This window comes from Amblyomma mixtum, chromosome 5 (genome assembly GCF_055824585.1).
Source record: "Amblyomma mixtum isolate Tamu chromosome 5, ASM5582458v1, whole genome shotgun sequence".
Classification (NCBI taxonomy): domain Eukaryota; kingdom Metazoa; phylum Arthropoda; class Arachnida; order Ixodida; family Ixodidae; genus Amblyomma; species Amblyomma mixtum.
In genome coordinates this window covers 141,140,252-141,212,340 of record NC_143016.1, presented here as the reverse complement: position 1 = coordinate 141,212,340, position 72,089 = coordinate 141,140,252, and the positions used below count along the sequence as shown (strand labels likewise).

Genomic DNA, 72,089 nt, shown 5'->3' with positions numbered 1-72,089 from the left:
CTGCTCCGGTGAAGCGGTGGTCCCGGGTTCGAATCCCGGACCACGACGAATTTTTCATTAACTGCTAAATTTCTGAGAAAGCTGTATAGCTTTGCTTTGTAGCCGTATGGCTGTGCTTGGGTGGATGTCAAAGAGTAATTACACTCTTATTCCAAAACTACTCCATCTTGGGTGATTCCCTCTTTCTCTCTTTCTTCTTTCAATCCCACCTCCCTCCCTTCCCTTACGGCGCGGTTCAGGTGTCCACCGAGATATGAGAGACAGATACTCCGCCATTTCCTTTCCACAAAAAGCAATTTACCATTTCTGTCTGCTCATGATGCCAGTTTGTTAATTGTTAACAGCGTTTGTCTTTCGCATGTTGATATGTTGGAGGATGTGCAAGCTATCTGGAGGTCTTCTACACAAATTGAATACATAAAGGGCCATGGTAATATTTTGTTAAAAGAATTCATTTTTACAAGAATTAGAGTTGTGCTTAAAATACACCCTTGAGGCACTCAATATCCAGAAAGGGTTGAGCCTAGGCGGACATTAAATAAACGGTTAGACAAAATTGTTTAATCGAGTTCAGCATTCGAGCATGGGTGCCGAGCTCAGCTAAGTCCTGAAGAATCCCGAACCTCCAGGTAGTATCATAAGCTTTTTCTAAATCGAAAAAGACTGCAAGACAGCGTGCGTTCTTTGTGTATAAAAGCTTCTCTGACAGTATATTGGAGACGGACTAGGTGGTCTGTAGTGGAGCACCCCTTTTTAAAACCACACTGAAGGATGTCAAGAAGTTCACACGTTTGAAGAATAAAAGTTAATATTATATTCAGGACACTTTCAAAGGATTTGGCGAGGCAAATGTTACGTTCTATGGGTCTATACCTGCTAGAGATTGGGGATTAAATAGATTGAAGAAACGGTACAATAAAAGCTTTTTTCTAGGCTTCACGTATTTTTCCTGATATGGAAACTGTGTTAAAAATCTTAAAAGTGCTTCTATGGCAGGCTCGGAAGATGGGCAAGAATTTCACAGTTCATTTGATTGAGTCCTGGAGCAGTTTTTTTCCGGTAGACAGTACTCTATATATTTGTTGGAGAGTAATGAAATTGTTGTATTGTTCTTTTCACCTCCACTTAAAGGAAGTCTCAGTTTTTCGTTTATATTTCTGTGTTTTATAAATGACTGCGTATAGTGTGAGGAACTGGAAACTGCTTCGAAGTGTTCACTCAAAATGTCTGCCTGTTTTCTTATGCTTGTTTGTGTGCCAGGTGTTATCAGATGAGGAATTGTGAATGGTAAGAAGTTACCATTTAATTTTCCGACCTCCTACCCCATTTTTTGGATGTTATTTTACTGTTTATAGATAAAACTTAACTCTGTCATTATGCTTTCTAGACAATCTACACTATCTAAACACACTAAGTAAAATTCATCTCCGACGAAGAAAATCCCAGCACTCACCAAACTCTGCAACCACGATTCCAGGGGAGTCTAACCCGACGCTGCCAACCAGTTGTTGCGTTGTGTCTGCTCCGATGGCGGACTCAACGGGTAGCGAAGAACCAAGTCAGAAGTCGGGCTGCAGGCACTCGGGCATCGGGGTTGATGCCGATGCAGAGTAGGGTCGAGGAATAGAAAAACTTTGCAGAGATTTATTTACATGGTGATCAAGGAGATTTCGGTCGACAAAAAAAGAGCATTGTGGATCTCTTTAAAGGGGCTTCCTGTCCGTAGGTGCCTGGTTGGGGAATTTATGTTTGTGGGCGGGCAGTCCACTGTGTTGTCACATGTTCATTTTTTGTTTTGTCGAGCGCTCTATTTTGTGCGCTTTGTTCCACAAAGGATGAGAGCGTGGTGTTCGAAAAAACAATTACTATTGTATAATTTATTCTTTTACAACTGAAGAAAAGTATTTTCAAAAAAAGAAATGGATGATGTTGTATCGTGGTTTCGGTTTGGAGACCACTGTTTACTCACCTCTGGGAGCGCTGTATTGGCGGCGCTCAGTCTAAGGCCCGCGATCTGAGTAAAGAGCGGCTCTCTCAACCTCGGCTAGCGTATGCGTTCGTGTGCCTCTTTCTTCAAGCCGCCGTCCCGGCGTGCCCTAACGTGCTCCGGCATGGCTTTCCACGCCGATACAGCAGCAGACATTCCTCTTATTAATATTCTTCAAGTGGCGGTAATTGACGGAGAAGCGATGTGTGCATCTTTTCTCCACACCAGAACAGCGCACGTCACCCACGTGCTTTTGTAAGAGGTGGTTGTGGCTACGCAGAACCTAGATCGCCTTTCAACGTTCAGCGATGGTTCAGGCTATGCGTTCGGGCTGCGAGCGAGCTTCACACCTCTGAATTGTAGCCGTACTTTTCATCCAAACAGTTCGCCACAATGAGTGAACGCGGCTGCTACTCTACATACTCCATATGCGATATTGTAACGGTAGGTGACTTCAACAGCCTGAAGACGCGAAAGTTAGGCTTCAGATGTTACACTATTTCATAATTCAGTCTTGATGTGACGCATGCTAGTTTCCATACTACAAATTTAGAGCGGTCGCCGATATTGCTGCACTCTGGTGTTGGGACCGTTGGCTTTGCGCATTTGGAATGAGAGCAGCTGCACTTCTGCTTGACCCATCTTGCAACAAGCAACATATGATCGATAGGCAGCCTACAGATTCGCATCTTCCAGTAGCAACCTGTTCGTTCTTGGCAGCAGCTTTTTTCGGTTCGTGGTCAAGGGAAGCAATTCGCCATGTGTATACTTAATACACAGTGCTGCTATTGCATGTAGCTAGCAATCCAGTAAATAAATCCTCAAGTTGTTTTAAATTCGCTCTTTGTTGTTCTGGCCGCAGTCGTTGTTAGCAAGTTGCATGTTTCTTTCAACGAACTCCATGGTACTGGTGGCACAAACATGTTGCCGGCTCAAACCTGGTGCCACAGCGATCATTGGCCGCCATAATGCCTCGAAAGTTTCCACTCGGGACTACCTCAAATTGATTAATAAATGATGGTGATGTTATCCACAATTATTTATCTTCTTTTTATGTATGGGTGCCACCGACAATAAAGCGTTCACAAGGAAGGCACAAGATACTTAACATACTGAATAAATGTGCTAAATTCACTCATTTAAATCGTGATCTACACCAAGCTTGATCGGCAAGGTGGTCGTGTGGACGCTGCCAAGCAATCCGCGGTGGCAGTGCACGGCCGGCTGCCTTTCCTTGAACCGGCGCAGCCGGAAACCTGAAAAGCTTCAGTTTATATCCATACTGAGGGCCGAGGATAACAACGGCCTGCAATGACCCGAAACTGTATGCACACATACACTGTGCACACAAAAACCGCCCGCAAGCAGTTGGAGTAAATGGTAAAAATTTCCATCTACCTATGACGCCGAAGTACCGCCTGCAGATTCGCACTTCATTGCACTCATTAATTCGTGTTTTCCAGTGATGGAGCAAAAACACACTTCGTGCTCTCAACCGATCCTGCTGCTCTGCAAAACTTTGCACGTCGTTTATTTCTACCGCTTAAAGGGCAAATTTGACGCAGTGAAACGAAGCCTCACCACTGATGCATAGATTTGGTACTTTCAACTCGAGGTTTGCAGGCTCCTCGGCGATGAAGTATGGCTCTTCGTATGTACATATGCTGTCGTTCTTGTCCCTTGAGATGTATCAGCAAATGGGTTCCACGCGCAGACTTTTGGAACCGACTAAATCGTCGGCAACCTAAAAGCGCTTCTGCGGCGAGTATCCGGCTGTCCTGCGGCTATATTTTCAGACATAGCTCGCCCTCTCACACTTCCAGGGAGAGTAGCAAGAGTAGCATGCGGGGTTCTCCAACGAACACACGCTAAAGTGACAAGTCCCGCGTGTGTGCGCAGCGAATAAGGGACCAGCAAGACTCGGGATGCAGTGCCGAGTACGCAATCGGCGGGCGGAATCTGGTGTCTTACGCCTGTTGAAGCATATAGTACTTCAACCCTCTAATATCTTTTGCTTGGAGTTTTTAGGTTCCCTTGAGCTGACTGCCTCAGCCAGGCTTCACATCGTTCTCTAAGCCTACATGCCCGAGTGGAGTGACGGTGATCAAAACTGGTTGGATTTATATTACGCGAACCACGCAGATTAATTTGTAAATTAACAGCCTTAAATAGGGGACCAATGCACTCAGTTTCTTAACAAAATAGACTGCTCCTGGGTAACATTTTCTACACAAAAGAATTCTTGCCAACCCGCATAGAAGACTGTGCGAAAGGATGAGGCACTGCAGTATAGTTAATGATAGGAAGTAAATGATCATCTGCATGTCTTCATTCAGCCTAAAATGTACACTTTAGTTCCCATATCAGTTTGTCAAAGGCGTTTATAAGTGACAGCTTCGTGCGATTGGCTTCTCTCGCATTCCATAATGCTGACAAGACAAAAATACGGCAAGTGGTGGCCACATGAGAGGCCTGAGTAACAAAGTTTCCACAGAAAACAATGCCTTTATTGAGCGTTACTATATTAAAATACGTGCACTCAACCACTTTTCACATCCTTTTCACGTTTTTATTTCTTCGTTGGTTAGGTGTACACTATCAGGTTGTCGTTTCTCAAAAAAAAATTAATTTCAATGTTCCAGACGGAATCTTCCTTGAATTTCTAGCGCCACCGTTTTGCGAGGCCCCCGCCACGCAATACCTCAGATTAGCAGAACAATCCATTTTGGAAATTCCCCGGTTAAAATTTTGGTCCGGCATAATCACTGAAGCCGTTTACAAAGTTCATGTTTTGATGTGGCACAGCGCAAAGATCAAAACACGTAGAGGATGCGTTAGATTAAATGCCGTAGAAGAGTGTAAATTGGTTAATTTCACCTAAAGGCATTAACCTTTGAGGCGTTTACCTTGAAGGCATCGACTCAGGTGCATCCTTCACCCAGCCATCCACCAGATGAAGGCCTTCCGGGAGTACACACCTTCAGCCAGGTGTACACACTTGGCAAGCTATCCACAACCCGGTGGGCAGGTAGGCCGCGCACCAAGGAGCAGGATTCAGGGACCTTCGACGTACGTATGCCCGAATCAGCAGAAAACGTCCTGCAGTGCACCTGCATTAAATTTTGGCAGGACGACCACGCTTTCCAATCGCTAGACGCGCGCAGCGTTACTGTGTGGAGTGCCTGCCTATGGCGCGGATAAATAGACTCGAGAGAATTTCAAGGAGAACTACAGAAGCCACCCTGTGCGTACCCGAAATGGCAAGAAAATTGGCTGTTCAGGCACTCTGTTCAGCATGGTGTAGTAGAGCAATTAATTTCAGTCCACAAAGCTAACCAGTTCCAACGCCTACAAATACCTAAGAAAGGAACCATTGTAACACCGTACCAGGAACCTTTCGTAGAATACATGAGCCATAACAAAGCAATTTCACGCCATTGTGACGAAAAAAAACAATAAAAAAGGCTTAGAGAAGTCCATAAAACTAGGAATTCTTTATGACGGAACTCTTTTTTGTTTTGTTGAAATCAAATTCGTGCACTTTCCTCCATTACTGCTATTATGTTGCGTTTTCTTTTGACCCGCCTAAATTTGGCGCGCCCTACATCATTTCTCTAGGCACTTGCACCTTTCCTGGCATCGACCTGGAGGCAGCCCTGGGTGGCCTGCTCAAGCGGCTGCCCGAATTCTACAACTTAGCGGACGCGGAGCCCAGAGATGTATTCCCAGGTCTGAGCGTAGGCAACACCACCTTAGACTTCCTGTCCAAGCAGCTCCAAGGAGCTCCGCGAGGAGCTCCGCGACTTTAAGGAGCTCCGCGACTTTACTGCCGGCGCGACAAGGCGATGCTTGAGATCAGCACGCATGTATTAACGCGCTTCAGAGCGCTATGGAGGTGAGCGCACGTGAGAGACGCCCCTTCCATCTGTCGAAGTGACAGGAGATACGCAATTTTCTCTGATTTCTTAGAGGCTGTAATCAAATCTTACCTGTGGCTACCCATTCAGCTTTTCGCGTTGCAGTTCGCTGAGTACAGGGTTAGTAAACAAAAATCAATGGCGGTTACACATTTGCGGTAATGAGAATGATAAGTTTAGGTACCACGAGCCTCCGAATCCTGGCGTCTCAGACGGGCGTCTTTGAGACATGCGCTGCTTTGCCTGCTGAATTGAGTGTTCGGTTATAGGATGCTTTCTCTAGTAACGGTTCATTGCGCTTGGGGCCATCTTGTTGCAAACTGTGCCGCACCTGATTACAACGAATATAGGGCGTCGCATGGGCTTTAAGGTCAGGGTTGTTCCGTGAGAGTGGTTGCTGTTTCACACTTACATCGACACGTACACGTCGGCGCTAACATGTTCCATTTCTGCTCACCCACTGTAAAGTTCTCAGGCCTCCACGTCGACTACCGGTGCGATTGCTCTCCGATGTCTCAGGGCTGCGATCAGAGGGACGTGGAAGCACGCGTCAGCTGCGGGCATAAACATTGCAAGGGCGCACTTTCCTCTCCATTCCTCGCATTCGCTCCTACGCGAATGATACTAAAGGTAATCCTGACGAAGCCGTTCTAGTGCTATGCGGCGTTGGCGTTGACTGCTCACGCCTCTAATTCTGCATTATGGAGAACCAAGACATGCAAAGCAGAACGCTGGGCCTAAAATAAGTAAGAAGACATCTAATGTCCAACATTCTACAAGCGGCGCACCAGTTTGTAACAGGACGTGATGCAACAGAAGTTCTTACAAAATACACACGTTTAGAGCAGGCTCCAATGCTGGCCTCGATTAAGATTGAAAAGCCAGGCAAATAAAAATTCGTTGAAGCGCATATTGCAGGCGCTCTCATGCCATGAAAAGCTTAGTACAAGTATCTCTCAACAAGAAAGTATAAAGCCGTTTTATCTTTTTAGTATTGGCCTATGGGGCAGGGATTTGAAGTTGGCGAGAGCGCGAAGTTGGCGAGAGCGCAGTGCTGCATGCAATGAAAATTATTTTTGTAACGTGAAGAGAAAGGAGATTCGAGGGAACAAACGCAAGCTTCAGTCAAGGGTTCGACGGCATGCCGTCTGGTCAGGAATCATGGCTTGATGACATTCACTGGTCACTGACCATGGTCAAACAAAATTGACGTTTCGGGAGCGCTACGGCTCCCTTGTTCATAATGAGGCTCATTGTGAACAAGAGAGCCGTAGTGCTCCCGAAACGTCATTTTTGTTCGACCATGGTCAGTGACCAGTGAATCTCATCAAACGCGAGCTTGTAATATCCGAGTATAAGTAAAGAAGAACTTAGCAGGGCAAGGCATGTAATGCTGAGGTGAGACGACCGATGGGCCTTTAGGGTAACGAAATGAATTCCAAAAAATGTCAAGAGTTTCAGGGAAAGTTAGGTGTGTGGATGAAATTCAGTAGTTTGCGGATATAAGGTAGCCGCAGCTATTACATGACAGGGTTAATATGAGGGAAATGGGAGAGGTGCCTGTTCCGCAAGAGATCTAGTTCAATCAATCAATCAATCAATCAATCAATCAATCAATCAATCAATCAATCAATCAATCAATCAATCAATCAATCAATCAAACGTTTTTATTTTCATCACAAATTGATGAGGGTTGGTTCAGGCAAAAAAGTGAAAACAACTTCCACTTGAAACAGCCTGAACCCCCCGTATACATGACTTGCAGCGCGGGGGGACACGTGTACAAAACAAAACAAAAAAGAACACGAATAAGATTTGCGTCTGAAATAAAGCGCAAAATATTTGGTACTTAAGCTGTACATTCTAGTAATTCAAAAAACATGTCATGCAAAGCGGTCACTAGATCTCAAATATACAAAAAAAAGTACGTCAAGTGATCAAAATGCGGTCTCAGGCACAAACAACATAAATAACATTACAATCGTAAACATATGTCCCGGATGTCTCTCTGATTGCAGGTGTCAATACAGACGTTGTGTTTGATGACCATATGTAGTGCGTGAAAAGGGGATCCACCAAAATTCAGGATTTCGAAGAGTATATGCCGGGTCATTTATTTTAGTTAAGCTTATGATGACTTTGATGGTGACAACATGTGGTCAGCGGCTGTGATTCAATCAATAAAAATCTCAGTAATACCATGCCGAATAAAAATTTTTCTCGGAAAGAATGGAGCAGGCGATAATACTTTCGTTTGATTATTTCTTTTTATAGCTAGTGAAAGTCAAGCATAAGCCAGTTTGGGTCTCTGCTTTCTTTTCCTTCAAGGTACTGCGGCGGGAAATCAGGAACATTGACCACCGTCAGCCCTACGTCACTATGAAGATGCTGTTTGAAGTTAACAGCGCAACGGGCGACCTTGGTGCTGTCGACGTGTCGCTCACCTGCCTGGAGGGCACATTTTTTTCTGCTGGAAAGAGTGAATAACGCGGTCGATATTGCAGTGTCCGTAGTGATAACGAGGTTCCTACCAGAAGTCATCAGGGATTTCTGGGTGAATTCGCTGGCCTTCAACACGCGGAGCATTCTCCAGGAAATCACTTCCTCTTAGATGGCATGCCGGGGTAAAAGGGCAAGGCTGTTCTGATGAGCGCCTCCTATCAGGCTTTGCAGTGCGAGAAAATACACTATTATTACAAAAGTGGCCAAATACAGCTATGTGCAACTTTTTGTGCGGCTTCTTTTTACCCTCATTGCTGTTGTGGAGTCACGGGAGCGGTTTGTGCACATAGTACTGGAACTTATACCGGGAAGCTTGTTAGATCTATGTCTGTAAAGATGAGCGTTGGTTTGGTTTGGTTTGGTTTGGTTTATGGGGTTTAACGTCCCAAAGCGACTAAGGCTATGAGAGACGCCGTAGTGGAGGGCTCCGGAAATTTCGACCACCTGGGGTTCTTTAACGTGCACTGACATCGCACAGTACACGGGCCTCTAGAATTTCTCCTCCAAAGAAATTCCAGCCGCCGCGGCCGGGATCGAACCCGCGTCTTTCGGGTCAGCAGCCGAGCACCATAACCGCTGAGCCACCGCGGCGGCAGATGAGCGTTGGGGCCGTCATATAATATTATAACTTGAAATATAATTCCAACTTTCCATTTCCACCTCCGCTTTTCCCCTGACATTTTGTAGGTAGGTCTCAGAGTGGTATGTGAATAGAATGTGTCGAGTGTGGTTATACGCTGTAGTAAACTTCCGCCCACGCACACCTTTAACAATGGGCCTTAATTTGGTGGCAGGGGTAATTAGGAGCAACATAGTGTAGTGGGTAAGTTGGTATCTCAATCTGCAATGTCTAAGAATGATCGGACACCTGTGAGACGAAGCAGACAGCTCTGACAAAGTAAGCACGAGATGTGTCTTCTGGGCAGACATACAAGCCTGAGCTTTTTCCCGGCGCTGGAATTAAAATATGTGCATTTATTTCTTGCTACGATGGCATTAAAGTGTCAGCGCAGTGGTGAGGTATTTAAGTTTGCATCTCCAAATGAAAAAGTCAGTCGTAGTTTGATCGCATGTTTGTCTCTTTCGTTGCACTGCACTTCGAATCTGCGCTATTCCCCTGTTTGAGTATGAGGCCATGCAACTACCACTATGCTTTTGCATCAACAGCTGTCTATGATACATTCACCCTAATCACTTCGTCGTCAGTGTAGTGCGTGGTTTGCCCCTTTTTTGTTTTTTTGCTTCGCAATGCGCCAGTTTCGTCGGTGATGGATTGTTCGTAGCTCAATCACGCGGGCGTCTGCCGTGTAAGGCGCTCCGAGGAAGACGGGAAAAAGGGGGCGGAAACAATTTTCGTCACGCTGCACGTAAGCGAGAGCCAATTATTTACGACCCTGTGGTCGAGGGCTAGAGAAGGAATTTGCTGGGAATGCTGGCTGCAAACGCGCTGCAGGCTAGTATCCCGTAGGTATCAGGGTCAGAATGTACTGTCAGGAATGAATGAAACGCGAGCAAGAGAACTGAAGTGTAGCACAAAAACACGAACATAGCTCATAGAGAGGAATTATTAGCGAAGTCTATTAGTAATCTAAAATAATTTAAAATTAACAATTTGTTCACGCATTTTAAGTACCCACTGCTAGAATTTAACTTCCTAGTTCATGCGCTTCCTTCTTTGCTGTTCGTGATTAAATTGGCTTGTTCACGCGTCATGTGTTGGTGTTTGTACCTGCCAGCTACATGGATAAAGCCAAAATAGAAGGGTTAGTCGGCGCTTATTGGTTTTGTAGGAAAATGTGCACATTGAGTGATTCAACGAACAAAGCTGTGACATGGCGGTTGTAAAGCACATGTTTTCTGCTTGTGCCAACATGAAGAGAACATCAAGGGACTTTGATTATTTGTGCTCGCCAATGAAACGGTCTACATGATATATCAATACAGTATGACCTGTTTATTTAGTAATATGACGCTCCTTGACAGAAATCTGAGAGAAATGGTCAGAAGTGCGTGAAGTGAAACACTGTATTGTCATTGAGTGCTTAAGCTTCAAAAGACCCCATAAGTTGGTGTTTGCCGCGAAAGACTCGGGAACAGTTGTTGCGATGTTCCCGAGCGGGTTGCACCTTTTGCCCTAGAAGCATGCCATGGAACAAAACTTTGAGGGGTAATAAGAGGGGTAATAACCTCTTGCTGCTATAGAGTTCCCCGCACTCGAAGGTTGTTAAAAGAGGAATTTTCATGCCAAGTTTCAGGAGTGCACTTACTAAATTCTCTCAACGTCAAACTGAACGCAGTTTTAGTAACCCGATGGACAGGCTAACTGCTTTTGGCTACCCACTTCGTGTGCTTTGATCTGTGGCTGGTGTTATGTTAAAAAAATTGAAATGCTCCCGGAGTCCTGAATTTCAAACGAAAACGCCAGTAGCAGCCATTCCCTATATCCACAAGATCTCACATAATTTGAAAAGTGTTGGAAAAAGAGTCGGAGTGGATGTTGTCTTTTCGGCCCCGTTAAGATGTCAAGCTTGTCCATGCGTGTCGACAATCGAGAGGAAACTATCCTGATTGCCAAAAAATGTTGAATGCAAATTTGTGAAGTGTCAAAAAATGTTCTGTATTGTATTCCTGTCAATTTTAACGGGTTTCATACTGGCCTGACCGGACAATACTTAAATGATAGGCTCAGGCAGCATCGTAACACTATCGATAACAAACAGTCTCATAACCTCTGAATGCATTGCCGTGAGTGCGATTGCTCCCCAGAGTTCAGATATTGCCGAGTTGTTGCTAGGAGCAAAGATCAGCTGTGTCGTGAAATTATCGAGGCCTGTAATATCAATAATTACGGCGATTCCTGTATAAGTGCTCCATCGATATCTTCATCACAAAACTAATTTCGCTTCCTGAGTTGCACATCCTAGCTTGTGTTGTTTCGCAGGAATCCGGGCGGATGAATGTGCTCTTTTCGGTGTTTTCTACATTGGCGCCTAAATGTATTGATACGGACAGCGTGCCAAATAAATTTCAGTTGTTAGTTCAGCGCTGTGTTGTCCGTTTCATCCTTTCCTCTGCTCTCTTCTTAGGCCTTGGACCTTGCGCTGTTTGAATTATATCATGCATAACCACTCGCCCATAAGTTCGTGCTTTCAATTATATAATAAAACTCCCGCACACTCTTTTAAAATACTGGTATCAATGTTATCGAATAACAACTCTGACTTCATCTTCATGGTGTCTGCAATGACAGCAGGGCTAAATGTAAGACTGCCTGAAGTGCGCATGCAAGCGTTCGATCTCTGGAAAGTGGTCAACTTGGGAAATTGTGAGAGAGCAGCCAATAAATGCTGTCATCTAAAGCGGAAAGCTAAATACATGTTTGGCTTACCGAAAATGTTCGCGCTGCGAAGATCACACAAAACACATCAAATCATTGTCTGTGAAAAATTCCATTTCTCACTGCAAAGTTTGCGGGCACACCTCTTCTTTCATGAGCGTTCGCTATAGCTTCCACGTAGACACTACGCGGCCGTTTTGAAAGATTGAAAAGGGAATAAATCTATAATACTAGCTAATAAAATTTACGTTTTTACCAGCAGTTTTTACCGGTGAATAAGTTTTAGAATAAGGTGCATGAGCTTGCTAGCAACGCCTATAACTCGGGCAGAATTTTTTGATATACTAAAAAAATCCGGTATAATCGCTGTTTCCATAACTGTCAAGCTCGTCATGTAAGAGTGATGGTATATATTTGCCAAAAGCTTCATCTTAAAACTATCCTGCACATATAACTAAGCAATGCACACATGAACCGAAGTGTACTATATATCAGAGCGTATATTGCTCATATCAACACGAATATTTCCACACCATGTTCAATTGTCAAAACGATATCTAAAACCTAGTTAACGGCCGTTCCCGAGCTTAGTCGTTACTTACAATTTTACTATCGCGTAGTGGTGACGGCAGTCCCGCAGTCAACAAGACAGCAAAAAGAGCTTATAAAAGAAACTTATCACTCTGCGGACCTGGACTCGCAAATAATGCATAACTCGCCGGTGGCGATAGCAACAAGGTTGCTCAGCAGTCGTCGAACGGAGTGGATGCAGTTCTTGGACGCGCTCAGTTTAAAGATAGCTGGGATCCTTCGAGATACGGAATTAAATAAACAATCGCAAACAATGCGGAACCAGTCACGCGTGGCCACCATCAATCAGAGAAGTCTCCTCGAATCTCGCATCACAAATAAAATGATTAAGCCGCTGGCACTCCACTTTATCAGTTTATGTTTTATTTTTATAATTTCTTTATTGTGCCTTTGTCATTTAAAAGCATCGACAGCATGCCATAAAAAAGGTGGACAAAAAAACGAAATAAACACCAATATTGCAAACGCAGCCTTCATTAGCACGCGACCCTCTGCGGCGCCTGAGTGGCTACGCTGGCCGCTCGACTGCTGGCCCGAAAGACGCGTGTTCAATCCCGGCCGTGGCGGCTGAATTTCGATGGGGGCAAAATTCTAGAGGCCCATGTACTGTGCAATGTCAGTGCACGTTAAAGAACCCCCGGTGGTCGAAATTTCAGGAGCCCTTCACTACGCCGTCTCTCATAGCCTGAGTCGCTTTGGGACGTTAAACCGCAAGAAATCAAATCATTAGCGCGCATAATCCGAATTTCGATGGGCGACATGGACAAAGTAAAGGAATACAATGACGCAAGAAAACAAGGACGAGAACACGCAAAGTATTCATGGGACATGGACAACTTCTGGTCGTGCGGCGTCGCAGGTATATATTTTTTTTCCTTCAGAGACAAATTAATAGGCCAGTTCCTCTATCCGACGAGAACTCTGTACGGGCGGAAGTAGCCGCCTCGAATTTTTTCACTCATCCGCGGCAGCAAATGGTTGTGCAAAACCAAGGCCCGGTCACCTGGCTTGTATTTCGCTTTGCGTTTGTGACTGAAACATCGTCTAGAGTCAGTATGTTGCTGATCTCGGATCCGTACTCGGCAAAGTAAACGGTATTTTTCTTCGCGCTGAAGGGAGGCGAAGACATCGACGTTCTCTTCATTGGTAACGCTTCAGAGCACGGAGCCGAGCATGGTAGTAGCCTCCCTTCCATGAACGACCTTAAACGGTGTCACCTGGATGGTCCCCTGCGCAGCAGTCTTGTACTCAAAGAGGACGCTGGGTAGGATAGTATCCTAGATCTTGAGTCCGGCGTCCACATACATGACGAACACGTCAGCAATAGTTTTCTTCTGACGCTCATTAAGACTGCTAATCTCCTGATGGCACGCAGTAGTTGGCCGACGACTTGTGTGGCTTTTGTTCAGATTTTCCTGGGTGTGCACAGCCTCCAGTGCAGTTCCACTATCAGTGATCAGAACTTCTGGGACGCCGTGGCGCCGAAGGATCTGCTCAACGAAAAATGTTGCGACTTCCGCCGCAGTACCTCTTGGCAGAGCTTTTGCTTCCTCTTAGCGGGTCAAGGAGTCGATCGCCACAATGATCAAGTTATTTACCAATGCTGCCGTTTGGAAGGGGTCGAGGAGATCCATTCCAGTCTATTGGAAGGGATTGCTCGGTGGTGCTAGGTGTGAAGAAGCATTGCCTTCCAGATAGTAGACGAAACGCTGTAGTTCAGGGTCCGAGTGGTGGCGTTGCGCGTAGTCGGTGGTGGTGATGATGATGATGTCCTCAGGCGTCGTCCTCGTCCTTTTCAGGCAATGTCTAAAGGTACTGAGATAGACGTGCAGTAGGTTTTGGCTGCCTAAAAAGAAATAAAAATAATAAGCCTCTGCTGGCACCACATACATACAACAGGCAGTCACCATCGGGGCGCTTGCGTCCAGGTTTGTAAACGACGCCGATGCTGAACTGCAGTAGGTGCAGGCTCCATCGAGGGAGGCGGGCGATGGTGTTCATTCAAATCGGCAAGCCCGCTTTGTGCGTAGAGATCTCTGACCACCTTGTACGGTGGTTCGTAAAAGGTGAAGGTGGAATTTTTACGGGGACCAGATGATGGCGAGGCACTCCTCAGTCTTCGAATAGTTATCCTCGTCCTTGGACATGAAATGGCTAGTGTACGCGATTATTTTCTCCAGTCTGTCTTTTAAAGCGTAAGCGTCAAGCAGCTAGTGTCGCATGAAAACTGGCGCCGTTGTTGTTGACCGTGAGCATAAATCCAGAAAATATGTCTAGGGAAGCAACCTAGGAGGCAGGTGGGCCACCTAGGTCGCGTCACCTTGCGGCGTCATCAGAACCTACTCACTGCATTGTGAGGAAACTGCCCACCTTAGTAGGTGTCAGGAAAATTAATGATTGGTTACTCGGGGAGAGCCTCCTGGGTCGCAGAACGTTGAAGAGGTGGCAGCACCTGGCATGGTAGGCCTCAGCGGTCTTATCGATCGGCGGCAGTAACTATACAATACCAGCTGCTTTCTCCAGGTCAGGGTGTCGTCCATCCTTTTTTAGGACGTGGTCCGGAAAGAGCAGCTCTCCATAGGTGAAGAGGTTTTTCTTGAGTTTCAAGTTTACTGCGGACGACGTAACTCCTTCAAGCACTGCTCGCAGCATTTTCAGGTGGTCATCAAAGTTGGACGTGAAGACAAAGACGTCATCAATGTTTACTAGACAAATGCGCCATTTCAGACCTTTTTATTTATGTTATTCAAGTGGTGATAATCGACCAAAAAGCGATGCATGCTGTCGTTTTTCCGCACCAGAACAGCGGGGGCCGCCAAGGTGCTATTCTTTCACTTGGTACCGGAGAGCTTTGCGACACACGGTAGGTGTCTTGGCTGAGAGGTCGGGAGTTTCTGTCCGTTACAATGCGGATGTAGGGCAGGGGGCGTTGGTCGTATATTGCATGACAATGAGAAGCCATCGTTGTAACTTTGAAGAAGACTGTGTATTTGGTATTTTTAGTTGCTGGCGGGGCTGGGCTGATTGTGAAGGTAGTCGAGTTTTCTGGATAATTACGAAAATTTCGGAAGAGCCCTAGTCAACGAGCGCGAGAATGGGGCCGCCTTCAACAGTTCAGTCACGCTAGCAAGAGGAAACGGACGACTTAATGAGCTCGCAAAAAGCGCAGTTCATGCCCCCGGTACACGGTCATGGCACAAATGGAACGTCGGCGAGGTGAAAGCGAGCTGTGAGCAGGGTTCTATAGGCAAAGCGCGGACAAGCCAGAAGGGACCCTATGGAAGGGGACCTCTGCATCGTGTCTGTATGGGCGCGCGTCATCCCGAAAAAGGTGTGATCGCACACGGCAAAATTTTCGACTTGTCCTGGATTGATTGCTAATAATTCATTTCTTCAGAAAATTCAAAATTGAGACAATCCGTGCTAGGCGGCTATCAGCCCACGGCTGACAGCGACCTGAGTCGCCCATTCGATGTCCTGGGTTTTAACTCCCAGGACTGAGCTGGCCAACCTTAAAACCTCCCATTGCTCTAGCCTAGGAACTTGTATTAGAGATTCCGGTGGCAGCTCCTTTATATAGTTTCACAATGTGTGGCCCGGAAACCAGCGAGCATGCCAGATTGGCCGATTTTCGTCAGTACTGCAAGGGCTGTTAGGGTGCCGTCGGGGTAGAAGACTAGCAGTGGTGGAGCGGTCGGGGTTGGAGCATAAAAGGCATGACTGGTATATTACGCGGCAGGGGCCGACGAGCGCCATGTAATGGGGACTGCTTCAGCATAGGTGTGCGGTGCTACTATAGGAGGGAGCGGCAGGCTAGATGGCATTACTCCAGCCACCTGCTCCGGAAGAGCATAGCATATAGTCGGTGCGATAGACGGCGCTAGGTCCGGAGTAGGACAAACGTGGTCTTGAACGTAATGCAGCAAAGTAAGCTGGCGAGCGACTTCTTCGGGGATAAATTCCTTTGACGCGCTGCATGAACAGGGACTGCTCAGAAGACGATGCACAGAGGGCCAAGCCAGGAAGACCCTCGGCAGGAAAACCGGACTGGCGCCTAGAGGCGCGTTGCTTTCGTAACTCGTTGTAGCTGTAGCATTGCTGGATGACACTAGCGACGGAGCTGGGGTTTTTCGCTAAGGCCCATCTGGAAAGCATCATTAGTGATCCCTATTAAGGCTATGGTTAACTCTCTCAGTCTCGGTCATTGATGGCTGACACGCTTGCATAAGTGAACGATATCTTCGGTATAGCTACTGAATGCTTCGGCCGGTAGCTGTGCTCGAGCATGAAGAGGTTGCTCGGCGCAGAGTTTTCAGACACCGAGGCGGCCGAAATTCTCGGCGAAGTTCTTCTTAAAGGAGGACCAAGTGGAAGAGTCGGCTTCATGGTTGGGACACCATAGGTTGGCAACCTCCGTGAGGTAGAAGAGTACGTTGCTCAGTTTAACGGAATGGTCCCACTTATTGTAACTGCTGACGCGCTCGAAGGATGGCAGCCAATCGTCAACGTCCTGGTCGTCGGTGCCACCGAACAGAGAAGCGCCATGCTCGCGTAGCATCCCGGAGCAGAGGACGTTGGTAGGAATGGGCGCCGATAGTTGGCGCGTAATGTCTGGCAAGGTCGCCGGGGCGAGTAACGTTCGGCTGTGAGGTTCCACAATGAGGAGCGGGATGGCAACCGAGACAGTTCCATCAAGTGCAGACGTATTTATTCCAAGCCCAGATCGTTGAACGTTGGTCAAAGAGCGTCGGAGAGACTCCTGTGAGGGTGTCCCTCGTGACACTCTTTGAAGCTCTGTATCACATCGGATAGCCTTTTCGAGTTCAAGGTTTGGCCATCTGGAGTCTGTTCTACGCCAGCAACATTCGAACGGGTAATGGATGCAGTACTGGCAGGTCTGAAGTGGCGCATTTGTCTAGTAAACTTTGATGACGTCGTTGTCTTCACGTCCAACTTTGATGACCACCTGAATTTGCTTCGAGCAATGCCTGAAGCAGTTAAGTCGTCCGCAGTAAACTTGAAAGTGGAGTAGAACCTCTTCGCAAGCAGATCATATTGCGTAGTTACTGCCGCCGACTGATAAGAAAGCTATGCACGGATTGTTCCGATTCTGCGCGCATTACTAACGATTTGTCAGGATTATTTGCCGCATCACAAGAACCTCTCAGCCAGGTCATAAAGATACGCATACCATTCAAGTGAGAAGCGGCGCAAGCGCTAGCGTTCCAGGAACTGCAGCATCGTTTACTGTCCCCTCTGGCCCTCGGGCACTTTGATTAGAACGCTGAGACTCAAATTCCTCAGCGTGGGCGTAGGCGCCATCCTCGTTAAATAGAAATGCAGGAGTGAGTAAAGTTCCAACTTGAGGGTACGATGCGATAGCGCAATGGGTTAATCCTAAAATATGCAGAATTGGCAATCGTCTGCTTTACATTTATAAATTGCTGGTAGCCCTAATTCCACTCTTGGCACGAAGACACAGCGGTTAAGCTGTGCGCCACTGCCCTGCCATGCCAGGTGCTGCCACCTCTTCGACTTTCTGCGACCAAGGTGGCTCTCCCCGAGCGACCAATCATTAATTTGCCTGGCACCTGCTAAGGTGGGCAGTTTCCTCACAATACAGTGAGTAGGTTGTGATGACACCGCAGGGTCACGCGACCTAGGTGGCCCACCTGCCTCCTAGGTTGCTCCTCTGAACATTTTTTCTGGATTTTTGCTCATGGGCAACAACAACGACGCCGGATTTTATGCGACGGTAGCTGCTTGACGATATCGTTTTAAAAGCCAGCCTGGAGAAAGTAATCACGTACACTAGCCATTTCATGTCCAAGGATGAAGATAACTATTCGAAGACTGCGGAGTGTTTCGCCATGATCTGGTCCCCGTAAACATTCCACCCGTACCTTTACGAGCGACCATTCCAGGTGGTCAGAGATCTCCGCGCACATGCTGGCTTGCCAATTTGAATGAACACCACCGGCCACCTCCCTCAATGGACGCCACCTCATTTGCAAATCTGGACGCGAGCGCTCCGATGTTGACTGTTTATCTCAGTACCATAAGATTTTGCCTGAAGAGGACGAGGACGACGCTTTTCAGTACCGATAAGCACCACCGACTACGCGCAACACCACCACTCGGACCCTCAACTACAGCGTTTCGTCAACTATCTGGAAGGCAATGCTTCTTCATACCCAGGTGCGCCCAAGCGTGATCTCTTCTCTTTCTGACTACAAAATGGTGTCCTTGTGTAGATTTTCCGCCTAACAAGACCGCGTACCTGGTCTTCGTCCCGAACAGCTTACGGTAAGAAATTCTGTGGGCTCCGCACGACGAACCAAACTGCTGAAAGCCTCTGGTTTATCCTCAACCTATGCCGCTTTTAAGTTAAATATTAGTTGCCACGAATCTGTGCCGATGTTGCACGGTATGCATAACATGCCGTCAGTTTCAACGACGAAACACGGCGCCGAGCAGGCCAGCTGTACTATTGAAGCCCATACCACCACCGAGCAAACCCTCCCAAAAGACTGAATTGAATCTCCTCGACCCCTTCGCAACGTCAACATCGGTAAACAACTTGATCATTCTGGCGACCGACTACTTCATCAGACAAAAGCTCTGCCAAGAGGTACTGCGGCGGAAGTCGCAACATTTTTCGCTGAGCAGATCCTGTTGCGCCACGGCGACCCAGAACGGCGCGAGGGGAAAGCCTTGCCACCAACGAGACGACGGCTGTAGGCACACACGAGGCTGCTATGGGGTGACTTGGATTGGCTAATCATGACACATGACCAACTAGTTATGATTGGATAAAGACTAACTAGTCATAATGAATTAATTAATGGTTAGTTAATTAATGGCGAGTCGTGAATAGTTAGTTGACGAACTACTCATAATTGATTACTGACTAACTAGTCTTGACTGGTTAGTCAGTCATGACTAACTAGTCGCGGAAGGTTAATGAGTAGTTGGTCATGATTAATTAGGTAACGTTGACTAAGTAGCCATGACTATTCAGCCATGACTAGTTAGACATGAGTGCTTAACGACTAGTTAATCATGACTAGTTAGTAATGACTAAGTAGTTTATGACAAATTAGTAATGACTAATCAGTAATGAATAACTAGTCATGACTGGTTAACAAGTAACTAGTAATGACATCAGTCATGGCTCATGCACATCTAGTCGTGACTAACTATTCATGACTGATTGATGATTGATGACGAAAAAAAAGAGTTGCAAAACTTTGTTTCAAATATGTGTAACCGGGTGTAACTTTTGAATTGTAATTTCTGTAATTTTGTATATTTTTTTTGTGGTTGTGATTTTGTAACTTCTGAATTGTAATTCCTGTAATTGTGTTTAAATTTATGTGATTACAATTTTGCAATTTGTAATTTTTATATAATTTCGTCTTTATGTTTAATTTTTACGCGTTACAAAGTGTTACAGTTGTGTGAAAAAAATAGGTTCTGTTCATGCTTCCTTTATTTCTTCAGTATTACTGCTGGGTTTTTCTTTTTTCTTTTTAAGCTTTGCTGGTATGCTGTTATGCTGTCTGCATATTTTTCCTGTACAACTTCTATCTATTTTTGGGGAGGCGAGAGCTCGTCAAGCTACATCCGTAGCTTTTTCTCCCTGCTTCCCTCATCCTTGTGATTGAAAATAAAGGCATTATTATTATTATTATTATTATTATTATTATTATTATTATTATTATTATTATTATTATTATTATTACTTAGTCATGACTTGTGACTAGTAATGACCAGTTAAGGCTTTCACTTCATATGTAATGGACGGACGAACATAGTCATGGCCGGGAGTATCAGCGGTTGAAGGCTTTCGCCTTAAAATTTACCGTAGCTGCGCCAGCAAGCGCAATTCGAGACAACGGAGGCGCACAAAAATTAGCTCAGCTTCCAGCTGTAAGAGAGCACTCGGGCATCGCCGCAACCTGTGGCGACGCGTCTGTAACCGCCAGCCTCTCGCGCTGTACTATAGCTGCCGTACACGTCATTTTTCATCTGTTCGTATGCACTTCTTAAGCTTCCGACCGCCACTTAGCGAAAATAAGCCTTACTTGAGAAACAGAAAGACGCTGTAACTGTCTCGCTCCTCAGTGCACACCTGATACATGCTGCTCGCCTGAGCTACGACGCGGAACCCGGGCGCCGACGGCAGCTGGAGCAACAGCGGCTCGAATTACAACGCTAATGGTCCCCTGGAAAATCCGATTCAAGAGCGGAAATGAAAAAGCTGTTGGCAAAATAGAACCTGCTAAAGCAAATAATGTCGCATCACAATGCATGATCCCTTCTCAATATTTGCTTCGTTTCTGCATTCTATCCTGCACAATAATTACTTAGTTTTATCAGTGTGTTTGTAGTATGAATATTTTTATAGAAATTATGCACAACTATATTCCGCTCAAGCTTTGATATGCTTACTCAATGCTCCTTTTTGGAGTCTGTTGGATCTGTAAAATAAAAATGAGCAGAAAAAAGACACCACAAAGAGAAGAAAAATAACACCGCATGCGGAATTTGCAAGTGTTTACTCTTAACAGAAACGAGTGATTATATCCTCACTAGGGCGAAGTTTACAAGGCAAAACGTATGTCTAGAACACGTTATGGGTGTGGTTCGGGCTCAACACGCGATAACTAGCGATAATATTTGGATAAAAATTTTCTGGATGTAAACATCTGCAGTTAAACTCACAGAATTTCATCGTCATTTTTGCCTGCTCGGTCGCTTCGGCTTTGGGGGCTGCCGAACACATAGTGAGTTTTTTCTAGGCATGTATTTTTCCCGCTGTACTTGTACACTGCCCCGCGAGACAAGATATGAAATGCAAGGAATGCACGTGGGCCGAAAATTTCTCAACATATCGAGAAACGAACATTCATTTCTATGGACAGCGAGCGGTGCACGGCTAGCACCCACTTGCCATGTTTTTGTGATATGAATGGCCTTGACCATGCTATGTGCTATGCCTCCCAAAGCATCGCGAGTGGCGCTGCTGAGCCTGGTGCGCAGCTCCATCGTTAGAAGAAATTTAAAAATTGGGATGTCCACTGCTACGCGCGCTGCGGTCCACACGCTTTTTTGCACTCGCGTTTCTTGCACGTGCAATTTGGGTGCCTCCATGCCCGCGTCTCTTGCGCTGTCGCATTATGTCGCCTGCATTGCGGCTTCAAGAAGGTCGTTCAGATTGACGCGCACATCCGCAAGGCAAACCTAGCAAAGTGGAGAAGCTGATTAGTCACATCTACTCTGTGCAGCAGATGATGTACTACCAGGAGGCCCATTTGACTGTAAAATGCATCCATTTTTGAAGACAGTGATGACGTTCAATTATATGCTTGAAATATGATAAGTACCATCAGCTCTGTGAAATAAAGCGAGGCACTCGTTTATCTTAGTTGTCGGTTGTTAATTGTATGCGACGTACACGGTGATCCACTCGTAGATTGAGCATGCAAGTGCACAGCGGCGCTCTTCGGACCGCCCATGCTTGTTCTACACGACCGTGCATCGAAGCAAAGAGGTGTGTGCAGATGCGAAGCTTGATGTTATACTTCGCATTGTGTGCCACTTAAATTGCGCGGCTCGGACGGACGCACTGGCGCTCCGAAGAGCGTGGCGACATACTCGCATGTTCGCGGTAAGAGTGGATAGCCCTGTACATACGCTTTGGTGTGTATATTACGGCTTTAATAAAGCGAATTTTGTACATCGGGGGAAAAAGTTTATGTAGCGAAGAAAAAAAGTAGGCAGAGACACATAAAACTTCTTACATGTGAGAAGACGTAAGCCCGCCCGCTCAGTTTGTGAACGCAGACACCGCGCTTTGCGGCGTGATTTAGCCCGATTTAACCGCTGCTACGACGCAGCAACCCCTCCTGGTCGGCGCGCTAACTTAAAGGGGTCGTGAAATGTTTTCCGAAAATTTTGAACGACGTGTGTATTTGGAATTCTGACCCTTCATTCTATAGTATAAATTGGTTTGTTTCATCGTCCGGGTTGATTGAATAGCGAAAAAAACTAAATTTTGGTTTCCCAGCGTGCGTCCCCCTCAACTCACAGCAAACGTCATTTTGAGAAGCCAATGAGAGGCTTCTGTCGTCAACACAACATGGCCGCTTAGCGAGGCCTGTTGAGCCATAGTTGACCGAGGTCACAGCACTATATTGACTCGAATGTGGCGTCACAATGACGTCACGCCAGGCTGCAACATCACATCCTCAGAACGGAGTCTGCTAGCTGTCACGCTGGCACATGTGCGTAAACTTGGCCGGCTCGCCGCACCAGTCGCCACTTGCCAACAGCCGCCTACCGCAAGCAGGGACACACGGAGCGGCAAGCATCTTAGCGCCGCTAGACTCAAGCCCGGCCCACTTCCGGTGTAGCACATTGCCACCGCACACCAGCGTCTGCGCACTGCTCGGCTACTCAAGTTCCCACCAGAAAAGACAAAATAGACAAAATAGCGGCGACAAAGCATGCCTGCGCATGTTGCGCGCTTTCGGCACGGCGCTGGACGCGGGCGCGCCGGGCGACGAACTGCACTGCTCTCTGGCTGCCCTGGTCTTCGCTAGGCCTATTTCGCATCGAAGCCGCAGTGTAGAGCGCTTCGAAAGTAACCTGGGTTATAGTAAAATGCCTGCGCTTGGCATCCCTTTACTGCCAACAGGATCGTCTCGCAAAAAGAAATATGGTCATTTTTGCGGTGCGCTCAGCAGCGGAGCTAGCGGACGCCAGGCGAGCGAGCCGGACCGCAACGGCCGGGCAACGGGAGCTGAACGGCGGTTGTGACAAGAAATTTGCTCGTATTACAGTTCCTGCTTCTACCAGCAACTCGGCATTGCTCAACGATCCTCAAAAATGATCTATTTTCCACAATTCTTGCTCCTAGAGTTTATTATTTACGTTAAGAACAATCTTTAGCTCATTATTATGACGCTAGCGAACGGGATCCAGGCTTGCCGGCCGGCCTGCAGGCTCCATGTATTTCATATTCGGACCAGAAAAGACAAAACAGCCATGCTATCAGAAAGGCTGCCTGCTATATTAGAGCAATGACAGCATGTCGAGCGTTCAGCAACGACGTCGCCTGCTGGCGCGCCCGGCGATGAACTACGAAGCTCCCCGACGGCCCTGGGCGTCGCTAAGCCTACCTGGTTTCGCATCGATACCGCAGCTGAGAAAGCTTCCGAACTGGTCAGCGCTGTAAAAGGTACTAATCTCGTCACCCCTTTACCTCGGAACCTGTCCCATAATAAAATGAAGGTATGCTCGATTTCCGCGACGCCCTCAAAAGCGGAGCTAGCTATGCGAGCGGCGACCAGGCAGCAAATAAAGCGGCCATGGGATGAAATTTGATTGTATCGCAGTATTAAATACTGCCAGCAACTCGGCATTGGCCAACGATCTTCAAAAATGACTCATTTTTCGCATTAATCTATCCCGGGGCTTGTTATGAACATAAACTAATAATATTAGCGTGTTTTTGTGACGCCGGCGGCTGACATGCCGGCCTCGAGAAACGCGCCCGCACGGCATTATATCGCTGGCGCTCCGCGCGCTCACATTCTGCCGCTTGTCAATGCGATGCTCCGCGAGCGGCCTGTCATTGACATCGGTTGGGCGCAGGCGGTGAGCTGCTGTCGGTTTTTGTTACAACGATCGCAACGGCGGGTCGCGTGCCCGGCAAGTAGCAGTCATGCCGAGAGCCCGCGACACCTCTGCCTGCGGGAGCCCCAAACCTGAACCTCCCGAACCCGGTCGTGAACTCGAGTCCTCCTCTCCAACGCAAGAGGTGGGTTGACTCGCAGCCCTATCCGCAAATTATGCCTAACCCTCATCACGCTTCTGGAAAGCATTTTTCTGCAACGAACACAAGCGCAGAGCCGATGCGCGCTGCGATAGCTGACTCGTACGTTGATATTGAGTTCATGTAAACAGAAAGTGGTCGAAATGGGCTGACCTTGGTCAGCTCGATCCTCTGACTCAAACAACCGCTGTCAAGAAACATCACCTAGATAGGTTCACGTAAGGAAGGGTATATCGAGCCGCTGATACAGAAGCCACAGAGAATGGAAAGCAGAACCGAAACCGAAACTGGTCCCACGTCAGTGATTGATGTATTACCACGCGCTGCAGCTTAACGAAGTACAATTACGTGTGCAAATAATTGGAAAACTTTGTTTAAGTTTGTGGACTTTTATTAAAGCTATTAGTTTAGGGCAAACGAAAGCTGAAGATATCTCTACGTTTCTAAAGATCTGAAGATGACGTAGTCGAGTAATGCGTGTGCCGGCCGACGGCGGCGCATGGTGGTTTCATGAACGCAAAGAGGCGGTCATTTTGAACGGGCTTTATTAAATGTAGACTCAATATTGAGCCGAAATATTTCGGAATTAGCATGTTTAATGTTTACGGAAGCAGCAAAAATTAAAACGGGTTAGCTTCCTTTTCTTTTCACAACCCCTTTAATCTTCCTGCAGTGTGCCTTTCCGCATTGGTGAGGGAGGATAGACAGGAAGGAGGTGACCGACTTACAGTGCTGTGCACACTTAGGGGGAACATCTAGTCACTATACCAGCAGCAGTTCCAGCTTAGATTTAACATAATCATAATCGGTAATGATAACATAATCATAATCATTAATCACCAGCATCATTACCCCGGCTGTATCTGCAGCAAGAAAAAAAAGATGGCATTGGATGCTAACCAGGTTCGTTCCACCCACGGCTTATGGTCAGAGCAGCCCACTCAATGAGTTGCTACGCTATACCACTAGCCGTGCCTTCACACTTTGTGACTTTCCCAAAGATGCTCCGTGCTAAGGAAGACGGGCATATGCGACTGCCCGTCTAGGGCAGGCCAACCTGGGCAGCATTGCGCCACTGGCACCGGGGACATTGAACCCGCTGCCTCCCATTTACAGGGCAGCCTCCAATGAGTCGACATGTATCTGGTAGTTGACAGGGGCGTGCAGTGTCCTTATATATGAGTGCGTTCTGATGTTCAGCATCTGTTGTCAAGGTACCGCGCAATTTTCATACCCATTTCTCTTTCTTTCCACTGTAAACATTGGCCAAAAGGCTCCGTGGTGTTTCGTGTTACGCCTGATTAACTCAGGGAATGCTCCGGGGATAATCTTTTAATCAGTGCAAATGCTGTTTTATGGAGCCTATTTCAGTGGAGTTAAGATTGCGAACGAATGTTCTTGTTCCCGTCTTTTGCCCTTTGAGATTGACACTTACCCGCACATAAAGGTGTTGTTATTGTTGGCCTTAGGAAAGATTGCACATGGAGGTCCTCATTCTTCGTTTGCTCCTTTCATCTCCTTTTAACTCTATCAGTCGGCTCAAAACGGGGGAATGAGCCAGCGCGAGGAACATGGAGAGCATGCGTTGTGTGTTACTACACATTATTCCGCCAATTGCTCACGAACTGAACACTTGTAACATAATGCGATGGTGTCGCAGAAATCACACGAAAAAGTGTAGATCCATGGGTGTTGCGAGACTGCAGAACTGGGAAGTGGATCAGACACGGGACCTACGAAAGAGGGGAATCGTGACCACCCACGCACCACAAGGAATGGAGAGAAGTGTGCTTCTTCCAGAGGAGTCTCGCGAAAGCAAAGAGTCCTCGGGTATTTTTATTTCTCTGGGCTTAATTTGCGGCTGTGTTGTCTGCGACGTAAACTATTCCTTCATGGAAACCCAAGAAACAAAATAAAACCGATAACGTAGTTCTCCAGAACGTCCTTTATTGCACCTTTCAGTGCAGTGAGGCAAATGTGGCAGTAAAAATACACAGCTGGTAGGGCAGATTGCACTTACTCAATCCGTGGTTTAAAAGTATTTCACAGTTAATTCCAACACCGAAAACTTCCGTTTTCGCTTTTGTTTTGTTCTTTACATTTCAATGAATAAATGGTGTCAGTGAAACATAACATAGCCGCAAATTAAGACCACTGAAGTAAAAGTACCGGGGGACTCTTTTTTTTCTGTCTCTCTCTCTTCCCCTTTTTGCGCTGCTTTGCCGGCCCAAGATCAACTCTTTTTTGTATGGAACAGCAGAGGGAGCCGTCACTTGTTCAAGATGGAAGATGTTTTGTGACAGGTCGAAACAGTTGCCGTAAACATTATATCCCAGCGCACGGAGCCAAGCGACTCCAACGTAAAGGGCGCGCAAAACGTAATGGTAAATCTCTCAAATGCTCTTATCTTTCGCCGATGTCGGCGACAGCAGGGAGTCTCACATCGCTTAAGGAAAGCACGAAGGGCGTGCATATATAGAATGGATTCGTAGCACATTCGTCCCATCAACCAATCCCGGCCCAGACATCTTATCTTCGCAAGTTGGGCAAAACGTTCGGTCTTGTACCCAGGACCCCTCCGCCATACTAGGAACAGCCACCTCTGCCAAGTGAGCTAAACAGCGTAACTACACGATGACGCGCTCTAAGACAGAATTAGGTAAAATGGGAGTAACTATATCACTTAGCACCTGCGACGTGTGATTCCTCAATGTGAAGACCATGGCCGATGTTCCTTTTCAATTCGTCCTTGAGAGTCATGGTAGCTCCTCTTGGGAATAATAGCAACTTGCCAGCTGTGGGGTGTACAGATCTGGAACGACACATGGGCTATGAGGGACGCCGTAGTAGCGAGCTCTGGATGAATTTAGAACCCCCCCCCCCTCCCACCCTGGTGGTCTTCAGCCCGTGCTGACAACCAACAGCACACGACCGTTTTAGCTTTTCACCTCCATCAAAATGCGGCTGCGACCTTATTACAAGCAACTGAACGCGAAGGCCACTGAGCCGCCACACCAACTTAATTCCTCCATCTTTTCAAGTAGTGCAATGAAGGAGTGCAATGAAGGAGCGTACCTTTTGAATGATTTTGAATGCAAACTCAATAATCAATAATCAAATCTACCCCAGAGCTTGGGCAGAAAACGTGCCCCGAGAAGAAAAGGCGCTAAAGTTCCGCTTACTCCCTTTTTACTCCCATATAGACCGATTCGTGTTTAGAGTGTACAGTGCCATCCACACTTAATGGGAAGGTGTGCTTAGTATAGTACAGCGCTGGTTTCACGTCAAGTTTAATACGGAGTCCTGCAGTCTAGGCTTGGTGGGAGGAGAGGGGGATAAGCGGTGTACAGTCATGAGCAATATAAGAGGGAACAAACTTTTTGCATGAAATTGCTAATTGTCTGGTTATTTCTTCGCTGAATTTGATATTCTGGCTATTGTACGCCAAGAGGGAAACTATTTCGAAAACACGCAAAAATGCTTTGCTTGTTACATATAACTATAGAATAATCAATAATCAAAATTTGTTCCCTGTTATACTGCTGACGACTGTACAGTACTCTCTATGATTAGAAGAAAAGCCTATTAATATTTCAGGGCTGAATAACCTCAGATTTAGCATAGTGTCTCGCACATTAATCTTCCTGCAGTGTGCCTTGTCGCATTAGTGAGGGAGGATAGAGAGGAAGGAGGTGACCGACTTAGAGGGAACATCTAGTCACTATACCAGAAGCAGTTGCAGGCTAGATTTAACATAATCATAATGGGTAATGATAACATAATCATAATCAATGATAATCATTATCATTAGCCCGGCTGTATCTGCAGCAAGAAAAAAAAGATGGCATTGGATGCTAGCCAGGTTCACTCCACCGACGGCTTATGGTCAGAGCAGCCCACTCAATGAGTTGCTACACTGTGCCGCCAGCCGTTCCACCACACTTTGTGACTTTGCCAAAGATGCTCCGTGCTAAGGAAGACGGGCATATGCGACTGCCCGTCTAGGGCAGGCCAACCTGGGTAGCATTTCGCCACCGGCACCGGGGACATTGAACCCGCTGCCTCCCATATACAGGACAGCCTCCAATGAGTCGACATGTATCTGGTAGTAATACAGGGGCGTACAGTGTCCTTATGTAGGAGTGCGTTCCGATGTTCAGCAACTGTAGTCAAGTTACCGCCCAATTTACTTACCCATTTCCTGTCTTTCCACTGTAAACATGAGCCAAAAGTTTCCACGGTGTTTCGTGTTACGCCTGAATAATCCAGGCAATGCACCGGGGGCAATCTTTTAATCGGTGCAAATGCTGTTTTATGGAGCCTTCTTCAGTGGAGTTAAGATTGCGAACGAATGTTCTTCTTCCCGTCTTTTGCCCTTTGAGATTGACACTTACCCGCACATAAAGGTGTTGTTATTGTTGGCCTTAGGAAAGATTGCACATGGAGGTCCTCATTCTTCGTTTGCTGCTTTCATCTCCTTTTAACTCTTTCAATCGGCTCAAAACGGGGGAATGAGCCAGCGCGAGGAACATGGAGAGCATGCGTTGTGTGTTACTACACATTATTAGCCAATTGCTCACGAACTGAACACTTGTAACATAATGCGATGGCGTCCCACAAATCACACGAAAAAGTGTAGATCCATGGGTGTTTCGACACTGCAGTACTGGGAAGTGGGGCGGACACGGGACCCTCGAAAGAGGGGAATTGCGATAACCCACGCACCACAAGAAATGGAGAGAAGTGTGCACTTCTTCCAGAAGAGTCTCGGGAAAGCAAAGAGTCCTCGGGTATTTTTATTTCTCTGGGCTTAATTTGCGGCTGTATTGTCTGAGACCAAACTATTCATTCACGGAAATCCAAAAAGCAAAATAAAACCGATAACGTAGTTTTCCAGAACGTCCTTTATTGCACCTTTAAGTGCAGTGACTGGCGCCTCCATGAAAATAATGTGAGGCAAATGTGGCAGTATGATGCACAGCTGGTAGGGCAGATCGCTCATACTCAATCCGTGCTTTAAAGATAGTTCACAGTTAACTATAAAAGCAAAAACGGAAGTTTTCGTTTTTGTTTTGTTGTTTGGATTTCCGTGATTAAATGGTGTCAGTCACAGACAACATATCTGCAAATTAAAGGGTCAGTCTACTCACCGAGATGAGTGTATAAATAATGGCATATTCTGGTAGTTGGCACCCTATAACATCAATAACGAGGGGTCTGCGCCCGGTTTAGGCAGGAATTTACATTTTATTTCGGCGTTAAAAGCCGCGTAAAAAAGCACGGTGGCGACCCCAAACGTTCATTTTGTTCAAGAAAGTGGTAGTCTTTTTTTGTAGAAGCATAAGTGAATATACTACGTACCATCTGTATGCCCCAATGTCAGAGAAACGCAACGTTTTGTTCTAGTAAACTGTAGAAGGCGTACCGCTCGCTTTTTCTGTAAATCACATGAATATTTATAGTTACACGTACGCAAAACGCAGGCACATTCCCACTTTTAGTTCAGCGTATGCTAGCAGAGACGCAAAAATAAACACAGCCTATAGTGGCGCCATCTGGTCGTCAGGACGGGAACCATTGCTGTAAACAAACCGACTCTCCACTTAAGCCTAGGAGCGGCAGAATCGTCACTCTAATTATTAAAATAAAGCAAATTTATCTCTTATATGTTTTCTTATAGGCGAGATGAGATGAAGCGAAAGACAGGCGCCCCATTTATGGCCAGTGAACTCACTGAAAAAGGCAGCAACAACGAGAATTCAGTCCGAAGCGAGAGGTCCGGCTTCGACGGGCGCCGCCATGTTTGTCGCCGCGCAGCGGAAATCCAGATGGTTGCCAGATGAGACTACCATCTCAGACAGATGTGTTCCCACATCAATAAATTCTATTTTAAAATGTTCTACCGCACTCCTTGGCACCACAGCTGGCTGAACGGTAATTTGAGTAAAGAGCTATCGGTTGCCGCAAAGAAAATATGGTCGATAAAATCCAGTAGACGTACCCTTTAAGGCCACTGAAATAAAAGTACCGGGGGACTCTTTTTTCTCTCTTTCTCTTCCCCTTTTTCCGCTGCTTTGCAGGCCCCAGATTAAGGCGTTTTTGTATGGAACGGTGCAGGGAGCCGTCACTTGTTGAAGATGGAAGACGTTTTGCGATAGGTCGAAACAGTTACCGTAAACATCCTATCCCAGGACACGGAGCCAAGCGACTACAATGTAAAGAGCTCGCAAAACATAATGGTAAATCCCTCAAATGCTCTTACCGTTCGCCGATGCAGGCGACAGCAGGGAGCTTCACATAGCTTGAGGAAGAGACGAAGGGTGTACATGCATATATAGAGTGGAAACGGAGCACATTGGTCCCATCAACCAGTATCGGCCCAGACATCTTAACTTCGCAAGTTAGACAAAACGTTCGGTCTGCTACCCAGGACCCCTCCGCCGGGCTGGGAACAGCCACCTCTGCCATGTGAGCTAACCAGCCTAACAAGAGGATGAAGCGCTCTAAGAAGGAATTGGTTAAAATGGGAGTAACTATATCAGTTAGTACCTGCGAGGAATGATTCCTCAGTTTGAAGACCATGGCCGATGTTGCTTTTCAGTTCGTCCTTGAGAGTAATGGTAGCTCTTCTTGGGAATAATAGCAACTTGCCAGCTGTGGGGTGTACCGATCTAAAACTACACATGGACTATGAGGGACGCCGTAGTAGCGGGCTCCGGATTAATTTAGACCCCCCCCCCCCCCCCCTGGTGGTCTTCAGCACGTGCTGACAACGCACAGGACACGAGCAATTTAGCATTTAACCTCCATCAAAATGTGGCTGCGACCTTAGAATAAGTAAATGAACGCCAAAAGCACAGAGCATCCACACAAAGTTAATTCCTCCATGTTGTCAAGTAGTGCAATCAAGTTTAATGGATGGAAGATAGGAGACCCTTTTGAAACTTGGGGGTGGCTGCTGCCACCGTGCTCGGCTTTTTTTTTTCTCTTCAAATTTTTTTAAAGAGCACGTCGAACTTTACGCTACTATCTACAAGTTCACCGTTTTTCTTTAGATACACTTTTTAATGTCTAACTTGTAACCTTACATCACCGCCCTGGTTCTGAGCCACCATTTTTTCACTCGCCTTACCACAGGGTGTCCCAATGTAGCGCACCGCCGTGCGGCGAACGCTGGCGCACGAGGTACCATCTAGTGGCCATAATCGCGAGCCAAGTTCGCAATCGCAGCACATTCGTCCCATCAAGCAAACTCGTCCCAGACATCTTATCTTCGCAAGTAGGCAAAACGTTCGGTCTTGTACACAGGACCCCGCTGTCATGGTAAGAACATCCATCTCTGTGTTAGAACCTCCTTCTTGGGTTTAGCTTTCAACGTGAACATTTCCATCGCAGTTGGCGAAACTTGAAGCATATCCCAGTCCACAATCCGGAGCAGAACCATGAATCCTGAAAGGAACACAAAATCTAAATTGCCCGTTGAAGTACTCTTTTCGGTTAGTGGAGCTAGGAACGGAAACGTGCTCCAAATCGCTTGTTGGAATGCGTGTTTCTCTGGACAACGTTGCAATATGCTTGCTGAGTCACACCTTTTGTTCGCTCCCCGTCTGGGCAGTCCGCGTCATTCATTTGGCTGCGCGAAGGAAGGAAGGCATATTCCCATCGCAAAGGATAGTAACTTTGTGCAGTTAGTTACGGGAGGAGGCATTCAAATGCGGCACCGAAGGTCTTGAGGTTATGAAATAGAGGAGGGCAAAACCTCTGTTATAATATTTGTATTTACTAGAACTTAGCTCGTTTGGAAGAAGAAATTTGTTTGCGTTTCCAACCATAAGTATTTCGGACTTTTAGTGATGGAAATCTACCCAAGGGCGTGGGCAGAAAAACGTGCCCCTGAAGAAAAGTGCGCTATGGTACCGCTTACTCCCTTTTTGCTCCCATATTGTCTGATTTGTGTTTTGAGTGCACAGTGCCACGCACACTTAATGGGAAAGCGTCCTTAGTATAGTATAGCGCTGGTTGCAGGTCAAGTTTAATAAGATGTCCTGTAGTCTAGGCTTGGTGGGCTCGGTGGGCTCGGTGGCTGTGCCACAACACTGCCAGCTAACCCTATGGTTTTCGCCAGACAGGTGCTCATCGCCGCAGTCACTTGCATGTTGCCCGCTCTGCTGACTTCGCACTGGAGTGTGCCATCGAGGCACGCGCCGGAGTGGAAAAAAAGCAAACTGGACGCCGGCATCGTGACTGTAATCGCCGCTGCAACACGTGCGCAAGCACCACCCGTGGATGCCTGGGAACTCGACCGACGTTGGGCGGCTCAAGCGACAGCGACAGCAATCCATCAGCAGCATATAAAAGGACTGCGACCTTGAGATACACGGGCTGCGGCGGTGCATCTGTTTTTTCAGCCAGCGTCCGCTCCGGCGGACGCGGTTGTTGCGACGCGCGTCTTTACTCTCTCTTTTTCTCTTTCCTTTTATCTTTCAACTCTCTTCTATCTGCACGTCGCAGCGGTGGTGGCTCGGCTTGAGCCAGTTGGCAGGCCAGTGCACTTTTCCTTTTCATCCTTCTCTCAGTCTCGACCGACCGACCGACCGACCGACCGACCGACCGACCGACCGACCGACCGACCGACCGACCGACACCAGCACTCTGTGGGCTCGGTGGCTGTGCCACAACACTGGCAGCTAACCCTATGGTTTTCGCCATGCAGTTTAGTAAAACGGAATCCCTTTCTAAAAAAATCTAGCAATTACGCTTTGATACATATACCGAGCCCTCAGATCTGCCTTGCCATTTTAACTGAATGCGTATCCGTGGTTTGTTCATGGCTGTTGTTGCCGAAGGACATTGAAACCAACCCCGGCCCTAACGATAATTCCGCCGTAGTAAGTGAACTACAAAAATTAAATGCCGGTCAGGACACTCTAATCACGGAAATACAAGATTTGAAGCAACAAGTCCTAGCTTCAGATAAGAAAATACTTGATCTGAGCCTAAGTATGGCTCAAGTAGAGAGTCAGGACGAAAACCTAATGGCTCTGCAAACAGAAATTGACAGCGTCAAAGGTGAAACAGGCCAAACTACCCAGCTCATATGCAGTTTAGAAAACCGCATTGATGATTCAGAAAACCGATCCCAACGAAACAACCTAATATATACGGCATACGCGACACAAACCCATCTGAAACCTCTGCGCAATCGGAACAACTAATAATTGATTAATGCAATACCCTTTTAAACATAAATTTAGATGCAAAAGAAATCGAACGCACTCATCGCATCGGCCGCCATTCTGACAGTACAGACCGTCCAATCATCGTAAAGTTCACATACCACAAATCTAAAAAGCTCGTCCTGGCTAATCGACGCAAGTTGAAGGGTACCGATATTAGTATCGGCGAAGATTTTTCACTGCCTGTGAGAACTGCTCGCCAACACCTTGTTGCGTTTGCAAAAGAGAACAATGTAGCTTCCACCCTTCTTTTCAAAACCGTTTTCATCGGCCCGAAGCGCTATTTTTACGATGCTTCATCAAGAACAGCCAAAGAAATCTCATAGCAATCATCTCGTGATACCAGGGTAAGGAACTGTTTCCATCCGACGCCTCAGCACAAGCTTTCCTTTTCCGTTATCTTTACCAACATTCGTAGCTTTCTTCCAAAACGCGATCATCTTACAGTATCCTGCTCATCCTAACAGAAACTTGATTGACCAACGATGTTATCGACGATGAAATACAAACAGACTTCCCAGTTTTGGTATTTATCGCAAAGATCGTAAAGAAACACGAGGTGGGGGTTTTGATAGCAGCAAGCCAGCAGTTCTCATGTACGCCAATCAACCTTGCCTCATATCTGGAAATTCTTTGCCTTCCCATTCGAGCCTCGCTCCAAACAGTATTTCTGGGCGTCTGCTACCGCCCTCCAAACAGTAATCCTGATTTCTGCACAAAATTAAATAAAATACTGTGTGACGTTGCTACATCACACCCTAGCGCACATATTCTATTATTCGGTGACTTTAACTTTCGAAATATTGATTGCCGTACCCAAACGGCTGCTAACACTGAATCAAATTATTTTCTCGACGTATGTCTTAATATTAAACCTTACGCAACTCATTACGGAGCCGGCACGTGTAGCAGAAAACTCCGCCACTATTCTAGACCTGATACTAACAAACCATCCGGAAAGCCTAACGTCTATTTGTTTCCTACCCGAGATCAGTGATAACAGGGTAATCCATGCCACATTTTCGTTTGCTCTAACACCACGTGTCACTCACAAAAAACAAAAAACTATCGCCACGTAGATAAAGGGAACTCTGAGGCCATAAATAATGAATTAACTGCCTTCCCTCTATCCTTGAAGCATCATTTCATAACAGATCTCCTGAATACAACTGGATTACTAAGGTACACGAAGTAACAAACAAATTCATTCCGAAAACCACTTTTCATGAAAATCGCCACAAACCATGGTTCACAAGGTCCATAAAACGAATAGAAAATTTAAAAAAAAGGACTTTTCCACGCAGCCAATCTTACACCGAGCACTTCAGCATGGAATAAATACTACGCAGCCGAAAAAGATTATCTAGCAGCTATCCGCGACGCAAAGCACTCTTTTTTCCAAAATGATTTGCCTAACACCCTACGTCACAGCCCAGAAAAATTTTGGAAAATAATACGCCCCCAACAGCACCGTGAAGTTATTCTCACTAACGAATGTGATGAAATAATCGCAGATGCTGACAGTGCAGACATGTTTAATTACGGATTTTCATCCGTATTTACCAAGGATACCGGCCTACTTTCCGCGTCTACCCTTCACAGACACATAACGAATAACGTGCCGGCCACAACGTTCTCTGTTGATGGTGTCGCTTCCCAAATCCAAAATATTAAACTCTCATCATCAGCCGGCATCAACGAAATTAACTCGAAAGTGTTAAAGAATACCAAACATACCTCTGCATAATTTTTGTCCCTCATTTTGTCGCAGTCATTGTCTACAGGTATTTTTCCTCACGACTGGAAGGTGGGAAAGGTCGTTCCCGTCTACAAATCAGGTAATAAAAATTTGCCGTTGAAATTTGCCATCTCACTAACCAGCGTGCCGTGCAAGATCAAGGAACATGTCATATACCAGCCAATCATGAACTTCTTATATACTTGGAACTTCTTTCACTCTTCGCAACATGGATTTATGAAAATATTTTCATGTGAAACACAGCTGGCACTTTTTCTACATGACCTGCATGCAAATCTTGACTGTAACATCCACACTGACGCTGTATTTTTAGATTACGCTAAAGCATTCGATAAATTATCCCACCGACGCTTGCTGCTAAAACTTTCCCTCTTAAATTTACACCCGCATGTCTTAAGATGGTCAATACAGTTTCTTACTAATCGTACTCAATCTGTGCTCGCAAACAGCCAGTCGTCTAGCCACCTAGCCGTAACCTCACGCGTCCCAGAAGGGTCCGTCCTTGGTCCTCTTCTTTTCTTATTATACATTAACGACGATTTACCCTTGCATGTGCCTTCCTCAATCCGCTTATTTGCAGACGACAGCGTTATTTATCGTACAGTAACTAACATCTCAGAAAAAAACGCTCTTCATACTGACCTTAACAGTGTACAAGAATGGTGCGACCAGTGGTTAATGATTCTTAGCCCTAACAAACGTAAGCTCATGTCATTCGCCTGAAGTCTTAGACCTTTTCGTTCTGCTTACACAGTAGACAACCTACCAATAGAATCTGTGCAAACGTTTAAGTACCTAGGCATCACACTATCAACTAACCTATCCTGGAATGCGCACATTGTGAACATCATTTCATCGGCCAACAAAAAACTAGGTTTCCTCAAACGCCACATACGCCATGCAGCAAAAGACTTGGAATTACAAGCATATAAGTCACTGATAAGACCTAAACTTGAGTACGCATCAGCCATCTGGGATCCCCATCAAAACTATCAGAAGGCTAATCTCGAAGAAGTTCAAAATCGCGCTGTTAGATTCACTCATTCCTAATACTCATACGACATCAGTGTACCGTCTTTGAAAGCTGAAATTAACTTGTCACTTCTTCCCCATCGCCGGCGCATTGCTAGTCTGAGCCATTTTCACAAATTCTTCAAAAGTTCATTGTACGAAGCACCCTACATTGTACACCGCATGCACATATCCCAGCGCACTGGTCATCCACTTAAAGTTGTTCATCCACGCTCCCGTACTACTGCTATCTCGACCTCGCTTTTTTGTCCGAGCAGCATCTGACTGGAAGGGCCTCTCCCACCAAATCGCATCCATTACCTGTCCATCAAGATTCCAGCAAGAGTTAACGCAGCTGACGTTAGATTAAACCAAACCTTATGTTATATTCGTAGCCCCACCCCTAAAGTAATATCCTTGAATAGCCTTTAAGGGAATAATCTGAACTGGTTGGTGGGAGTAGACCGGGATAAGCGGTGTACAGTCGTGAGCAATATGAGAGGGAACAAAATTTTTGCTCGAAATTACTAATTGTCTGGTTATTTCTTAGCTAAATTTGATATTTTGGCTATTGTACGCTAAGAGGAAAACTATTTCGAAAACACGCAAAAAAATCTCTGCTTGTTACGTAGAACTATTGAATAATTAATAATCAAACTTTGTTTCCTGTCATATTGCTGACGACTGTACAGTACTGTCTATGCTTAGAAGAAAAGTCTATTAATTTTTCAGGGCTGAATAACCTCAGATTTAGCATAGTGTCGCACACATTAAAGGGGTCGTGAAATGTTTTCCGAAAGTTTTGAAAGACGTGTGTATTTGGAATTATGACCCTACATTCTATAGTATACCTTGGTTCGTTTCATCGTCCGGGTTGATTGAATGGCGAAAAAAACTAAATTTTGGTTTCCCAGTGCGCGTACCCCTCAACTCACAGCAAATGACATCTTAAGAAGCCAATCAGAGGCTTCTGTCGTCAGCACAACATGGCGGCTTAGCGAGGCCTGTTGAGCCATAGTTGACCGATGTCCCAACATTATATTGACTCGAATGTAGCCTCACAATGACATCACTCCAGGCTGCAGCGTCGCCTGCTCAGAACGGAGTCTGCTAGCTGTTACGCTGACACATGTGCGTAAAGTTGGCCGGCGCGCCGCACCAGTCGCCACTTGCGAACTGCCGCCTACCGCAAGCAGGCCCAGGTGAAAATTTTCAACTGGTACCAGTTGAAAATCTAACTGGTTTCAACTGCACCAGTTGAAAACTCAACTGGTTTCAGTTGGGCCAGTTACAGTTCAAATGGTTCCAGTTAGAAGCCAGTTAGCTGGCCAGTTACTAGTCCAGTGGTTTGCAGCTGGGAGCGAAATGGTGAGTTCAGAGCCAGCTGGTGACAGGCAGGTTCCAATTATGTCAACTGGTTCCAGTTGGTTTGAACTAGAAGTGTAAAGTTGTATCTTGAATTATTGAAATGTACTTCTGGTTAGTTGGCATTGAGTCAGCTAAATCGAGAGCCATGTAGGAGGATACATCCTAATGAATAGACCTGCCCGAACTGTGCATTCAGTGTTATCCGCTAGTTATAAAGAAATCCTAAATCATAACCTATCTACCCATTATCATCAGTAATTTGTATTTTGATATAGGATGAAAGACTTGGGTATAAGTCTAGAAGTATAAGCAAGCTGAGACGGGTATAAGTTGCAGTTCAGTTCGGTCCACCTGAAAATATACCTTCCAGCGAAAAGTGAACCAATTTTGATCAGTAGTCTAATAGTTTTGAACTGCCTAGCCTATAAAAGCAGGAAAAGAAAAAAATCAGTAGTTCGGTCAGATTTTTAGAAGCTATAACAACCTTAATCCATTCCCGGTTGGGTACTAAAGCCATGCAATTCACACTGTAGGATTTGACCTTGGACCTTGGAATAAGGTAAAAAAATTCAGGGGGGCACTTTGTTGACCTAAGTTCGGTGAGGCGAAAGCCTTAAGCGCGATGTTGCTGCTTGTGTCAATGATGTGCGGTTAAGATGTTAAGCTTCGCCTCTAAAAGTGAAAAGCGACAGCGTCTTGCAACGCTGCCAGGGAGTCCACAGAACGCCATCGCCTCTTCGGTTCTACGCCTTGCTCGTCGGTAAATTGATTTTCGAGGAAAGGAAAAGTATGTGTCTCGCATACCTAGGTGGACACCACCTGAGCCTCGCCGTAACGGGAAGGGAGGAAGATGGGAGTGAACGAAGACACCGTATTCACTAGACGCGCTTTTGTTCATTCCAAACCATCGAGCTGGCATGGCGGAGTGGTTAGAATGCTCGTCTCACACTCCGGAGACCGGGGTTCGATTCCCCTACTCGACCAATTTCCTACTCGGTTTTATTTACTTATCCGGCGTGATTAGTAAGGTTAATTAGGCTAATTCAGTAATTAAGCCATTAACTAAACTCATTCCCACTTACTTGGAGCATCACTATACGATCCCTTTAAATGGTTGCATTGGTACTAGCCAAAATACACTTGGCCCCATTTGAAATTGCGCACTGTGACGTCATGAGCGTTTCGACCAATTGAAAAGCGTGACATTTCTGTCGACAACTTCTGCTTATAACGATGGGGCATTAAAGGCTTGCGCCTTAAAATTACACAGGCTGCCAATGCACTGATCGCAGCAGGAGTAGAGTGGGATGTGAAGTCGGAAAAAAGCGAAAATAAGCTATGTGTACCAGTGTTCATTCAAAAGCTTTAATAAACAAAGGATTTCAGGTTTAGGTTTTACGGGGTTTAATATCCCTCCCTGTAATGACCCTCAAATGATGGCTGACAGCATTCGGTGAACCAGGAACAGTATCAATAAAACGCAAAAAACAAATACACAAGACAGCATGCGGCAAGCACCTTTAGAAGAATTATGGTTTGGATTATACATATAGATAATAAAAAGACCATGCATTCCAATTCACTATGGTGCAAATCAACATAGAAATGTGAAAGTTACGAACACAGAACTAATTTTCACATTTTTGAGTACCATTAAATATACACAAGCAATGAAAAGACCAAACATGGAAGCCAAAGAACCTAGCCCATTACTTATTAACACTACGGCTCATTAGGACTCAAATAAAAATAGGGAGATTAAGCTACTAGTTAATGCCATTATTTTGCCTAGTGTGAACTGATCACCAAAACCCTGCAGAATTAGATTCCCCTTTCTAAGTTACACAAAGGTGTTTATTTCCCTTTGTGTGCTGAGACTTTATGCACACAAAAACTCTGAAAGAAAATACTCAATATCTGGAACGATTCACAAGATTACAAGAGAAACATTTTCCATGACATTGTAGCCATAAGCATGGCACCGCACTTGCATCGATTTCAATGACATTCAGCTAGCTCCACCTCTCAACCTTTGTAATGTGAGTGGTGCCAAATGAAGTAGCTGCTACACAATTTCTGAAAACTTTGAAGGCTTTTTCTTTTTCTGCGTCAGTGCAACCAAATGACACAATGTGTTGAATTTTTCCACACACATTGTTCGGCAGTCTTACTGCTGTGCAGTCAGTTTTTTCTGGCCTGCTGTACTGCTCACTATGAAATACATGGCCGGAGATGCGTACTCTGTCATGCTCCACAATAGGGCCATTGATCTGATCAGGAACCTTTTTCTAGATCAGTGTACGGAGAGAGTCTTCTACCGGTCTTGGCTTGCCAGGAAGGGCTACAGGTTCTTCCTTAGGCAATCCACATTTGAGGGAGGTTTGAGCGTGCGGGCTTGCAACTGCCTTGCAGGCATTCAGTGTGTGTGCCATCATCACGCGTGTCATAATCTGATGAGACACACCCTTTGCTATGTAATAAGGCCCTTCAACGTGCCTATGCTTGCCTCAAAGCAGAAACAAGAATGTGCCTAAAGTGGCCCCTGGAGCACAACACTTTTTGGAATGTGGAGGAGTTGGTGAACATTTGATGTCATGTTTTCTCAGCATACAGAAGCTGCATGCCAACAACAAACCGCACTAGGCAGTTGGTGCTCGTGGTAATGTCACTGCTTGATAGACGATCTTGAAGTAGCAGAAAGATACCCTTCACTAAAAGAATAAAGTGAGTGAGGTAGCGCTCAGGCAGTATGCCATCTAGGCACACAAGACAGAAATAGAGGAGCCACTGCTGCCATTCGACCACTTTCCAATATTTTCTCAGCTGCAGTGATCGTGGCAGACGTGGAATCCACTTTGGCGGCTTGATGTGACACAGCCGCTCATCAATCTCTTGCAGGAGTTGTGGCGAACCAATGTAGTATTGTGCACCAACAGTGGAAAGCCACAACTCCATAACCTGGAGTGTCACACCAAGCAGCACACAATGCATGTTATCAGGGCTGAAGCTCCACACAATGTCGAATGCGGGCAAATTAATCAGTGGAGATGGCCCTTCATGCCACGCTTATGTATGCCAATGTCATACGCTTTCTTCATGTCACTCATGACAGAGTCCTTGCTTCTGTCGGGAAAGGTGGTGGCACTGGTAGGGTACTTGACTCTTCCTGTTAAGCAAATTTTAATACAAATATAAGGATAAGACAAATATAAGTAAAGCACATGCATCTACGCTCCAGCTCTGATCTGTGTAATGCCAATAAACATATTAGCAAACTACAAGAGATTCAAGACCTTTTCAACTTCTTACTCTATTTATTGCTGGAGCACATCTTACTCCATCCAGTGATAGTAAGTTTGGCCCCAAGCAAGTGAAAACAAAAACTGAAATGCATCACATGCACAGCACAGCGTGCTGTTGTGATGTGGCCTACAAAAAGAGCCAGAAGTAATGAAATACAAGCAGAATAACTGGTATGGGCATTAGAGTTTACACCACAAAGGCAATGTGGATAATGGGAGGTGACGACAAGCTGTCACACGGCTGAAGGATGGGCAGCACTCGGCCTGTTACGGCACGAGATGTTCTGTTGCACTTTACAACTGTGTTCTTACCTTCGTTGGATTTTCCTGGGTGCAAGCACCAACTGCACCCAAAGTAGCCATTATAGTGCACCATATTTTGCATGAGTGCACGAGCTGGTGCATCAGCGACACAGTTGAGGCAGTATACCTGCAAGATGAATACAAAGCCATTTTTGTACACTGCAATGAACAATGATAACTAGTTCAGTTCTTTAATATTGAATGTGCAGTGATTTTTCTCTGTTTAATATAGAAAGTTTTCATCCCTCTACGATTTACTCAGCTGTTAATCACAAAGAAAGCAAGGAAAAGTGTTTTTCGCACATTGTACATTAAGGTGTACATTGGTTAGAAATCAACGAAAAAGAAAAATGGACAAGAAAATGTACATTTTCCTTCACATACTGGCAAAAACAACGGCTTTTGAAAAAGAATCAAAGCACACAGCATTTTTCTTTATAATGCTCAAATTTCCTTTTTCTTGGGGATTAGTTCTAAAACAGGCTTGACTTAGCATCTACAACTGAAATGAAATAAACTGAGCGAACCATATTACCTTTGAGTAGAAAGTCTTGCCTTCACAGGCCCATTTTACCCCGGTGTCGCCAAGCAGCCTCATCTGCTTAGTGAATGCCATAAGCATCAGAGTCATATGGGGATGAGATTGGCCGTACCAAAGCGTAGAGGTTGCTAGGCTTCTGCATCGCAGACTTTGGGGCAGCTCGTTAATTGCCATCTGCACAGGCCAAATTGCATATTTTGAGGAGTTAAACAGCGGACACCCATGGGAATTCATCGTCAACGTTATGTCCATATCGCTGAGGCCAGGCTCCTCTCTTTGCTTTGTGTACAACTCCCCATCTGTCATGTCACATTTGAGGGCAGTGTCGTGAGGGTGAGATATTTTTTCTAAGGAGGTCTTTAGTGCTCTGGCAACTTATTTTGATGAAAGCATAGATAGAAGACGCATTGACGCATAGCAGACGCATGCAGTCCGGGCAATAATAATTAAACATGAGGGTGTCCAGCGAAATCCCAGCAAACTTCTTAAAGAGAAATCTTGTGCCTGGAACATCATTCCTCTTTAGTATGAAGCTAACAAAATTCATAAGGCTTTCTATCTGTGTCCACGTCAGCCCAGATGTGACAGCGAAGTCCATGACTAGTGTCGCTATGTCCTCTGCCGAAAAATCGGAGTCGGTGAAAGATGCGCACCCGGCAGGATCATGGTCGCTTTCCTTGTTCAGACAGTCGGATTCTTCGCGGTCATCTTCACTCGGAAAGTAGAAGCAAGAACTGGAAGCGGATGGTGCATTTTTGGGGCCAATGCTTGGAGAAGGGTTCAGTGAGGAGGTGCTGGGAGCGTACTGATCATCTTCGGTGGGCACGTCTGACATGGGAGAGTTGGCGCATTTTTCTGGTGCACTTCTGCCGGCACGAGATTGCTGGTATTTCGTTGATCTCGGTAGCCTCTCTTCATCAAAGAATGGCTCCAAGTAAACCTTGCGCCGCTTTGGCGGCATAGCGCCTTGCCTTTCCGCTTGAGTAAATACACTTTTCTTTTACCCTGAAAGCTAATAGAAGTGCCGCAACTTTCCAGGTGCACTATTCTCGCCAACTCCGCCAACACTATCCACCATACCAAGATCTCCACAAATTGTCTAAGTAACATTTTAGGATTGGATCACGTCGACTAGAAAACAATATTCTGAGGCGACTACTTAAATCTTTACTCTTATTCACTTTTTCTATGCACATATATATTGAAAAAAAAATAACTAAAGTATATTACAAAATTTTCAAACAAAATATAACTGCAATTTTTGTAAAAAAAATGTATTAGTCATCGCCGTAGCCACCTCCAAGCCGTTTAGCCGTTCTCTACTCACGCTGTCCATGTTGTTCATGCCGACTTTTTATCTCGCGCACTGTACATCGCATGCAACACATGCATCTTTCTAGCTCAAGATATTTGCGCTTGTTCGCTTCTTAGACGACCAAGATAATCGTCGCCATATTGTGTCTGTTAAGGATATACAAGATTTCCACCAAGTGGGGAAGCCTGACTATGACAACAAATCCCCATATACTGTGTTTTGGCGTGACGACCAGGAGGATGAAAACACCAGATTCTACTCTGCACAGATTCTCATGCTTGGCAGTAAGTAGCCATATTTCGTGGTGTCCCCGATTTCAGCTCTTAATTAACCAATCAATTTGTTTAATTCGTGTATTATATACTGGACCTGTAGGTAATCATGAAGAACTTGTTCAACGCAAAAAGAGGACCACGGTGCCGAGGGTAACCTTAGAGAAAAGTTCTGAGCATGAAACAGTAATTCAAAAGACGAAGCAGGTATGAAATATTTCGTTATCCTTCACGTGGAGTGAGGTTTGGTAAAAAGCTGCATCTCAAATACGCTGCCTGAACCGTCAGCCAGCCTCTTCCTTTTGGTGCGGCAGGAAAAGTCACATTTAATATGGCCCTTTTCTTTTCAGTACTTGTTGACCTGCTGGACACAATGTACTGCCAGTTACTATAGTGTGAAGATAAGGACAAAAAGCTCGCGGGATGCAAATTCGCGGGGAAAAATATTTGTGTTGCCGCCACACACTCTTTTTTTTTTCCAGCGAATAGACCAGCATGACCCCGTATGCTTCTATGGTTTTCGTTGACCTGCTTTGCCTGACCGCGCAGAATTTTTCTTTTCCTCCCAGATCGCACCCTTGACTGTATATATGTATAAACGCAGGTTGATGTCGAGAGACCACCCGCACTCATATGTATACAGTGAATAGCGTGCAGTTTCATCCAGGAAACTAACTGTTCATTGCTTGGCTTCCAGGCTGCCAAATAGAAAAAAATGAACCAGGCCTCTGCAAAAAATGAAAACTATAGATATATCCTGCGGACGCAGTTAGGCCAAGCAGATCGGAAGAATTCTAAAGTTACTGTAGGTGTTGTATCTGATAATCCAAAATTTCTTTTGTACTGTGTCTACCAGGCAACATTAACATGCTTTGTTTATATTGCAACTTTGTGTGCAGCGTAAAAGGCAGCGTGCATCAAGCTCATCATCTGACTCGGACGGTTCGCTTATTGCAAGCAGCGAGCTCAGGGAAGCAAGAAAAGAAGCAAAACAATGGAAAGCTCTTTGCAAGGAATTAAAACAAAACAACCTGTTCCTGCAAGAGCAAATCCGTGCGCAGCAGGCGCTCCTACAGTCCAATATCTTCAGGCGTAAGTGCAACTTTTTCACATGTTTGTCTGTGTGTGAAGCTGGTGCATATTGGTCCATTAATGTGGAAACTCATAATTTAAATAATGTATAGTTCCAGCCTAATTAAGTGTGAAAGCTAGAGCATCACACTTTTTGGGCTTCATTTTTAACCTCAATAAACCTACTTCAACAGTTGAAGGAAAGCAGGACAAAGTGGCAGAAGACAAAGTGGCCGACATGGATTTTGTCGTAGCACCTATGTATACGCTTTTGTTCAGTCTCTTGTATTTTGAGAACCCAAATTCAAGCCAGTAATATACTTAATAATGTATGGCACCGTCCTAATGAACTGTGAAAGCTAGTGCTTCACACTTTCTTCCTGTATTTCTAACCTCAATAAACCTACTTTAACAGTGGAAGAAAACCGAGACCGAGAGGCCATGATAGATTTTGACACAGCACGTACGTATAGGCTTTTTTAGTCTCTTGTATTCGGAGAAACAAAATTCAATATTTCTTATTCATCAAACTGTTCCATACATGTATGTTATACATTATAACCTGTAGAGCACTCATTTCTGGTGCATTTTTAAAAGGTGACATAATTGCTGAGGATAAATTATGTGGTTATTAATATTTTTTGCATGGAGGCATGCAATTAAGCTTACATTCAACTAATCTTCACATGCAGCGTCACACGAGCGTGAGGTAATTTCCAGAGAAGTGTGCCCCGCTACTGGGCAGAAATCTGCAAGAGGCGGTAAGTTGCACGCTGTAAGCCACTGAATGGATTTCAGATGTATGATCTATTCTGTACGTGTTGTTGTATGCAGAAAATGCTGGGCTGCTACACGATATGTTGCCGACAGGGACTGTTCATCAACGGGTGAGGCGGCATTACTTTCTAATGACATTACTTTGTGCACGAAATCCCTCATTCCGATTCTGTTGTTTATTTATTTACAGCTACAGAACCCATACTTGAAGCTGTTGCCAGCACATCCACTGCAGGTGGGTTTATTATTAGTTCTTTTTTCCATCATAAATTTATGGTTTCAGTTCTCCTTGCTCTGTTTACATATTTTGAGCTTGTACAGCCTCGCTGCAGTGGTTAGGCTCAAGTCCTAAGCCCGAGCATGAGAGTTTGATCAATCCCAGCCACAGTGGTCACGTTTTTATGGGGGCAAAACATAAGGCACCCATCTACTGTGCGATGTCAGTGCACGCTGAAGAACCCAAGGGTGGTCGAAATTTCCGCAGCTCTTCACTACGGCGTCCCTCACAGCCTGAGTCGCTTTGGGACGCTAAATGGCCAAGTACTATCAGCAACAAATGTAATGCGAATAAGGCAATTGAATCATGAACAGCAAATCAAGAACCTCTTAGACGGGGTAACCTCGGTTCTAGCGTAGGGTAATTTGACTCGGAAGGCACAAAGACTGTCTTTTGGAAGTGGTAACCTCACTTGTATTTCCTCTGTAGCATACAGAGGTCTCATTAAACATGCAACGTATTCTGTCACACAGGCCCCTCTACTAAGCTGTCTAAAGCTAGTGGTTCTGCAAAAGGTGAGTTGCCTGGAGACATTAAGAGATTTGTCACAATGCGTTATTGTGGGCATGCTGTTGACGGTTGAAAAGTACAGGTCTTTCACTGTTTAATGGGTGGAACTTTCACAGGCCATCAAGGAACCTGCGGCAGAATTCACGTACCTTCCTCATGGCTCTGTAAGCACAAGCCTTGTACTCTGAGTGAACTTGCCTTTGAAAAACGAGCTAATTTTTCAGGCTCATATTTTGAGTATAAAATGTTTGATTCCAGCTTCACCTCCAGAAGGGTATCACACTATCAAACGTGCGAGCGAGCAGAAACATGTCACATAAGAAAGCCACTCTTGTTGTGAAAGAGACTGCCCAGGCAATGTGGACTACATCGGGGCTAGCTACACGGAGCGTCAAGGGGGTCTTGCACCACGGAAGAGCGGCACAGCTGAAGCAACCAAACCAAGGCTTATTCCAGAAAAGGTGGAAGTTGTTGCAGGTGAGACCCGTTTATAGATGCCGCTAACGTTCATGACTGACATTGTGCCATTTTATTTTCAGCAACCCTCGAGCACTGGGGGAAGATAAGCAAAAATGATACAAGTGCTGCAGGCAAAAATCTGACAAACATCCTGTGCGAGAATCAGGATGCTATAAAAGCGGAACGGCGGCACCAGTGGACACAACAAACACTGCTGTAACTGCGTCACAAAATAAACATTCATCGGTGCAAAATTAATTCATATATGAAGTGCATTTTTTCTGCGGCTGTGAGCAGTTGCAACTGGGATCTAACTGGTCCCAGGTTAACTGGTTTACGCAACGATTCCGAGTTGAGAAGGACTGAAACCCGTTGCAACTGGAACCGGTGGCAACTGGTTCCAGTTTGAACTGGGAATTGTTCCTTAAACCAGTTAAACTGGAACCAGTTGATTCCCAGTGGAAAATTTTCACCTGGGCCGGGACACATGGAGCAGCAAGCAACTTTGCGCCGCTAGGCTCAAGCCCGGCCCACATCTGGTGTAACACTTTGCTCCCGCACACCAGCGCTTTCGGCACGGCGCTGGACGCGGGCGACGAACTGCACTGCTCTCTGGCTGCCCTGGTCGTCGCTAGGCCTGTTTCGCATCGAAGCCGCAGTGGTGAGCGCTTCGGAATTAACCTGGGTTATAATAAAATGTCTGCTCTTGGCATCCCTTTAATGCCAACAGCATCGTCTCACAAAACAAAACATGGTAATTTTAGCGGTGCGCTCGGCAGCGGAGCTAGCGGACGCCAGGCGCGCGAGGCGCACCGCAACGGCCGGGCAACGGCAGCTGAGCGGCGGTTGTGGCAAGAAATTTGCTCGTAATACAGTTCCTGTTCCTACCAGCATCTCGGCATTGCTAAACGATCCTCAAAAATGATCTATTTTCCACAATTCTTGCTCCTAGAGTTTGTTATTTACGTTAAGAACAATCTTTCCCAGGTGCAAATTTTCAACTGGGACCATTTGGACCAGTCAAAGTTGTTTAAGGAACAAACTTCCACTTCAGTTGGTCCAGTTGCAACTGGTCCCAGTTCCACTGGAAACTTGTTTCTTAAACCAGTTGGCTACTGGTCCCAGTTCAACTGGAAATTCGTTGTTCAAACCAGTCACTGGTGGTTCTTCAGGAAGCACGTCGTCTACGTAAATGCAGAGTAGTTCTGCAAAGCCAGAGAGCAATGTTGCACTTGCAAATTGCATGCCTGATGTGCCCAGCATTTAATGGACTACGCTTCCTGCATGTTCCCAACGCCTATCCCTGAATGCTATGTGATGAAAGCACAGTACGAAAAGTTGCGTTCATGCTTTACATTTATTTGCTGCATAGTGCATTTAAACTCTTGCACCTTCAAGGTGCCTCTTAGCCTTTAGTGCGTCCTGAATTTTTTCCGTCAATATCGCAGTCAGGGGCGACGCTGGGGCGACGTCCATCTGGTGCAACTCTCCCCAATGGGACAAAGTTGCTGCACCAAATTAGCAAAATATCACACGCTTGATAACGTATATTCATTAAAGTAGGTCACCTTTAACAACTTCGACTTTCTCTGGGGTCATTGCCGGCTTTGGCAGCTTGCCTGTGCCCCGCTTTTTTGGTGCCAGCCCTCTCGTCACACTTCTGGCCGCAAGGCCAGCTTGGCCCTAAATATATTGTGCGGTTTCTTTCACCACCCGCCGTGGTTTTGCAAGTTTCAGCACCCTTTTCGTCAGAGGGGCCTTAAGGAAAATCCCCTTTTGGAGGTGGAACTGCAAACATATACAGATGAAGCAAAAATGCATGCTTCATTCATTAACGTCAAACCAGAAAGTGAGAAGGTTTATCTGATGTGTATGCCGCCGCGGTGGCTCAGTGGCTATGGTGCTCGGCTGCTGGCCCGAAAGACGCGGGTTCGATCCCGGCCGCGGCGGTTGAATTTCTTTGGAGGAGAAATTCGAGGCCCGTGTACTGTGCGATGTCAGTGCACGTTAAGGAACCCCAGGTGGTCGAAATTTCCGGAGCCCTCCACTACGGCGTCTCTCATAGCCTCAGTCGCTTTGGGACGTTAAACCCCATAAACCAAACCAAACCAATTATCTGATGTGTGACTGACGCAAATTACGGAACAGAAGTTATTGGCATCCACAGAAATTGTAAACACACCATTTGCTCGCTTGTTTCACAGAACTGTACTTATTTATGCCTGCTACAATTAAGAGCTGAAATAAGATGAAGCCAGTACTCATGACATACGTTTCATGTGTGAGCTCTGAGCTCGTATTCTGAGCTCAGGATTCTGAGCTCGTATAGGATTCTGAGCTCGTATAGGATTCTGAGCTCGTATTTTTACCGCATGCTCCAACATACGCCAAGCATCTTTAGAAACTTGAATCATTGTCCTATGCAGCTGATTTCACTATTATATCGGTAAAAATGTTCCGGCTCTCGCGTTCCTTTATTTTTTTTTAACAGACATCCGAGAGTTGGAGCCAACCAGCACGTTGAGTGCCTTTCAGCCAATCATATGATGGCTTCGCTTTCACTTCTATTGTTTTTCAGGCGTCCGTGAATAAATAGTTTCAGTTTCAGTTCGTGAATAAATAGTTTCAGTTTCAGTTCGTGAATAAATAGTTTCAGACATAGAGTTTTTGCTTTCACAGATCACTTTACATATTACTACGTATCACTGCGCCGATGGCAGGCGGCAAACCGCCACGCGACTAGCTGAACAGCACTCCATGCGTTGGTCGACCCCACCTACTCTTGGAGGCAAGTTAAAAAAAGAAACAAAGGGTGGGAGCTGTGACACCTACTTCGATGTAATAAAGAAATCAGCCACATAAGACAGTAATTCGAGGTTTCTAAGAATGCTTGGAGGATGCAGATCGATCTCCCGTGGTAAAAAATCACTGCTGCATATGCTCCCATTTAGACCACTATCAAACATAAATGTATAGAAAAATTTCCTTCTATGAGAATCTGGAAGCTTACTGTTACTCCTAGCATTGCACTTGACAACAGTGCATGCCCTACAAGTGTAATAACATGCGTCATGCTCAATTTACAAAACAATATGTACATACCGAACCATCCGATGTCTATGTGAAGTCTGGAGGGTTGGAGCCAGTGGATGCTGAAACCAGAGCTAAAAAATTATTTGAAATTTTGAAAACTGGCAATCCTCATTCTGTATACATGGTTGGCACAACGGTATGTGCTTGTAACCATTCGTAAAAAATTCACTCACCTCTATTCCTGAATGCTCCATTCCTTCTTGATCTGCAGCTGGCCCTGGCTGTGCAGCATCAGCTGATAATAAAGAGCAATGCTTCTCTGTAGCTTATATTGGCTACAGCAGAGAGGCTTTGGTCCATAATGAATAATCAAAAGCTTCACTACAAGGCTACATACTTGAACTCACCGATCAGCGGATGCTCTGCTGCCAGAGCTGGCCCTGTTAGTACTGTGTGGACAGTAAATATAGAACAATGCATTTCAGTAAATTATAACAGCTACAGCAGACAGATTATGGCTTGCACCAAATCAGTAGAGCTTAGAGCAACGCAATAGCCTTGAACTCACCTGCCACTGGGTCCCTCATTCCTACAGATGCCTGTGGAGCCAGGTGTTGTGCTGGTAAAAAAATACAGAATGATGGATTTGAGTACATTAAATTGTTGCATAAGAATATTCAAATAACCAGTGACAAATGGTCTGGTCGGGATATGTGCGCTCGCATGCACGCATGCTTTGTCGAGCACTCTGCTTTACATGTGAAGAGCCAAAAAAAAACACCTTCCACTGAAACTTCGGCACTGGCAGCAGGTTCCCAAGTGTCTGTGCGCAGTAAAATTGAAGCGTTAGCTTCAGTATGCACTGTTGCACGTCGAGAAAAATGCATTAAACCTTCAAGCTGACCTGACTTAGATCTGCCTTGCTAGCACATTTCCACATACTCTGAAATTGTTTACCAGAAGATGTAGCTTGAGTGAGCCAGCTAGATTTTTGAGATCCCAAGTTATAGTTACGAATGTGTTATGAATTATTCTGGTGTAAAATATATCAGAAGGCTTTGAACTATCCCATTCACTTAAAGTACAAGGTTACAATTTACAATGGAGGTCAGCTGTAACACATAAATCTACATCACAGTAAGTCTTCAAATAATGTTAGTTGGTTTATTGGTTTATTGGGGTTTAACGTCCCAAAGCTACTCGGCTATGAGGGACGCCGTAGTGAAGGGCTCCGGAAATTTCAACCACCTGGGGTTCTTTAACGTGCACTGACATCGCACAGCACACGGGCCTCTAGAATTTCGCCTCCATCGAAATTCGGCCGCCGCGGCCGGGATCGAACCCGCGTCTTTTGGGTCAGCAGCCGAGCGCCGTAACCACTGCGCCACCGCGGCGGGGCTAATGTTAGTCAATTGCCTTTTCCAGTATATTAAGTGTGGCACTGTGAGCAAAAGAAAGTTGCCAAAAATAACAAATTTTCACTATCGTAAATACGTTTTGCCATTTTAAGAGCCAGCAGCTCTTGTGATACTAAAGAGAATAGCCTAAACACTTCTTAATATTTGGGAAAAGACAAAATCATATGGACAACTTTTTGAATTGCCAGCACCCACAGTAAAGAAAGGCATTATATGTACCAGAACCACAGTGGTCCAAAGCAGGCATGGGGTTCTCTTCTGGCTGCTGTTCTCCTGTTGAAGGAATTTAAAACGTTTCAACAAACTGTAAGCCTCTATGCCTCCATAAAAAGCTACACGTTACACACACACACACACACACACACACACACGCGCGCGCGCGCGTACATCTATATATATATATATACATATATATATGTTGCGAAAGCGTGAAGTACTAGACTGCTTATAAGAATATATAGCGAAGTATACGCTTCGTTAAAGGAAACATATTTATTCAACTCGACGTTTCGATCGGAAGACCGATCTTCTTCAGGACTCCTGAAGAAGATCGGTCTTCCGATCGAAACGTCGAGTTGAATAAATATGTTTCCTTTAACGAAGCGTATACTTCGCTATATATATATATATATATATATATATATATATATATATATATATATATATATATATATATATATATATATATATATATATATAAAAGACAACAGCTTTAAAAGTTTTTAGAATGAGACTCGACATAACACTGCAGCAATGCAGGGTACTTACAACTCCTTTAGTACCAGACATATTTTTGTGGTGCATCTGGCTGAGCTGCGTCTGAAGGATGGCCTCATAGCTGGCCTTCCTGGCTGCATTCTGGTCCTTTTTTTGCTGCCTGTAAATGAGCAATGCATCAAATCGCCACTGACCTTTGGAGAGCAGAGGCTTTGTAAAGAAAGGATAAATTGAGCAAGTAATTCATCTGCTTTAGGGGAAGGGAATTAGCAAGATTATCATTTGTCAATGTTTTTTCAGAAATATTTCTGTTAATAGTTGTATGGGCGCAAGTTGTAGGGGTAGACTGACATAATGGCTCGAAACACTCTGAAGGTCTTGTTGATATGTGTTATGAAGCACGGTTGCTTTTTTTGTTGTTTTTTTGCATCCTCATAATCTATGTATTTAACCTACTTTTTCATTGTGTACAAGTGTGATTGTTGTTCCTATCAATATATGTTTTTGTTTCTTTTTTTTCTCCTTTATATTGGAAACCATGTAACTTTGTCTGTACTGAGTCTGCACTTTGTTTGATTGCCGTGGCACGCCCACAAGCGCCCTGTCTTGCGCTTCCGCGGGCACACATACCTCCATGTGTAAATATGACAAAATAAATATGTATGTATGTATAAAAAGGCTTTGCCTGAAATTTTGTGCTTGTTTTAACATCAGACCGTGAAGCACGACCAGAGAGTTAGCCTCACATCTTTCAATATACATATTGACAGGCTACAATACTACAAGGAAGAGGAAGCAGGATGAGACAAGTTCTTCTGTTGCCCATTTTTCATTTCTTCCCTCATGTGCTGTGGTACCAGTGCTGCACTGCCCCTCTACACGGCATGCTCGGCAAATAATTGACTACAAGCATGTGCCGTATTTCTGTGGTCAACATTATGAATAATTTTTGTTATATTTGAATTCCTTCGATGAAAAACGTGCAAAAACCCTAGTTTTGAAAATCACGAGATCCCCACGCACATCAAACTGAAAAGTGTGAGGCTGCAAAACAACGCACCTGTTCCTTTCTGTAAGAGGAGGTGTCGTCCTCGGAGCTGCTACACAGCGACTCCATACCCACCTTCGGTATGTGCACCCTTTTAGGGCACACAGCACTTCTTCTTCAGTATCTGCATCAGTGATTAGTGAACAAGAGGTGACTACAGTTCCATCCATATGGAACAACAAATGAGCTTGACTCGCTTCCAGGTGTAACAAAAACCATTCTCAATTACATGCAGATGAAACAGTTCGTAAGTCCCTTTACAAAAAAAGCGCTGCCCATTTTGGACCAAATGGCAACAAAGACTAAAATTTGGTATATTATATATGCACAATACAGCTATAGATAAGCACGGAAAATTTTGGTGGAACATTTGGCAACCTATGACAGCGAGCTGAACCTAACCGCGAAATGTAATACAGTCATGGAAACAAAATACGAGAGATGTAATATAGAAAACAATATAGCAAACATGCAGACAGTTTGTATGTACTCTAAACGAGGCCCGCCGCGGTGGATGAGTGGCTACGGCGCTCGGCTGCTGACCCGAAAGTCGCGGGTTCGATCCTGGCCGTGGCGGTTGAATTTCTTTGGAAGAGAAATTTAGAGGCTCGTGTACTGTGCGATGTCAGTGCACGTTATGAACCCCAGGTGGTCGAAATTTCCGGAGCCCCTTCTCTACGGTGTCTCTCATAGTCTTAGTCGCTTTGGGACGTTAAACCCCATAAACCAAACCAACCAACCAACCCTAGCCGAGAAGTGCGAGCTAGGACAGTAAACGCTGCCGTTTGGGCGGAACGTCGTAACGTACCATCGTGAGCAAAATTATGAGAGACCCCTGCGAGCGCGCGCCGTCGATCATGCCGAACTGCACGCGGACGCCATTTGGCAAAGCGGTGTCGAGACCGGCGCAGTCCGCCGCCTAATGAAGCACTTCGGCCGGGTGTGTCGGCCTCGGGGGAATGTTTACTCATATGACGCCCGCATGCAGTTCGGCATTTCCCGGCACGAGCTCGCAGGGGTCTCTTAACTCTGCTTATGATGGTACGTAAAGTCATGAGCATAAAAACTTTTTGCACTTCACTAATTTTGGAATGACTTTTGGAGACTATGCGCAACAGGAAAGCTAGATAGAAACAAAAAAAACGCTTCTCACATGTACTTATGAAGTAATCCATAAATTAATGCTTGTTTCCCCCTCATATTGCTCACGACTGTACGTGCGAATTGTAAATACCGCAATGCCCTACTTCGCAAAGGAACAGAAGGATTTGGGCAGAGTAGAGACCAGTGTTTTCTTTGTCATTTTTTCCTCCCAGAACACTCGGTACAATGCTGTGTTGTCGAAATCCTTCTTGTGCGCAGGGCTGAAGGCACGTATTTTGTCCACGTGCACGACGTTTCTACGATTATCCTGGTCTTCCAGGAATCGGTCTAGCGCGTAAATTACAAACGCTTGCCGAAAACAATAAGCCAATGACTTAAAGAAATTAACAATTAATACTAGCGCCGCTACGGTAATAGCCAAAAAAAAGCACCAACAAGTGAAAAAACTATAGCCGTCACGCAAGCTGGTTGTGGATATGGATATGACTGCGGCTATGAACTTTTCAAACAGCCGCCAGAAGCCGCAGCCGCTCCTAGCGGAAAGCACCCGATAATACATGCGCCCTAACATTCCAAAATAAATATTCCATAATTGCATTGAAAATGCGTCATTGTTGAACGTACACAAACTACCTTGAAGCGTATAAATATGGGATAGACCCGTAGTATAGAACTATAGCAGAGGCGCTGGCTATACTATAGAGTTAATATTGATAAGTCGCATACTGCAGCAAGCTCAATCCGAATCCAGAGACATTGTTTACACCCATACACTCATGCTTGCTACATTCCTCCGTTTCTCACAGCTTATAGCCCACGACATCTTTCCTCGGACTGTAGTATGTGATAAACGACTTTCCTCCGAGTGACGAGCATTGATTCGTGACGTAGCCAAAATGTCGAAACCGCCCAAGCACCGAAAGCTCTACTGGGAACCGTCTTTTGATGGAGACAGCCTGCCGAGGACCACGCAGTACAAGATGTGCCCGAACAAAACCAGCGCGGAAAGTGACGTGGCCAACGATCCTTATGAAGCTTCTCACAGCTTGCTTGAGGAAGACGACTATGTAAATGAATACTGTGGTCCTGAAGAGCGTGACGGATGCACGCCACTTCCTCAATCTGATTTTTCACCGCCAGACACCGTGACACTGGTGATGGACTTCGCGGTCACTCATGGTCTTTCGTGGACACAGGTGGAGCACTTAATGAAGCTCATGAGTTTTATTATGAGAAGAAGCGATCTTCCAGATTCAAAGTTTCTTTTCAAGAAGTTTGCTGGAATATCCCAGGAAAGTATGACTTTCGATTTGTACTGCCCCAGCTGTATGTCGGTCCTAGGCGAATGTGACGGGGACCCCAAGAAGAGGAAAGAGCAAAGAGCTACAACTTACATGTATGCAGTGCAAACACATGCGCGCCGCCGATGCCCTAATTGAGCAGGGTGCTTTTTTGTCAGCCTCGCAGTGATGCAGCAGCTGAATTCACTCCTGTCATCCAAAGAACTTTCTAGGTCACTAAAAACGTCGCTACAAAAAATATCTGAACGACCTGCCTCATGCTCCAAGCGTGATATCACAGACGGGGACTTGTACTGCCAGCATCGCAAGGAGCTGAACCTCAATGACATGCACATTTCTGTGACAGTGAACTCTGATGGCAGTCCGGTTTTTAACTCTTCCAAGTTTTCGATTTGGCCTGTACATATGACAATCAACGAGCTGCCTCCAGCACAGCGAATGAAGAATTATATAGTTAACATGCTCTGGTATGGTCAGCGTCACCCAGACATGACAATGGTTCTGCAGGTGTTCTCTAAGCAGATGAATGCACTTGCTGAGACTGGAGTGGAGTGGATGGTCGACGAAGAAGTCTACAAATTAAAGGTGAGGACACAAAATATTTTGGAAGACATCTACCAATTTTCTGCATCACTACCACATGCATGCTTAATTAGATTAAATACAAAAATATGGCATTTAATATTTATATAATGTTAGCAAAATGGTGCAAAACTTAATTTTCAGCTGCCTTAATATGGAGCACCTTTTGGTTCTGATAGGTTAACAATAACAATTAACCAAACAAGGTCAGTAAAAATTAATGGAACGAGGGAAGACGCAGAACCTCCGACACACTGAGAAATGTGACTGCTACGTACCCACAGTACAACTATTTGCATCGTCATGCACTCGTAATTGCTCCTACAATGACTCTTGACTCGTAGGGGTGTGCGAATAGTGGTTTTTTGATTAGAAGCGAATTCGAAGCGAATAGCGATTTTCTTCGAATAATTTCGAAGCGAATAGTTCGAATAGTACTTCTGGCATTAAAAAGAGGCTGTGTGACAGTAGGCATTTCCAAAACCATTTATTTTCCCAACAGACGATACCATCACACACTGCACTGAGGCTTTATTTAAAGCACACTTCAAAATTTTAACACCTAGAGTGAAGAACAATTTTTACTGGCAATTTTTACTGGAAGAACAATTTTTTCATTCCCAGACTATCATTCCCTCGAGCAAGAATGGAAACGGCTGTACAAAGCTCGCACCGCAAGCGAAACGTCATTCGCACCGCTCCCGCGTCCTGGCAAAATTGTCCCCGGTAGTACCTCCGAGCAGCACTCAGCATCGCGCTTCCAAGTATGCTCTCAGCCTCCAACGTACCGGAGTGCCCGAGTTGCGGCGACGGAGTTCGGCACACCACCGAAGATGGCTCAATGCCCTGATTACGGTGGCGTTCCGTTCCCGTCAATGCGCAAGCAGTCAGAATAGCAAGAAAAAACTCCAGTCGTAGATAGATGCGATCATTTCGTTCTACTAAAGTTCGGCAGTCACGTTTTACGCCCGCAGCCTCCCCGATTCCGAGCGTTAACGGCAGTAATCCTGCACGGGTGCACAATAAGCTTGGCGTTATCATACGCTAAAGGCGCCCTTCCCATTGACGTAAGTATACACTTCGGCGACATGGAGTCCCCGCGCTGCCGCTGAATTTTTTGCGCCTCCGCCGGTAATATGATGGCTTGCTTGAAAGCTGCCGAGAACGGTCGCTCATGTTCCGTACGCATTATTCGTCACCTGACTGGGTGAAGCAATAGCGCGGTAGGGCTGCGTGTTTATCTTTGCATCTGTCATATCTGGTAATCTTTTCCGCAACTCAAACGGAAAAAAAATCGAGTTGCATCGGACTCAACTAGCGCGATGCGATGAACGCGGCCAAGCGATGCCCGAGCTCATCCGATAACGTCCGAGCTCATCGATAACGTCACCGCCAGCTGACATCGAGAGGCGGTGGAGCGGGCGAGGCTTCGGTGCTTATCTGTTTTTCCAGCCAGCGTCCGCCGAGGCGGACGCGGTTGTTGAGTTATGTGACGCGCGTCTTTTTCCTTTTTTTTTTCTCTCTTTCCTCTTATCTTTGAACTCTCCTCTATCTGCACGTGGCAGCGGTGGTGGCTCGGCTGGAGCCAGTCGGCAGGCCCGTGCACTTTCCTTTTCATCCTTCGCTCAGTCGCAACAACAACAACAACAACAGTAGACTGAGGTTTCTTGTTTTGAAGCTTAGACGAATGATGGCTGTGCTCTTCCTTCTTTGCGTCTGCCTCGACACGGTGGCAGCGACGCGGCTTATGGCTGCCTTAATGTGGAGGCTCGGAGACGGCCAGAACGCAGGATCTTCCGCAAGAGCGCGTCCCCCTCACCTTTATTTTGTTTGTAGCTTGGTTCGCACCCCAACCTGGTTGTGATTTGTGTATTGAATGACCCCCGAGCGTTGAAAGCGCGATAAAAAAAAGCCATCTATGCGGCAATACTCGGAACTGAAACCACATAAAGCAAGCGGGCAAGCATCCCAGAAACACTATTCGCCCGAGACGAATACTTCGAAATTTCGAATACCGAGAAACGAATATCGAATACCGTGCTATTCGATCGAATATTCGAAATTATTGAATATTCGCACACCCCTACTCTTGAGAGTCGTTGTTGACCTGTAGGCAGCTGTCAGGATGGATTTGAAAAATGCACCATACGCCACTAACTACTACCAACTTTGTACGCCCGTAAAATGGGCTGCAGGTTTTGCAGGCGATGTCCACATATTGCAGGCTTTCAGCCAAAACTTTCATGAGCCTGTTTTGTGCCAAATAATTTCATAAGTTTGCTTTTGTCAATATTACAGGTATACTGCTTCAGTGTTTCCGGTGACGCCCCTGCTAGAGCCCTGATGCAGAACACGGTTCAGCATAATGGCTATTTTGGGTGCAGCTGGTGTTTACATCAGGGCAAGTCCATTGAAGGTAGGAAGATATAATTGTACACTTTCTATAAAAATGAACCTCTAATCGGAGATGGTTGTTGCTTCAATCCCTCTGTCTGTAGATGCGAGAGAGTACCAATAAATGGGTTGTGAAATCCTCATCAAATGAGTTGCACAGACTGAGGTGCATGTAAATTACTGCTCATGCAAAATGCTAATCAAGCAGGACTTTTTGCTGGCCTAGTTGTTCCATTCTGACATATGTGAAACAGCGCGAAAGAAGGAAGCCCGAAGGCGAAATAAAGATTCAGCGCTCTTTCCTCTCCCTTTTTCGTTTCGCCTTCGGGTTTCTTCTTTCGCGCTGTTGCACGTATGTCAGAATGCTACTTCATTTCTCTCTGGGTGTTGTTGTGTCGGCGCCCACATTTCGCTGGTTGGCCTCTCTGGAAACCAGCGCTGCGCGCCCGCCGTCGCTCAAAGCGGACCCAGACTCTCTCGGACATGTCGCGGCTTGCAGCGTGAATCATCCCGCCTCGCCGGCGCCCGGCCCGGCGCGGGCCCTTCCTCCTCCCCTTCCTCTCCGTCGGCTCGAACACCTCCGGCGCTTCGCCGGCCGCCCGTTCTTGTCTGCAAGCCTTTAACGGCTGGGCGCTTCTGAACCATTCGTCTAATTTGAACGGTGGCCAGTGCCGTGACTTTTTGCAGGATTTCAACGGCTGGCTGCCTCAGCGGACACCGGCGGCTTTAAAAACGGAGCCGCGCTGAACCCGCGCAGCAGACGGGCAGCAGAATAGCCATCACACCGGAGCTACGCTCGCCGCCGGGGCCGCCCTTCTTTGTGCTAGCCCGTGGTGCTTTTGGCCCTTTTATTATGTAAAAGCCCTTGTACATAGTGTACATAAAAGTCCTTTGACTCACCGTCGCCTCGATCGTTTCCTGGCTCGGAGACCCAGTCCCAACAGTGGATGGCAGCTGCGGGATCGACCGGCGTCAGCTACCTCGGCGCGGTGAGTGCCTGACGTTTTCCCCTCAATTCGCCAGCTGCTCTAGCACACGTGATTGTATTTTAGAGTAGGGCTGTGTGTTGCACTGGAGAGAGCTTTGCTGTTTTGAGCCAAGTCGGAGCACTTTGAAAGGAAAGCTGGTGCAGAGGGAGTAAACGAGGCGTTGTTCGAACGAATTACTTGCGCGTGTCCTACTAGTAGCGCTATAGTAGTGAACGGCAAGGGAATTCTAAGAAAAGGGCAAACTACAAGAGGCTATTGTGCGCGATGGAGAACTTCAAAGTGAAGGAACTAATCGAAATTTGTGAAGAGTTGGGCATTGATTTGGGCTTTGCAAAACGAAAGCATGCGATTCTTGAGATCATGCGGAAGGAGAATGTAACGGCTGAGGAAGCCAATGAGGCCTGGGAAGAGATCACAGAACGCCGTGAGCGCGAAGAGGCAGAAAAACAGAAGCAGCTTGAGATAAAACGGCGTGCTCGCGTCAGGAAACTGAGGGGCCTCGATCTTGAAGCGCATGAGATGAGTTTCGAGAGAAATAAAACATTATCCGTTCTGAATGAGACTAATAGTCGGCAGCCGAGAGATAGGCCACGGCCCTTCGTGATCGCCGAGGGTATGGCGAAATATTTGACGGAGTTCGAGAGCGTCTGCGAGAGAAAGCGCGTTGAGCGGAATGGTTGGGCACAGAAGTTGGTAGTAGAGCACTGCACGGGCCTCAATCTGAGGCCCGAGCCCGGCCCGGGCCCGTGACCTCAAGCCCGAGCCCGGCCCAGGCCCGCGGCTTTAAGCCCGGGCCCGGCCCGGGCCCGCTAAATTATCGCTCTTGCAAGCCCGGCCCGTGAATCCCGGAGTGAAGCCCAGCCCGGGCCCGGCCCGGCCCGTTTCACAGTAACGCTTGAGGTATACTGCTCACTCTGAACAAGTAGACTACTAGTACACCGATAAGGAACTGGCTGACAAAGGTTCTGAAACCACAGCTTGGCTTCCAGAAAGTTGGTTCTTTTTAACCCAGAAGGGAGTGGTTAAGAGTAGTGCTCACCAGGCCCGTCATTTGGAGAGTGATCTCGTGCAGGTGGGCAACGATAAACTCGGAAGTTCCGAGTGCTAAATAAAAAGGGCCGCATACACTCGTAGTAGTCCACTTTGCGTTCCCTCATGATTTTAATCAGTTATATTTTACCGCCCGCGAAGTATAAATATTAAAGCTGCCTAGCAAGCAGTAGGATGACATTTTTTTAGTGAGCGCAATCTCACAGGTTGAGCTCATAGCCGAACTGGTCGCCGTTCAGCAGAAACGACAAGCTGAAAGGCTTGAGTATTTCACGGAATGCATTTGAAGAATATAAGCGACCTAAGCTAATACGTTCTTCCCGAATGCATTTCTCATAGTGTATAGGTATGTTTTGGGATGACGAACGATCAATGGCCAATTAAGGCCGGATGAATTTCACTCTTACTGCAACGCGGTGTGTAAATAAGAAAATAAATCAGTCAATGAATAAAGCTTAGTTTTTTTCTTAGCGCGTACTATAACTCATAGCTCATCCGTGTCGCTGCTTCAATGCCGCAGTTGTGTACTTCACTCTGCAATAGTGAATGAAAGGTCGGACACCAGCCGTTTCTGTACGGACCCAAGCCCGGCTCGGGCCCGCAGCTTTAAGCCCGAGCCTGGCCCGGGCCCGCAACTTCAGGCCCGGGCCCGGCCCAGGCCCGGCAAAACAAATCATGTCCCGGCCCGACCCGGCCCGCGGGCCGGGCCGGGCCGGGCCCGGGCTTTCGGGCTGGCCCGAGCCCGTGCAGTGCACTAGTTGGTAGCGCTGCTTTCCAGCGAAGCGTATGACGTTGTCAAGCGCCTGTTGGACGGCGGCTTGGCGGACTACGATGAGCTGAAAAGATTCTTACTGACGAGATATAACGTGTCACCACGGGACCTATGCAAAAGGTACTTGCGAGAGAATAGCACCCCACCGTTTTACGATATTCCCTACCAGTTTAAAGCCGACGTTTTAGAGTGGCTCGTAAATGCTGAAGGGTCGGAAGATCGTGACACAGAGGTAGAGTGCGTTGCTGTAGAGCAGCCCTGCCAGTGCGGCACAGAGGAAGGTTGTCCGCACGTGGCAGATGTAATTGCTGCTGTAACGGTGGGAATTGCCTCGCATTCGCGAACTGAGGGAACCTCTCTACCATCGGATAACGTAGTCGCACCACCTGACGACGCACTTACAGAGGTCTCGCCCATTGAGAGTGTGGCGTAGTTACCGGAAAGCGGATATCCTAGCGTGTCAAAAGCAGGAGAAGTTGCCGAACAGGGCAGAGAGGACGTCCGTCTGGACATTAATGAAAACGCCTGCGCCGACGCAAGCGAAGTAAACGAGGATGGCACACCGTGTTGTGCATAGCGTTCGGCAGAAATGCAGAAACCCGACACTTACGATCAACGGAAGCGGGTGCATGTAGAGTTTGCGGACGCTGAATTGTGCGTTGGTGTCTCTTGCGAGCGATGCGAAACGAGTCCCGTGCTTTCGCACTACTCTGAGCTTTGCGACATTCCAGAAAGCAGATGCAGTAGCGGGCACATCGCGACTGAGTGCAGTAACGACCCTCCTCCGAAATTGGTTGAAACGCGTCAGGAGCACGAAAAGAGCTGCGTGTCAGCAGTAATGTCAGTAGAAAACACTGGTTCGCATGCGCCTGAAGAAACTAAGGTGCTGGACGACAGTTCAGAACCGAACGTTCCAGATGACTTAGGAGAGGTAGACGTCATTCCATCCGAGGGAGATGAGCACGTATGTGCACTCAGAGACGCTGAGGAGGAAGAGCTCAGCTTTGAGGAACATAGTAAAGACAGGCCTGATCTAGGTAACGCACGTGAATCGGCTGACAATCACAGTGATATTGTCAGAGAGCAGAAACCGAGGCGACGAAAGCAGCATGTGCTTCCACCGAAGAAACTGAAAGGAAAGCACAAGATAGGAAGCTGCAACCCGAAGGAAAGTAACAGCCAGTTCCGAAAAGTGAGCTATCACCACAAGGTGACGAACAGTGCTGCCGCCGAAAGGACAGTAAAGGCAAGCTCAAGAGAGAGAGCTGTCACCGAAAGAGGATGAAAGGCAGGCAAAAGAAAGAGTGGTGCCGCCGAAAGATGAAAGGCAGGCATAAGAAAGACGGGCGCCGCCGAAAAGAGAGAAAGGGCAAACGCGCGAAAACGGTTTGCCACCGTCGGAAGCATCAGCTTCAACGGCGCATGGATAGCAGCAAAGTCAGTGACTTCGAGGAGGGCATGGAGGAAGGAAAAAGAGAGGAGAGGCCCTTTCCACACAACACCATGGGAGAAAAATGTGGAGGAAATCACGTGGTTTTTTTCACGATCGGGAGGCCACCTAGTCCGGGCAGCTTAGCAACGGCGTCGTAGTTGGTGCTTGCAAGCCGGGCGGTAGCAGACGACCGCGGCGTAGCAGTTGCGGTGCGGCGTACTTTTCTCAACTGCTCGAGTTTGTTTTTGACCGGGCTCACAAGCTTACGCTGGCGCCGTTCACTCATATCTCAGGCTGAATTCGCTGCAAAACTCTCGTTGTTGCGTGCATTGATTTCAACGTGCTCGACCACGATCGCACGGGCATTTCGTCAACTGCGTCACTGCTCGGAGCCGTCGGGAGACCGCCGCTGCTTACTGAGGAGCACTCGCGCTGTTCGTTTACCAGTGATTCAATACGCCGTGCGCTAGAGAGGTCGTCGGCGTATTGCGCGGACGTTTCGCGTCCTGTGCGTGCAGTGTGCGTGTGCCATTCGCGCTCCCGTTTCCATCGGCAGTGAAACCTCGTTGCTATTAGGCGTGCTCTTGCAACGCTCTAGTGATCGTCACTGGTGTTAGTGTAACTATTTTCGTTTTTCGCGATTGCGCTTGTGTGAGCAGCGGGGGCCATGACATCGGTGGAGGGCGATATTTTAAAGGAAGCCGCTGCGCTCGCTTTGCATGCTTGCACGCCCCTGTTATACGCCGCCGGTAAAAATGAAAAGATAGAGACCCAGCGCTTAAACAATACCTTAGAGATTTTTTTTCTTTAATAAAGGCGATGGGTTAGTTTTGTTCACTGCAATATCTACATAAAGATACGAATGCACACAGGATGCCGAGAACTTCATTTGTAAAAAACATTTATTTTCTCACAAAAAAAAACAACTCGCACGAAAAAACGTGGCTATTTACAATATCTTCACATTATATAAAACAACACAAAAGCTTCTGCTCTATAACAAAGTCATCAACTGCAAACAAATGACATTTGTCAAAACTTCAACCCCATACGCAAACCTGCGCTCGGCTGCAGGTCCTTTAAAAAAAAGCACTTTTTATTTTCGCGATACCTTCATTTGAGGAGAATGCAAAGGATTAAAAAGTAAACTGACGTAAAAAGGTCTGTTAATAATGGGGTGAACTGTGCCTAGAATTAAAAGGAGTGCCATACGCCGTGCGACGGTGAAGAATAAATGGGCACTCTTATTTTCGTTTCCACCTTTCGTTTCCACATTTATTTTCGTTTCCATTATTTTCGTTTCCAATAAATAAATAAAACATGTGCCCCCTCGAAAAAAATTTCTGGCTACACCACTGCTCGTGTGGAATTCGCGCGGCTAGGGGCCCGCGTTTCTCGCGTGTGCTTAGTTGTCCTTCGCCCAACGCAGTAATTGAAAGCGACGGTCACTTCCCGTGCTTACAAGAGTTGAGGAACAGGGAGGAGATTTTCGATACCGGACGAATGCCGTTCCCGGGCATCGGTGGCCGTCGTGTGGTTTCGCGCGACGAGGGGCCCACGTTTCTCGCGTGTCCTTCACCTCACCCGGTGAAGGCTAATTTCGAGCGCTGAGCTAAACAAGCAAAGTATACTAGTTTCATCGAATGCAGCCTTCAACTTCAGAGTCCCAGGGACGGGCGTTGCCAAAGGGGGGCCACCGCAGTAATTGAAAGCGAAGGTCACTTCCCGCGCTTGCAAGAGCTGAGATAAGTATTTTTCTCGGCTGCTACTAATTGTGACCAGGGCCGAGCAGTTGGAGACGGCGCGGAGACGACGCAGTACGAAGCAGTAACTGAAAGTAGCCGCCTGTCTCACACGGGTATTTCCGCTTTTAACTTCTCCGCTGACGAACACCGGCATAGGGTGCCCTAAACCGGCCGGTAAGCAGCCAAGCGCCACCAGCGCGGGGATCTGTGCCCCTGCGGTAGCATGCTCCTTCGTTGGCTTTGAAACGCGCGCGCAGTAGTCGAGGGCGGGACTTCAGCGATGACGTCAGCCCGGACAAGATGGCGCCGAGCTGGTTTCCGGCTTCACAAAATGTCACGTGACGGCCTGTCCTCTCTTTTTCCTTCCTCCATGGCTTAGGGTGCCTCGATGACAGCGCCGCCGTTCAGGGTGGAGACAACATCGCGGGCGCCGCCATATTGAATCACACGGGATCAGCTGCGCTAACGTGTGTAACGGCGCCACTCGTACTCTCGGCGGGCGTAATAGTGCTTTTTACTAGAACAGTCTTTTTCATCAATATCGCACTGCGTATCTTTTCACTCATAAGAGCCATTTTAACATCCGAGGGTCGAAGACGTAATTGCATGACTTAATTTTACAGCCTCAGGTGGTCGAGGTTAAACATTTACTGTTCCGTCTGGTGGTTTGAAAAACTCGCTAATATTTTAAAGATCTGTTGCGGGGCAGGTGCTGCTGCTCCATGCGGATAGAAGAAATTGCTGCCTCTGTTTTTTCCACGATATTTTAGATTTTAATTCCCACGTTCTGTTAACGCCCGCGTGTCGTCAGCTGCCCGAGCGCTGCGGCTGGTTTCGCTATCGTCGCGCGGGCTGTTTCCGTTTCTTCTGCTCGCAAAAACTGGTGTCTGTCTGCTTTCTAATCTTTGAAAAGGTAACTGCGAGTTGCTCGCCCGTTTATTGCTCACAACGGCGCAATTACATCTGCTTATGGGGCGGGCGCTGGTATATACACATTTTTTCGGAATACCGCCGGAATACGTCGGAATCGGAATCGGAATACGTCGACCGCCGACGGAATACGTCGTAATACCGCCGTATTCCGACGTTGCCACTGCTCCTGCGTTTTCTTTCTCGAGGCCAAAGAAAACGAATCGCCCCTCGTTGGCGATAGCATGAAGGATTACTGGAAGTTTCTCACTCGTTTCATTTTTATAAGGGGCGCACAACCACGGAATGTTCTTGCGTGCGCTCGCATGCACACTTCGCTTGCGCCATGGACATGCGCACCGGTTGCTCTCCTGCGATTCCTCAGTTTGTGAAACACAATTCTACACATCCTTTTTAATATTTATTTTATTCAAGCCAGTCGGTATTCATTAATAAACCATGCATATAAACCTGCTCAAAGAAAGGTGGATTTTAGTCATTAAAAACTGCAGTAATTCTGAAAATTTTAAATTTGAAATCGAATTAATCCACATTGAATACTCACGCTTTTCGAAAAAAAAATCGACCATAGAGGGTTTTGTTAAAAAAACGCGTTTTTTTTGTGTGCTGATGGGTTAGGCTGTTTGAAAAATAACTCCTGCCTAAAAGTTGATCTTTATTACTGATGAAGACAAATATTTAACGTAGCTTTTCAGCCTACCCGCCTACAGACGGTACAGAGAATAAAACAAGAGGCAATGCAAATGATTTATTTAATGCCAACTGTAATTGCAGGTCATGAAAAAACACGAACTTCACTATAAGTAAGCAAGACATTGGGACAGAAAAATAAGGCATGTACCGTGGGGTGTAACCTTAAAGAAAAACATAAAAGCAAAGCATGAAAAAAGGTCCAAACCACGAAATAAGTCAACAAGACTGAGGAAAAAATGTTGTTGTGCACAGTGTGGTGTAACCTTCGCCGCAAAAATGAAAAAAAAGTATGGAAAAAAAAGATGCAAACCACGAAGTAGCAGAACGAGACAGAGTGGTAAAAAGCACAGTGAGGTGCAACATTTAAAGCAATGTACTCTAGGGCTGATCCCGCTTTACTTGAGCTTTCCATTTTTTCCTTCGCTCGGAGTCTCGGGGGAAGCGAAAACAGCGTAGGCCTTTACGCGTTGACCCGGCGCACATTGGCACACAACAACCCGTCATGCTGCCTCGGTGGACTTGAGAAGCTCCTCAGTCATGTGATAGAGCACTGTGAAACAAACAAAGCCACCAGCGATCGTCCGCAGCCACTGGGTTCGAAAAACGGAACCTCAGCTGCTTGCACCAAGCCGAGCAGCCCGACCGACCGCTGAGATTCAAAATGGCGCAGCAGGGAGAGAGCGGCGGCGTTGGAGCGGTCAAAGGATGGCACCACCCTGAACGACGGAGCTGGCATCGAGGCACCCTATGTCGACTGGAACACCTGCGCCGCTTCGCCGGCCGCCCGTTCTTGTCTGCAAGCCTTCAACGGCCGGGCGCTTCCCAACCATTCGTCTAATTTGAACGGTGGCCAGTGCCGTGACCTGATCGGAGGATTTGAACGGCTGGCTGCCTCAACGGACACCGGCGGCTTTAAAAACGGAGCCGCGCTGAACCCGCGCAGCAGACGGGCAGCAGAAGAGCCATCACGCCGGAGCTACGCTCGCCGCCGGGGCCGCCCTTATTTGTGCTAGCCCGTAGTGCTCTTGGCCCTTGTATCATGTAAAAGCCCTTGTACATAGTGTACATAAACGTCCTTTGACTGACCGCCGCCTCGACCGTTCCTAGGCTGGGATGGCCAGTCCCAACAGTGGTGGCAGCGGTGGGATGCCCCAAAATCCTAACAGTGTGTGCTTGATGTCATTATTTTTGTTATGTTTTCAAAACATGCACCTTGAGTTTGCTCATAAAAGGTCTTTTTCAACCTGCTGTTGCTTGTATTTACCTTGGTACTAACTGAATGCATAGACATGATCAATAAGGAAGGGAAGGGAGCATTTTTTTTATCTGTATTTGTGAGTGTACATGTGAGAGTCTAAACAATGTGACCTGTGTTTTATTTCCCACAGGTATTGTGCAGAACAGATCTGGTTTAGGTGGTTCATTGACTTCTGTTCTCTGCCTAACACAGATTTATGCGTTGCAACTGGAGCATGCTGGATGGTTTTTGTATGTGTAGGTGTTGTCTTAGCCTGGCAAGACTAGCACTATTTTGTTAGGGGCGTTGCATGTGATGCGTAGTCAGCCATATTTTGCGCTTTTTGTATTGGGAATTTTTGCAGAAGTGTGTTGCAATAGTAGTGTTCAGGAAACATTGGGCATGTCTCCCCTCTTACTGCTGAATAGGCCAGAGATGACTGGGATTTGTGAAAATGCTTTACTTCTGCTGTACCAAATATTTCCGCATGAAGTGTTTTGCATCGCATGCTTGTCTCATTACCAGGTAGCTAGCAGTGCCTTTATGCACGCACGCAATCTGATATTTCAGGCAGTTATTTCAGAAGGCCTCATGCGTTTTTTTTTACCCTGGACCCCTTGCTGTTTACTTTTCTGATGTCATTTGAATGGCTATAACTCTTTATAAGCTTTGAAATTTCTGTTGCGCTACACAGCTTTACAAGGTATTTCCAAGTTCATCTCAGTAAGGGAGCCTGTTACAGTTACTATGGAATGACGCAGAACAGGTGTTTACAGATGTGCATATTTCTTTATAAGTTCAGTACACCCATTGATCTCTAATTCACTAGACTGTTATGTTTCTTCATTACATTTATTTGATAGTACAGTCAAGTGCCCTACCAGGGCTGAAGCAGTGCCTTACAGGACGAAAGCTGGTGTGCTGGAAGATATGGCTGAGGCAGTCAGACTAGAAGACCATGTTCAAGGGGTGAAAGGGCCATCCCCGCTGATCAACCTGCTTGGGTTCGACGTTGTATGGAGTTTTAGCCCGGACTACATGCACTCTGTGCTGCTTGGTGTGGCACACCAGTTTATGGAGTTGTCGCTATCAAATGTTTGCACCCAATACTACATAGGATCGCCACAACTACTTAAAGAGATTGATGAGCGGCTGTGCCACATCAAGCCGCCACAGTGCATGACACGCCTGCCCAGATCTATCCTTCTGAGAACGTTTTAGAAGGCTACTGAGAGGCACCAGTGGCTGTTGTAATTCTGCTTGATCTGTTTGGATGGCATCTTGCCAACCAAATATTTTGAACATTTTAGCTCTCTAGTGAAGGTAATATACCTCCTCCTGCAGGATGAAGTCTCTCTCAGTGTCATCGCCAAAAGCACTGAGTACTTAGTGGAATTTGTTGTTGGTGTACAGTTCCTGTACTCAGAGAAGGAAATGACTTCAAATGTGCACTCACTACTGCATCTATCAAAAAGTGTTATTTTACAAGGGCCACTCTGGGCACATTCTTGTTTTGGATTTGAATCGGGCATGGGAAAGCTGAAGGGTCTGATCACTGCAGCTAAATGGGTGCCCCATCAAGTAACAAGAAGGGTAGTAATGGCCCATAAAGTGCATGCTGGCAAAGATTCCGCAAGCCCTCAAGTCAGACAGTGTCTGCAGTGCACTAAAACATCGAAAAGAGAGCCTCGGTTCTCTGTAAGCCACAGATTGTGGATGGGTCTATCTTGAAATTATTTGGGAATCACATCCCCTACGAAATCACTGGCTCTGTTGAGGAACATGACAGAGTTCGAATCTCTGGGTATGTGTTCCACAGTGAACAATACCAAAGGCCTGAAAAAACTGACTGTACTGCTGTTCGAATGCCCAACAATGTGTCTGCAAGGATACAGCACATTGTGTCAGTTGGTTGGAGTGAGAAGACAAGAGTATACATTGTGACTAAACGCTATGCTGCTGCTTCATGTTTTGGTGCCACACACATTAATAGAGCTGAAAGGTGGGGTGCACAAAAAGCTGTAGAAATAGATAAAAATGCAACCTCATGTCTTTGGATTGAATGCAAGGGCAGCCATTTTTTTTGCAACCTTGTTAATCGTTTCCTGCCTTAAATTTGTGCACTTCTGGTATTTTGCTTCTCGTTAATGATATAACTTTACTGCTAGCTGGAGGTTGACTTAAAAGGAAGAGGTGGTTTAGTTTATCGAGTTTGACGCCCCAAAGCTACTTCGGTTAGGGACTCCATAGTGAAGCGCTGCAGATAATTTTGACCCCTTGAGGCTCTCTAACATGCACTGATACAGCAGAGTACATGGACACCTTTCGTTTACCTCCACCGAAACATTGCTGCGACGGCTAGATTCGAATCCACATCCCCCCCTGAGTAGTCGAAAACGCTAACCACTGAATTACCGCAGCGGGATGAAAGAGAATACTGATCAGAAGGATGCCATGCGTGTTTCATAATAAAAAAAGGGATGTTTCATAACAAACTCTCCATTTGCTGCGCTTTGCTTACCAGATATATGCAGAGGGTTAGAACGGAGCTAAGTATATAAGAAATGGAGAAAATTTTAGTACCTCCAAATGTTGATGACAATATTACCTTGTTCAGTACCTTACCAAATGAAAGTGCATGCTTGAGAAATAAAACTGGAATAAATGATATGCTGTTTTGTTTTCATCGCTGCTGCCCTAGCCACAAATGTATCAAGTGCTCATTACAGATATACACCACACAAACACACACACGACCTTAATTTTATATTTCAGTATGGCTTTCCTAATATCATATAATTTACGGAGAGCACGGAGTTAGTCGTGTGCAGGGTATTGGGAAAAGGGTGAATGAATTGCTCAGTTTTGGAGACTTCACCAAGTAAAACTACTAGATATGTCGCATACTTCGGATGCAGATTTGCTATAGAGGTGAAAATAATCCTAATGTTTTAGTTGAGCTGCTTCGCAGCTGCTCTTCCACTGCAAGATTTTGGTACTTTGTGCAGTAGGAATGAACCAGATCGAGTCTAAATGGGACTTCTCTTAACTGAAAATCGCTTCTCCAAGACCAATTTCTCCGCATTTGGTGCGAGTTGTTACCAGCCACTTCCCTGTAGGCTCCCAACTGGGAATGTACAGCGTGTTATGCAAAACAGCCGAACGAGTGAGCGTAAAAATGTATGTGCCGCTACTAAGTTAGAATGTTTTCACTACAAATGCAAAACTGCATAAAATACAATTCAATGATCGAACTGAGAGCGCACCTGGAAACGTCGCGATTCCAGCCAATGAGAACGACTTGTAGTCCTAATTTGTGCTGACGGGTCATCTCGCCGAGTAGTAAAAGCATGCAAACTGCCTTTCTTCAGCTCAATCAAGGAAATAATTGTTGAGCAATCTCGCCACCAATCATAAGCGAAAAATTAATTCTATTTCGTGGTTCTTCAAACACTCCATTCCCACGGAACATGATGAGAAATCGCACACATCGTCCATGCGACCATTGCCGCCATGGCTGCCCTAGCTCATGTGGAGTGTGCGAGACTGACTCACAGCATGTCGCGGTAATCAGTCTCAGAAATAGAAGTTCATTTCGGTGGTTGGGCAGTTATAAATAAATAACTGTAATGTCAGCCTGGCCGAAATACCTATCTCACAACGGGCTGAAGATAGAGAGCGGGCTTGATGAAAAGAAAAAAACAATAGCATTGCTACGCGAGCCCGCGATATGTTCGCTGCAGCACGACCCATGTTAAACACACACGGCAGATTTTTGAGGGAAGTGATGTTATTCGCCACGAGAGCGTCTACGGGCGTTTTCGCACAGTGCGATCGGATTGATGTTTGCTGATAAGCCAGCTTCAAACTGATTTTACAGTATGTTCCTTTCGGCACCTAATGACTGTACAATGTGCTGAGCCGCAGCAGCATTTATTTTTTTCTCGTCATCCCTCCAAGCAGTAAAAAACTTCCTATTTGGTTTTTACCCACGACTAGTTCTACCCAGTTTGCCCTCAAATTGGAATTTTAGCTTTCCACTTGACCCACAAATGGAACCACTTACTTCCCAATTGCTCCCCAGTTCTTCCCATTTGGCTCTCAACTGGGAAATGATGTTTCCCAGTTGCGGCAAATTGGAACCATTTGCCTCCCGCTTGAGCCTCAACTGGGACCAGTTGCGTTACAACAGGGATTCAAAGTGGTACCAGTTGGCTATCAACTGGAACCAGTTGTCTTGCAACTGGAATCAGTTACTCCCATTTGAGTTCCCAGTTGAAGATTTTCACCTGGGTTAGCTCATTATTATGACGCAAGCGAACGAGATCCAGGCTTGCCGGCCAGCCTGCAGGCTCGGTGTATTTCACATTCGCACCAGAAAACACAAAACAGCCATGCTATCTGAAAGGCTGCCTGCTATATTCGAGCAATGACAGCATCCCGAGCGTTCGGCAAAGACGTCGCCTGCTGGCGTGCCTGGCGATGAACTACGAGGCTCTCCAACGGCCCTGATCGTCGCTAAGCCTGCCTGGTTTCGCATCGATACCGCAGCTGAGGGAGCTTCTGAACTGGCCAGTGCTGTAGAAGGTACTAATCTCGTCGCCCCATTAACTCTGAACCTGTCCCATAATAAAGTAATGATATGCTCGATTTCCGCGATGCCCTCAACAGCGGAGCTAGCAAATGCCAGCTATGAGAGCAGCGACCAGGCAGCAAATAAAGCGGCCATGGGATGAAATTTGCCTGCATCCCGGTATTCAATACTGCCAGCAACTCGGCATTGGCCAACGATGTTCAAGAATGACTCATTTTTGGCATTAATCTATCCCGGGGCTTGTTATGAACATAAACAAATAATACTAGCTGTGTTTTACTGACGCCGGCGGCTGACAGGCCGGCCCCGAGAAACGCGCCCCAACGGCATTATGACGCTGGCGCTCTGCGCGCTCGCAATCTGCCGCTTGTCAGTGCGACGTTCCGTGTGCGGCCTGCCATTGACATCGGTTGGCGCAAGCGGCGAGCTGCTGTCGGTCGTTGTTACAACGTTCGCAACAGCGCGTCGCGCGCCCTGCACGTAGCAGTCATGCCGAGAGTCCGCGACCCTTATGTAATACCCCCGATACAAGGGGGCCTTTAAGACCCCCTGAACTGAACTGAACACCTCTGCCTACGGGAGCCCCGACCGTGAACCTCCCTAACCCGGTCGTGAACTCGAGTCCTCATCTCCAACGCAAGTGGTGGGTTGACTCACAGCGCTAACCGCAAAT

General features: G+C 46.3%; 4 pseudogenes; 3 read left to right on the top strand and 1 right to left on the bottom strand.

Annotated features, from left to right (window-relative positions):
- The first annotated feature begins 1,527 nt into the window (after positions 1–1,527).
- On the top strand, positions 1,528–8,515 carry LOC149343911 (uncharacterized; annotated as a pseudogene).
- A 31,047-nt stretch (positions 8,516–39,562) lies between these two features.
- LOC149343910 (uncharacterized) lies at positions 39,563–40,777 on the bottom strand (annotated as a pseudogene).
- Positions 40,778–44,795: 4,018 nt separating this feature from the next.
- On the top strand, positions 44,796–46,597 carry LOC149343909 (uncharacterized; annotated as a pseudogene).
- Positions 46,598–55,487: 8,890 nt separating this feature from the next.
- Positions 55,488–71,120, top strand: LOC149343908 (uncharacterized; annotated as a pseudogene).
- Positions 71,121–72,089: the final 969 nt, after the last annotated feature.